Below are 72089 nucleotides of genomic sequence, written 5' to 3'. Positions count from 1 at the left end.
AGTGTGTGCATGCATCATTGTTATGTAACTTTTTTTCACTCTAGCTCAATACTTGTGGAGGATTCATTGTTTTGGTTTATGCAACTTATTGTACGGACCATCTCTTTCCTATCTTTGATTTATTGCATTGGATTGTTTGTAGATGGCTCCACTTCGTCATCCCAAGCGAGCCCGAAGCTCTAACTTACGTATGGTGGTGCCTCCACCATCGAACGTGAGTGAAACCTACGGCATTGAGTTCTCAAAGGAGGAGCATTGGGATAATTTTGTTCGTCTCTCTTCTCGAAAGCTTCTTTCAACTAGTAACTATGATCATTCAAGGACGTCACTTGTTGGAATTGATGAAGATGTCAGGAAATTAGCTAGAAATCTTGGGTTGGAGGAATTTATTAGCTTAAATGCTCCGACTTATGCTCATCTTACCTTTGAATTTCTTGCTTCTCTTGAATTGCATGAGGAATAGATGGACTGTGAGACCATTACTACTTTGACATTCTAATTGTTCAACAATGACCATTCCATTCCTCTATCCTTTTTTAAAGAGGTTTTCAAGCTTCCTTCTCTTTCGGATGACAATGATTATATTTATCCGGATCCTACTTATCCATTATGGTACCAACTGCACAATGTGCAGGCGGACTAAAATCTTTAAAAATGCAACGATAAAGTACCGCATGTAAAATGTGCAGACGGCCAACACCAAGACTCTCCGAGCTACCGCTTGCCCAATGGACAGACGGCTAAGCACATTGTTAATCTAAATATAATTTTGAGATCATCTGTTCCAACAGAAGACGCCCAAAAGATAATCCGACTGCACCAAAGCAGTCGACCTTAAACTTATGCTTAAGCTAAGTTAATAACTTAGTAGCTAACGTCTAAGTGACAAAGAGGCCAATGGCCGGATGAAAAACTAAGTTCATAATTTAGTCATCTTTTATTCTAAGCTAAGTCAAATACTTAGTGGCTATTCAATTCTCTAATCGAGGCCAATGGCTGGATGAATATTATTTAAAACTACCATCTTCTCCAACATGAGTATGACTGTCTGCTCTAACATGAGTCAGATAACCGGCGACATCCATTCGGGCGAATTCGTTGAGGGGAAGCATTTCCCATTTGGGTGGCACATTTCTGTACGAAAACAACAAACGGCCCTACCAAATATGCTAAGACAGCGCTCGCAATCGTTTGATTTAATCTAACTTTAAATCTAAAAAGCTCCATGTTGTCCGCATGTTCTAGTACAGACGGATGACGACTACTGTTTCAAGATTAGAGGCTATCAAACCGCCTATTTTTTCTATGGGGCAAGGCAGGAGGACCAATATGTTATTAACTTAACTATTTAGTTAAAAGACTTAGCAATTTTACAATATTACGCGAGGCCTTTGGCCGGATGCATTTATATAACATTTTGCTCTACATAGTCGTATGCCGCTTGGTTTGGGGCAATCACCATAGTGAATGATTGACTCAGAAACCATTTATACTCTTCAAAGTATAAACATTTCTAAGTCAATCAATCCACTCAATTGAAACCAAGCGACATTCGACTAGAGGCAAGGACATTCGCATACTATACAGGTTAAGAACTTAGCCAAAATTTTATGCACAAAAATTGGAAGCTTTGAAAATTTTAAAGCATAAACACCAATATAAATAAAATCGGTCAAACGACGGATGCTTCATAAAAAGTAACAGCCGTCAAAGTTGACGACTGTGAATGTTAACTGGCCAAGCCAAGAATTAATTGTCAGATCACCCGACCCCCTGGTCGGTGAAGAAACATAATTACTCGGCACACAGGCCGAAAATGCATAGTAATTGGCCATTCGGCCGCAAAAATAAACAACATAAAGCTTAAAGATCAAAGGAGCTTCTCAGCATTGGCATCTGCCTTGTCCTCCGGCGCATGCTCCTTTGGTTCCTCATCTCCCTCCTGATCATCCTCCTCGTCCCTAGAAGACGAGCCGCCAGACGAGCTGGACTCCTCAGAGGCATTCTTGGCAGCCGCCTCTTTCTCGGCCGCATCCTGAGCTTCCCTGAGGAGCTGTGCATTGAAATTGTCATTTGCCTTATCAAATTAGACCTTCCAAGTTTGATAATCGGCAGACGGCTGAACAGCTGCCCAGGCCGCACGCATGATTACTTCATTATCGTTCATCATTTGTTTGACCAGGGCCTGTTTTTCCTCCTCCATCAAGGACCTATACTTGGTCCGGAGTTGGGTCTCCTGGTTGCTCAGCCGCCCTCGAAGTCTCTTGACCGTCTCCCTCAGGTTAGACGCCTTGGATTCCGCCTCCTTTAGAGTGTCCAGCTTCTCATCAAGGCCCTTGACTTGGTCCTGGAGCTCCCTCACTCGCTGCTTGGCCGCGTCTAAGTTCTGCTGAACTTGCAGGTTGGCAGACGCATGGGAATACAACATATCAAGTGTCAGAATATCATTTTGAGCAATCTCAAACTGAGCTTTGTTCATAGTAGAGGCGGCCCGAGCATTCGCTGCCTTTACCTCCCTAGTCTTCTCATTGAGGGTCCCTTTGAGACCGCTCACGCGCAGCATAGTCTGTAGGTGTCCAAACCAAAGAAACTCAACAGAAACCATTCGACAAAAATAGGTATATTAACCAAGTTATAAGAAGTTTTACTTCGCAAAGAAGCGCCAGGATGACGACAGCCTTGTCCTCAAGATCAAGCGTCCTGAGCATCCGCCTGGCCATCTGGAGGACAGTTGGCCTCACTAGGGCATCTATCAATACATATATAGCTAAGTCAAGATTTTGAGCAAGGTTACATTTCATGAAGTGCATGGTCGAATGGTCGGATGACTTACCTCCTTCTCCCCCTACGACTTCGCTACCGCCTGTTGTGCCGCCAGCAGTGGTGAGTGGCTGTTTGCCACTCTTTGACACTCGTTGTTGAGTGTCCGGCTTTGTAGGAGTCTGAATAGGGGAGGAGGCGCCCGTTCCCTTCTTCGCAGGCTTGGTGGCGACGTGTTTCCTTCGACTCTGGGAAACATCGCAAGTCGACTACTTGCGCAGTTTGGGATCCGGCTGAGAAGAGGGGGCAGGTTTTGATGAGTCACTCTGAAAATAATTCTAAGTATAAGTCTTAGAAACGGAATATGCAAAGCATTTCATTGAAAGAAACTTTCCAAGCTCGTTACCTTAGGAGTGCCGCCTGGCGGCTGCTCATTCGCCTGCTTGAGGTTAGAGCGGTAGAAGGCGGCTGAGAGGGCTGACTTTTTGTGAGCAGGGAGATTAGCCATTGCCTTTTCTGCAACAAACAACACAGAGTTAGCAAGGAAATAAATAAATAAAGCAAGCAAAGTTAATAAAATCATGCGCCCGGCTACCTCTCGGCATTTCAGTACTAAGGCCGCAGGCGGCCAAGTACATCCCGTCCGAGAGCCACTCGAATCGGGGAATATAACTTTGGGGGGTGACTTCCTTAACCCCCGTCTCGCTGTTCGTCCGGACGGCCACAGTAAAGAGGCCCCGATAAAAAATCTCCTCTTGTGCTCGCTTGGGAACAGGTAGAAGGGCCTTTTTCCTAGCCAAGAGGCGTGGATACAAGGTCCAGCGGTTGTACCGCTTGTTTCTTAGGGAGTCTGGGGAAGAGACTATGTAAAATTTGGACCTCCAGCCCTTCCATTTGTTTTCTTTCCTCTACGTCATCATGTAACGGGTGTGGCTGGTTGGAGTGAACCAGCCGATCCCGTATGGATTGGGACTCTAGCTCAGATGATGCATGTGAGCAAACGCCTCAAAGCTGGGATCCACCTCCAGCATCTCGCAGGCGGAAACGTAGCCCAAAATGTTGACCCAAGAGTTGAGGGCTAGTTACCAAATACCTAGCTGGTATCCGTCCAAAATCCTCTCCACAATCGGATGGAGAGGAAAGCGAAGTCCTCTGCCTGGATGGCTGCCTCGTAGCAGCCGAAGCATTGGTCACAATAGACGGCCATCTCAGGCAAGGTGACCGTGTCAATAGCATGCGACACAAACAGAAGAAAACCATGTCCTATGACATGGTCAGAAAGAAACTTAGGAAGATCATCCTTCACGATCTTCCGCCTGTCATTGGAGACGTGCAGATAATAAGGCGCATGTTCATGCCGCCTAGAAGCAGACGGCTCCTCCCAGCCCTCTCCCTTCTCAACAGAGAGGGACTCTATGGAAGCTTTAAGGTTTGACTGCGCCTCCTCCGAGTCAATGATGACGCAGTTGGAAGATGATGACGCAGAGTCATCATCAGAGTCATCATCAATTGGAAAACCCTAGATTCCCCTCAACAGTAAAAAGTAAATATTCGGCCAATCAGAGGCTGACACCTGTCACATGCGTCATGTGCCAAGCACGTGACCCCTGTGAGGGGCAAATGTTTGGGGTATTTTATACCCGGCCAAGTGGCCCAAATAGAGCCTGACATGTGTCACTAGAAGGGGCGCCACCTTGGACCTTTTAGATGGTGACACGTGTTAAGCAAATACCGCCCTTGATTTGGGGTATTTAATGATCCAAAGTGGACCAATAAGAGAGCGACGCGTGTGGCCCTAAGAGACGCCTAAATGGCCTCTTAGGATAAGTGACACGTGTCACTCAAATTTCACTACTGAAATGGCGGCCTTCAAAGGCCCAAACTTTGAGGCGCCGCAAAATGGCGTGCCCTAACCCCTAGGTCATCAAACCCTAGAGAGGGCACACTTCCCCAAAAGACCCTATAAATAGGGACAGTTCCCTCTTTTATGGGAACAACGTTACATTAATTATTGCAATTAATACTGAGCTGTCGTTCTCAAGAAACAGACATCACCTGAGCTTGGAATCCGAGCAGATAACTTAATTTCCGCATGTTTTACTCTGAACCTAATACTAACTTAATCTTCGGAGGTGGACCACCGACCATCCGGCGGTCCGTTAGGTTTGAAGGTGCGACCTTGTGAATCCAGTCTTGAGCTGTAACTCTCCCAAGGGACAAAAAAACCCCCGAAACACACTCCTTTCTCTCTTTTTCTCTCTCTTATCTCTTTTTACTTCAATTTTTTTTCTTAGTAGTGTTCAAGCATTCTCCAATTTGGTAGCTATATTTCAGAAAATAATCATCATTTTTAAATTTTCTTTGTTGATAATTACTTCAACTTCTCATTTATGTGCTTTGAATTTATTTTCTCTCTCCAAAATTGAGAATTTGGGAATTGTTGATTGGGGTTTTTAAGCTTTGCAAGGTCTGGATTAATTGACTACAGTTTTGCTTAGTTCTCCATTTCATTTGAATTAAACCTTCACTCAAGGTATGAGTTGCTTATTCTATTTGAAATTCATGTTAAATTTCAAACATTGTTTTTTGTGTGATTGATTTTAAATGTCATGGAGTACTCTTTAATGGTGGTTCAATTTTTCCTATCATTTAATCCCATATTTTGCATTTATGATGACTATTGGTGAATTTGTGAGCTTGTGATGCTATAATTTTGCTTGATATTGCTACTATTTTGCTTTCATCATTGTTAATCTTCACCGTCTTTGATGAGGTCATACTGCTCATGAATGTTGAGTGGCCTCTTTGAATGAAGTTATTGCTTACTCCTTTTGAATCCTTGCTTACATTATGCTTTGATTGTCACTACAAGAAAAAGCTCTAATACCGACAGAACGGTTCCGACGGACATGAAAATTCGTCGGAAAACACTTAATTTCCGACGGATTTATTTTCCGTATGAAATTTGCGACGAATTCGGAATTTCCGTCGGAAATTTACGGTGGAAATAAAATTCCGTCGTAAATTAAGTGATTTCCGACGGATTTTATTTCGTAGGAAATTTCCGACGGAATATTCGGTCGGAAATTAAATCTTACGACGGAATTATATTTACGACGGAATATTAGAGGTTTCCGACGGAATTTAATTTTTTTAAAAAAATTAACCTCCCAAACCCTAATACAAAACGGCACCCCTCTCCCTTTTATATTCTAATTTCTCTTTCTCTCTCCTCTCTTCTCACGCCGCCTCTCTTCTCTTTCCGCCTCCTATGTCTCCTTACTCTCTCTTTCCGCCTCCTCCTTTCTCTCTCCTATTCTCTGTTTCATATCTCCATCTTCCCTCTTCTTTTTTCTCCATCTTTCCTTTTATCTTTTCTCCATATATCTTTCCTCTAACCACCACTGCCCACAACACCGGCGCAACAACAGCAACAATACCGGCAACTACAATAACAACATAGCCGCAACAACAACGCACAACAACAACAACACAGCCGCAACAACAACGGACAACAACAACAACTACAGCTCAACAACATCCAGATCTAGTTGTTTTTTTTTAAGTTTGAAAATTGTTATTTTTTGGTTTCATTGTAATTTTAGTTTATAAATTTTGTTAAGAAATTGTATATTTAATTTGTTTATTTCTTTAAATTTATTGGGTAATTTCGTTGTTTTGTTTTGGTAATTTTTGATATTTTTGCCTAATTTTAGTTGCCAATTTATTCTGGTAATTTCGTTGGTTAATTTAATTAATTTTTGTTAAATTGGTGGTGTCGGTTTAGTGTAGTGGGGCTTGGTTGGGGTGGTTTTGCTGTGGGTTAGGGTTATTGGTGGTGGTGGTTTCGGTTGTGGTGGGCTGGGGTGATTTCTGTGGTGGATCTGGGTTGTGGTGGGTGGTTTATGTCGTGGTGGATAAATGCAGTTGTGGTATGGGGTGAATTGCGGTCTTGTTGGGCGGAGAATAGGTACGGTTTAGGGGTGGGTTTTTTTTTTTTTTAACTTTCCGACGGAATATTTTTCGTCAGAAATTTGCGAATGAGGTATTTTCCGTCGGAAATTTACGACGGACTATTCCGATGCATAAGTAGTTCTTTCAAGGGAAAATTCCGTCGGAAACATGTTTCCGACAGAAAAGGTCATTTTTCCTACAAAGTGTTTTCTGATGACCATTTCCGATGAAATTCCGTCGGAAACCAGTTTTCCGACGGATTTCAAGGTGGTTCCGACGGAAGGAAATGGCATGTTTTCTAGTAGTGTGAGCATGCATCATTGTTATGTAACTTTTTTTTCACTCTAGCTCAATACTGGTGGAGGATTCATTGTTTTGGTTTATGCAACTTATTGTACTGACTATCTCTTTCCTATCTTTGATATACTGCATTGGATTGTTTGTAGATGGCTCCACTTTGTCGTCCCAAGCGAGCCCGAAGCTCTAACATACGTATGGTGGTGCCTCCACCACCGAACATGAGTGAAACCTACGGCATTGAGTTCTCAAAGGAGGAGCATTGGGATAATTTTGTTCGTCACTCTTCTCGATAGCTTCTTTCAACTAGTAACTATGATCGTTCAACGACGTCACTTCTTGGAATTGATGAAGATGTAAGGAAATTATCTAGAAATCTTGGGTTGGAGGAATTTATTAGCTTAAATGCTCCGACTTATGCTCACCTTACCTTTGAATTTCTTGCTTCTCTTGAATTGCATGAGGAATAGATGGACTATTAGACCATTACTACTTTGACATTCTAATTGTTCAACAATGACCATTCCATTCCTCTATCCTTCTTTAAAGAGGTTTTCAAGCTTCCTTCTGTTTCGGATGACAATAATTATATTTATCCGAATTTTGATGAGTTGTAAGATAAGCATGGCTATAATGAAGCTAAATGGTGGCAGGAGATCTCAGTTGAGGATTCTTACCAACCTCAATACTCTAAAGCGGATTCAATAATTCATCCGGTTTTGAGATACTTCAATCGATTTCTCACATATGCCTTTTTTCTCAAAAGAGTCTCTTGGTGCTATTTTGAGAGTAGAGTTAAGTTGGTTATGGCTAGCGGCTCATCCGGATGATGAAATTCAAGTTATCGATTTTAGGACTCGGTTGATAGATCGGTTCATCGACATTTGTGATGGTGTTTTCCTCTTGGGGAGCATCCAAATGGGTGGTTTAATCACCATCATTGCCCTTTCTCTCAACAAGAAATATGAGAAATTGATATTGTCCCTTGAGCCTATTAGGGATCGAAGATGGAAGTCCCCCTCCAATCTCCTCAACATTTATGCATTAATAAATCAAAAGTTTTTGGAGCGGACTACTAACGATAACTTGTTCATTTTGAAGGTGTCCCGGATAACCGATTGGTGCCCCATTACTCACCCCGAGGCCTTTGCTACATGATCCGCCGTTCTCCCTTAGCGCCCTAGCAAGCGGCCTATTGACCCCGCTCTCAAGCGAGCTTCTCGGTCCAATCTCCGAGCTAATTCTTGTGTTCCCCTCCATACTCTCCCTCCAGAGTTGCCCCCGGTTGAACCAGGAGGTACTTATATCCCTTCTTATACTTATTCTACCACACTTGAATTATCCACTTTGCATGCCAAGTTAGATTCCATTGCTAATGTTTTGTATTCCATGCCTTTGGGGCGGGATTTATCTCTTGACTATGATTTCCATGCCAATCAAGTGTATGACTACCATGTGAGGAGGGGGGAGATTGACCCTTACTTGAACTATTCATACCTCCCGGTCTAACAAGGACCTATCCCTCAATGGGAACCCTTTGACCCATCCGTCGGACCTAGACCTTGTTACCCCTATTGGGAGGGTCCTCATATCCACCCTAGTGCTATCGTTGGTGCCACCTCGGCCACTTACGATTATAAGAGGCCCGATGGATGTGATTATACTTATGATCCCGCGAACCATATGCCTTTCCCGAGCCCCGAGACTTTGTTAGGTGGGGAATGTCGAGCGAGCCGGTCTTCGATGATTGGTCTCATTTCTTCGCGATAGATTGTACTAGGAGGGAGAAGAGGTTAAAGGGAAAGTCCCCTATGGAGGTGAGTGAAATGGCTAGCTCGAGTCATGTTTTAGAGACTGATGAGGGGAGTTCTCACTCTACCCCTTACCATAGTGAAGAGTGAGACTATTGTGAATACCCCCCTTTTTCTTATGTGCTTTATATGTTGTTCTCATTTTGCCTATGTATTATTAGGGTTAGAGTTTGGGGGTAGTTCATTTCAGGCTTGGGGGTGATTTATGTTATTTGTGTGCTTCACCATTTCCCCCTTTGCTTTTGTAGTTCACTCTGGATCTCTTTTGCTTGTTGGTATTGATCATTGTTTATCTCTTGCTTCTCTGATGATGATGATGTTTTTTTTATTGTTTTTTCTGCTCCAGTTCCTGATATTGTTGTTTGTTTCCCTGATTGCTATGTGATGTGTTTCTCAGCTTCCTCATGACTATGATTTCTAATGATTGTCTGCTGTATTGTTTCCTGATTATGCTTCCTGATATTGTTTCTTGATCCTGTTACTGATGTTTCTTCTGCTATCTTGTATTACTGTTTCCCTATTGAGTACATATATCTCTTTTATACCTTTCTTTTCTTTTATCTTGAAGTTACTAACATTTTTCTATATATATAGTCTATTTTCTTTCTCACTTTGCCTCGTAGATTTTGCTATGGTTATTGGTACTCCATGAAGGTGGTTATTCTTTAACCTTATTTGTTATAGCATAGCTTGGATGCCCGGTGAGATCCTTCTAATCTTTTTCTTTTTATTTCTTTACTTTTCTTGGATGCTTAGTATAGGTTTAGACTAGGAGAAGTTGAACAGTTCGAGTTGTTTGCTATTTAACACCTTAGCGTGTTTGGGAACATTGGCGTTGTGGCCAAATGTTCACTTGTTTGTCAATTGGGATATATGTGTTAGGTTACTTCCTTGAGACTTACTATTTCTCCTTTGTTTTTCTATCTTTCTTCTTTGTTTATTTTTCCTCTTTTTCTATTTCCTTTTTGCTTTACTTTTTCTTTTTTTTTTTTCTTTATCTCTTTTCTTTTACATTTCTTTTTGCATTCTTATGATTTTGCTTTTAAATTTTCCTTTGGGAAAAAAAATTATTTTGAGGCTTTATTTTCTTTTTCCTTGTTTAGCTCTTGTATTTGGACATACTACCATCCGATATTTTGCATTTGAATGTGTGCTTTCCTATGTCTTATCGGTGTGCATGCTTTGAGAGTATCCATGGTTGAATCTAGGATAGGGTATGCTAAAGTAGCGGTTTAGACCTTTCGGTGCCTTGAAACCGAATTCTATTGGTTTGTGGTAAGACGGAGTTGCTTCCTTTGGTGGATTTGACGACTTTAGTGAGTTTTTACTACAACCGTGTGAGGTTTCATTCTTTTCAAGCCTTCTACGTATTTTACTTGAGCGGCACATGGATCCTTGGCTATTATGTACTTTATCTAGAGTTTGTCTTTCATCTTTCGTGATCGCGACCAAGCCATTTAGGAAGGACAAAGGCATCTTTTTGGGGTGGTAATTTTTGTTTTCTAGGATAGTTTTCATTACTTTATTTTGGGTTTTCATTTGCTTTCTTGATAACCATTTTAGCCATATACCCTTCATTTGAAGCCAAATCTTTAGTTCTTGAGCCATTTGTTTCATTTTTGTTCCCATCTTTGGTTTTTGTGAAGCATTTAGTCTGTTATGTTGGAGGTTTTGGTGGTTGAGAATGATTGTTTGGTTCTTTTGATGAAAGAAAGTTTGTATTGTAAAGATTTTGTGAATAAAAAGCAAATGCAATAACTGAAAAAGCCGTCCAAAGTTAAAAAAAGGCAAGGACATTCACATGCAAAGTTGAAAAAGTCGTCCATAGTTAAAAGAGACGAGGACAATGAATAAAGTGAAAACATGACAAAATGAGAAAAAGCAAAGCACATTAAAAAGCTTTGGCAAAATTCAAAAAAATGAAAAATTCAAAAAATATTTTGATGTAATTTTCTTTCTCCCAATTTTATGCATTGAGGACAATGCTTTGTCTTGGCTTAGGGGAAGTGTCTTCCGCTTTTTGTACATACGTTTGTGATTCTTAGCTTTGAATAAGCATTGGGGTGTTGTGTTTTTGTTTTGTTTTGGTGATCACTTGGTTTTGGTGTTGAGATTTGGCCAATCTTTGCTTCACAATTTAGGTATACCACCAAATTTCAAATTGTAGCCTACCTTCACCCTTCTCGCCTTTACACTACAACCCTTTCCAAGACTTTTTGACTTTTGTGGTTGAGTTACTAGTCGGTGGAGGGAGATGTAGGGCAAGTTTATAGAGCGGTATGTAATAGCCGAGATGTCAAGAAACCTTAAAATTTATTCTTTTTCGGTTCCTTCGAGGAACCATAGAGACGCTTACTAAGGGAAGATTTGAAGCCATTGGGAGAACGCGGTTAGATTGGTTGAGATGAAAGTGGATTGCACCTCATTAGTTCTCTACGCTTAGTATACCTTACGTTTCAATCAACCTTAGATATCTTGGAGCATGCATACCCCTATCATATAGAAAAGTGCTTATTCACTTGCATTTGATCGTTTGCAAAAGTCCTTGTCAAGAGCTATTTGTTTGAATTTTTTATTTACTTTCTTTTCTTTTAATGATTTAGCCTCATTTTACTTCAAAGAGTTATGGGTAAACCTCTTAGGAAACCCTTACGAGACCATCACTCATCCTCTAGAGCGATCTAAGGGTTTAAAGAGCTTGTTGTAGCTAAAAACAACCGTGATTCCTACGACATTGAGTCTTAGTGTATATTCTCATCTCTTGTCTTTCTTTTTCTTATTTGAATAAGTCTTTCATCCTATTTCTTCTTGCTTAGTTTTTGCTCAAGGACGAGCAAAAGTTAAGTTTGGGGGGAGTTTGATGAGTGTCATTTATGGCACCCATTTATCTTCTTTTAGGATAATTTTACTTGACTTTTGTATTCCTTTTACTCCATTTTCTCTAGTTTTGCTTACATTTTATTTACTTCGCTTTTTCCTTAGAAGTTTTCTTATTTTCTTGCTTCTCTAGTGTATTTTGCATTTTCTTCTTTACTTGCTTGATTTTCTTTGTTTATACGAAGTTGGTGATGTTCAAGAGTCTCAAGTGTGTTCTCCTTGGAGTTTTCAGTTAAAATAGATGTCCCATTTCTCCATTTGAAGTCTAGGAGCAAAGGAATTCAAGAGCTTGTTCATCAAGGTTGCGCTTTCATGCCGTGTGGGAATGAAGGAGTGGTGTCGAACCCACCAAGAGTGCTCAAACTTACTGCCTATAACATCATGGCTCATCCGGAGCTCCCGAGGACAAGCTCGCCCGCGCTAGGGAGGTTCCCTTACTCCATCTTCGCGGGGGCACGAGAGAGGAGCGGTCGCGCCAGGCTGCTGCGCGGCCGCGCGCGACCCTGGAGCGACCTTCTTCTCCCCGTTCTGTACCCTTTTTCTAGCGGTCGCACATGCAAGAGAGGGACTGCGCTCTTTGAGGTTCTTTTGGGAACATCTAACTAACTTCCCTTTAGTTAGTTTTACTATATATAGTTTTTCTTAATTTTAGAGAGGGAATTAATTAAAAAAATAGGTTAGATTAAATTGTTGAGCTCTAGACATATCTTTAGTGCAGTTTGATGTATGATTTTTGAATTTAGTTGAATTAATTGCTGTTTGGTTAATTATATTTGGATAAATTTGAGCATATTTTGATTACTTTGATTATGATGAAATTTGTGATTGATTTAGCTTTCTTGTTTGAATTTTCAATGAGTAGTGAGTAGTTTTCTTGTTAAGGGTAGGGTGAAGCATGAACATGTGATATTTCATGATTAATTGGGGGGATTTGATTAATCATCATTGTGATTAAATTGGTTAGTGGAATTTGTTCATGTGTTTGATAACTTGAGGAGTGATCAACCTCAACTATCGTGCTAGATTGCATATTAGGTTTCAATGACACGAACAATTTATTTGGAATCTATTATTATCGATTGAGCTTAATTCGTGATTTTCCTATTGGAGTCATTTGTAGAGACATCTAGCTTGACCCTAGGAAATAGCCTTTTGAGTGATTTTGATTGAATTTCTTCATTTCCTTCACGTTGCATGATTGATCGATTTCCCTCCCAATAGCATGTATATCAAGAGTTCATGTGAATCCCGATTCCCTATCGTCCTTTATACTTTTCTAGTAGTTGTTCAATTGAATTGATTCAACTTAGTGTAGACCAAATCTCTCCCCAGTTTTCGGAATAGCATATCATCAACCTTAGCACTCCCTCTTTCCCTTAGGATTCAACCTAGTCTTACCCTATACCTCGGGTTGATTAAGCTTTATAAATATTGTTTTGGCCGGGAAATCTAGATGCCTACGACCTATGTTTACCCCGTGTCAAGTTTACATGTGCTTCAGCTTCAGCACAACCTGCACCTGCAGCAGCAGGCCAGGGAAAGGGGTCTGGTGGTAGGGGAAGATGAAGAGATAAATCCAAAGTGCCAAGGGGAGTTGGAGTTATCTTTGGTGAAGATGGGTTTATACTTAACGATGTAAGAAAGATAACCCAACTCCATGCATGATTAATTCACAACTGTCATCATTTCACTAATCAAATCTACATATTTTGAACAAGTGAGGGGCAGATCTGCAAGGGAGCCAGTAGGGACAACAACAACCATGAGGAGCAACAACATAACATTGAACCAACAAACCTTGAATTAATTACATCATTGGTGGTCAATCAAGTCAGTAGTCAACCCTCCACAACCTAACTCAGTAGAACTTCTGTAGTTTGTGCATGTATAAAACAATTATCTTCAAAGAATTCTTAAGTTCGTTGTTTATGTAGCCAAATCAAAAATACCTAGCTACATTATAGATTATCTTGATGAAGTACAGTTGCATACTAGATTCATAAACAAATTAAGAATCTAGTATGCAACTGTACTTCATCAAGATAATTGGTAATGTAGCTAGGCATTTTTTATTTGGCTACATAGGTTTACATATATTTTGTTTAAACAATTATGTTAAGATATCAATGTTGAAATGCACTAAATTTAAATTAATTGATACATGTACTTAAGAAAGAAGAATTTTATTTTCCATTGCATAAAACATCACAGGTGACAAACCAAACCAACAAGATATAATTCCAAAACACTACCATTACTAATTAATCCTACAGACTTGGATTACAACATCACACCACTAAATTATTTTCCAAATTCCAACCTAACTTCAACATGAAACCACAATGCCAAAAAAAACCGTGAGAAAAACAAGGCCAATGTAAAATTGGATTCATTCCTTGAAGATCTCATGAGCTCAATCCTCAATTGGCTAATTTCTGCTTTCATCTCTTGCACTTCATCCACAAAGTGTCCCTTCTTTCCTTGCAATCTCTTCACTTTGTCTTCTAACATACTCTTTTGCGTCTACATTTCTACAATTGTTGTTTCCCTTTCAAAAATCTGAAATCTCAAGTCGTCACCATTGTTGAAATCAACCCACTTCGTAAAATTGCATTGAGTATCCTACACAATTGAAGTAAACCCTAATTTTAATTCAATTTCTATATTAACCAATCAACTAAGGCAAGTAAGGTCTAATTACCCAGAACATTAATTAAGCAAAAAATCAATGTACTTACAGGCCATTTTGGACAACCAAAGAATTTTGAACCAATATTAGGGCCTTTCTTCATTGTGCGCACAATTGCATCCAATCCACAATTGCACTTCGTGGTTGAATACATCCCCCCCTTGAGCTTGAAGATGAAGCAAAAGACCCACCTCCATGAGTCCTACCACCAACCATCATAAACTTGAAGATGTTAAAAAAAAAAAGTATTTTTTAAAAAAAAAATATCGAGTAACAAGGGATCGGAGGAGAGTGAAGAAGAAAGGATAGAGAATGGAGTAACGAGAAAAAAAATTAGGAAAAGAAGACTTGTTTAAATTACAGCTAAGATGGATTTATGTAAAAAAAAAACACGTAGATGGCCACGTCAGTTATGACCGGTATTGTAAGCGTCTTTCAAAGCACGCCTACATTAGCATGTTGTGAGTATGCTTGGCACTCATAGGAAGCGGGAATTGACATATACGATTAGGGACAACGTAAGTATGGAGCCGCCAATAAGTTTATAAGGAACTTGTAAACCATTCACGGGTTATAAAAGGCAACCACAATTAAGGGACAACGAAAGGCAACAACGATTGATCCGTGAAGATTACACCGGCCATTTATAATCCATAAGATTACTAGCTCTATATGGTTTTGAACCAAGAAAGGAGGATCGAGGATGATGGTACGAAGTAAGTCATGGAGTCACATTCACTCGTATTTGCCACTACTCGATTCTTATTATGAAAAGTAATTCTTGCGATCTCAAAGGCATGCAAACAAAGATTCAATTAGCTCAAAACTAATAATTATGCTAAATTAATTGAATATTAATGCACACATAATTATAAAATATTAGTGATCACTTGATTAAACGACAAGATTTAAAAGAAACCTAAACCGGTTGTCTAAATTATCGTATTAGGCGTGATTTTCAATTACATATTCCCTTTAAACATGCAATATGGTATCATATAAATATAATAAAAATAACGTTAATATTGGAAGCAATTTTACAATAATATCATTAGTCAAATCAAATAATAATAAACCTAATCATGATACTAGCAATAAAAATAAAAATAAGAATAATTAAGTGAATAAATTACTCACTTTCTGCGTTTTCTTGAATTGCTACATCATTAATAAACTTTAGTAAATTCAATGAAAATATAAATCAAATTGAAATTAAATTAATAAAAGTAGAGTTGATTTGGGGCCAAATAAATCCTCAATTAATTTTACCTTTCACGCCTTGGTTTAAGTATAGAATTTCGGGTCAAACATGGACTCCTTGGAGTTATTAGGTAAGGAATAATGAGAGAATAGAGAGGCTAGTATTTAGGCTAAAGAGGGAGGAGAATTATTTTTGGTGTATAAGAGAGAAGAAGAGAATGATTTGGTGGCCCGAAATTGAGTAAATCAGGTTCGTATTTACAGAGAAAAAGAGTAGGGTGAACCACGGAACCCTAGAATTAAGCGCCGCAAAAATAAAACCCTAGAAAAATAAAACAGTAAGAGAGTTTTATTCATTTTAGTTTCATATATGCCGTGACACGGTGCAAAATACCGTGACAGAGCATGAAATGTCGTTGCGCGGTACATCTGTCGTTGCGCGGTAATTCAGTTTTTACGCTTTTTTAAAACTATTATAAAATTTATCTATTACTCGGAATAAGGCATATAATATATCGTTGGAAACCTTATCATGTTTTATTTCCAATTAAATAATGTCAAAATATTTTATATATTTCAAGATATAACCGTTTTAGTGAAAGGGTGTTGGTTTTGGGTCGCAGTGTTTTGCTCATATTTTCTTCTTTTTAAATCGGAATTGGGATTATGATATACCGTTGGAAGGCTTATTTAAAGGCCTATTCAAACAAATAATAATTGGATCAAAATTATAGGGCTAAAAATCAGTTAAGCTCGGTTTTTGTGATGTGGACACGAAAAGTAGAAAATAAGTAATAGTTTAGCAAAATGGGCTAGGAATTGGGTTGGTTTATGAAATTTATAGGGATTGAATATGGATTTAAGCACTCCCAAAATTAAAAAATCTACCTGACCAATGAAGGCAGTGAAAAGTTGTTTATCGGGTTTGGTTTTGGGGATATAATTTTTGGTGTTTACAAGTATCAATAGGTTATTGACCTAATGGGACTACTCTTGGCAAACACCCCCAATAGTTAGGATTATTAGGTAATAAACCATGATTGGGCTTATTAAAAAGTAAACCAGCCATAGTTGGGATTAATAAGGTGTATTTACCTAAAATATATACTACTTCCGTTTCTTATTATCAGCAAATTTGGAGAAGTTCCCAGACTCCAATGCAAAATATCATAAGTATAGTTTAGTGAAATATTTAACATGTGATTAGGATTGAGGAGAGAGAATGTGGGGACCTTTTTTTTGTGGGGGGGGGGGGGGGGGAAGGGGGGGTGACATCTAATGAGATTTGATTTTTTTGATGAATTATGTTTGGTGAATTGAATAAGGTCATTGGAAACGATTTATTATGGTAGGAATGGTTAAACTAAAGACAATAGATTAATTTTTTTAATGACATATTATTAACAGCTTAATGTCTTATATAAAATGTTAAGTAAGGGTAGTTTTGGCATTTCATGAAAAAAATTTTACTAAACAAGGAAAGTTTTGTAAAGGTTGCACATAATGTGAAGCGTCTGTATTTAGTAAAAGTTGCCGATAATAGGAAATAGAGGTAGTACATGGTTATACTCTTATTCGCTTGTGCATATAATTGATGTCCTAGGCAAATATACATGTGAACTTCATTTGGTAACTTCTTCAATAATGTTCACTTTTTTAATGTGTTCATTTGTGTACGTATTCATTTTTTATCACAAAATGTTCTATTTTTTACGTGTTCACATTTTATTTTGTACTAAATGTTTATTTGATAGGGCATGATCCAGCTATTCTATAGTTGTATGATAATCAATTTATTTTAGTATACTATATGTTCATTTTTTATTACTAATTGTTCTTGTTTTTAAGGTGTTCATTTTTTTATGTGTTCTTATATATATATATATATATATATATATATATACTAAATGTATATTTTACTGGGTATGATTTCACTATTGTATGTTTGAATGATAATCATATTCATTATTAATATTCTAGATGTTAATTTTTTTTTTTTTACGTGTTCACTTTTAACTTAATGTTTCTTTTATTGCTAAATGCTCTCTCTCTCTCTCTCTCTCTCTCTCTCTCTCTCTCTCTCTCTCTCTCTCTCTCTCTCTCTAACGTGTTAATTTTTTTTTTTAACTAAATGTTCATTTTAAAGGGTGTGGTCCAACTATTCTATTTTTTTTTAATGATCATTTTATAGGGTGTGGTCCATCTATTCTAGTTGGACAGGATCCATAGTAAACAAATTATTGGAAAACCTTTATTCTAATTTAAAATCCAGCAATGAGAAATTAAAGTTTAGACCAAAGACAACAATTTAAAGGACATGCATTCTCACCAATTTGAAGGACATGTATTCTGAGTTTATAAAGGAGGTTGCAACATTGATGTAAATTTTAATGGGATGTAACTTTCGCAATTGAAAGGTTTGGAATCTTGAACCTCGGTCAAAATTCACTAAGCTACACAAGCTAAGTCCAAGAATACACAAGCAAAAACTTATGTAAACCTTAATAAATTTCAAATTCAATCAATCTTTCCATCCATTCATTCATTAAACACCATCATATATTTATAAACTAGTAAAATAATAAGCCAAATTAATTATGTATAACAAAACCTAATACGAGTAGGAAAACTGATCATAACTAATTGTACAGATAAAGTTTTCCAAATATGATCTATAATTTAAGGCAAAATTGGGCTCAACATCATGAACTTTTAACAAGGTGCAACTAGCAACATGAACTTTGACTAGTAGTTATAACAACACAAACTTCTTCATTATTATTAGGTGCACAAAATATCATAAATGAATATCAATATATACCAAAAGTTTTGCCGAAGACATGGTATCTAATATTATATTATCATCAAAAATCGTCTGGTATTGCGTACCTCGATTTGTATGCGGAAAAAAAAAATATCAAACGAGGTTTTAGAGGTCAATTTAGTCAATTTTGAGATCAAATTTAGCAAATTAAATTACAAAAAAATTGATTGCGTGGTTTAAAAATGTCTCGGTTAAAATTTGGACCTTGAGGACTAAATATGATATCAAAATTTGTAAAAAAGTCAATAAAATCATCGTATTGGATAAAACTTTCGGTCCTAGGTTTCATTTATGATATTTTGTGCACCTAATAAAGAAGTTGGTGCTATTACGACAATTAGTCAAAGTTCATGTTGCTATATGCACCTTGTTAAAAGTTCGTGTTGTTGTGGCCAATTTTGCCTTAATTTAATTGTAATCTATCTTCTAGTAACAGAATTATACAAATTAAACAATTATATCTTAACTAATTCAGCTACCTGACTTAAAAATTAAGAAAAATTTAAATTGAATTTAAATAATAAAATTAAACTACTCAAGATTAAAAGTTCCAAGAGAGGTAAGATTTGTGAAAATCAATATGCATCATACGTACCCTCTTGAGAAGAAATTCATCCTAAAGTTATTTTCATGGAAATCTTGCAAATCCTTATAACAAAATCAAAAAAATAATCGTGTTGCACCATCCTCTTCATCTTTAATTTTGAATCTCAATCACATAAAGAACAACATAACCAAACACCATAATAACACGGAACCTTGTTCGAGTTTTCAAAGGTAGATTCACCTTTGTTGCAATAATTAAAAAAAAAAAAAAAGAAATTGGCAAGATTAATAAGTTTAATGGCTTGAATATTATCTTCTATACAAGCACATGAAGCAAACAAAGCAAGCTCAAGGAATTTGTGCCATATCTGTTTTCCCTCAAGAAATTCAATTTCAAAGGTTGAAACAATTGGATCACAAACTAAGTGTGTCAAATATTTTTAATCTTGTCATTCATTTATTTTTCATCCTAGATTTGATCTTTAGGACTAAAATTTGATAAAGGTTCAATATTTTCCTCCTCCACACAAGACACAACTTGTTAACTAAAAAAATTATCTTCTTTGTCTTTATCATGCGGTTCCAAGGCATCAATATTGTTATTATAATTATTTTTATTGTTATTTTTTATTTTATTATTAGGTGACCGAATTTATTAGGATATTTTTGTTAGTTAAATTCGGTTAGTAGAAGATAAGTTTATTTTTAAAGATCATATTTGCAAAATATTATCTTTACAAGTTAGGGTTAGTTTCCTAGTTAGATTAGAATTTGTTTTACACTATTTTTAGGCTAATTATTTAGCTTATAAATACGTAATGGTGTTTAACGAAAAGTATGATTGATTGATTTATTTGAAATTTATAAAGTTTTACGTAAGCTTGTGCTTGTGTATTCTTGGCCTAGTTTAGGTTAAAGCTCGCGTTGTTTAGCGTTTCTTGATCGAGACTCAAGATTCCAAAACTTTCAACTGCGACTGAAGGTTATATCCATTAAAATCCATATCACTTCAAAATTTACCCATTGTGACCTAAGGAAAATTTGAGACCTTGATTTTCCTTGTAATATTCTCATCAATTTTGTCAATCTTTGCATTAGTTTTCTTGAATTCATCCCATCAAGGCGGCCAACACTTTTATTCAACCTAACTAGGCATATAAGGTTTGTTTGAAATTGGCGGTGCTGCAAATTCGTTCCTCGGCAAAAATTCACGAAAATTCACAAGATGAAAGATCATTGTTTTAGAGTCCACTAAAAAAAATCACATAAAATAAACCAAATAGAATTCCATATGTGATCGGTAAATTTTCTTCTGTCTAGAATTGATGCAAAAACAAACCTCCACCCATAAACCAAATTAGTTTAATAGCTAACTACCACAATAAATCTTGAAATATTGCATGTGAAGTATAAACAAAAGAAAAAGAACCAAATTTAAAAAGAATTGACGAAAAAACCTTTTGTAACAATGGAGAATGAGGCAAATTAAATATGTATTCCAAAAAAAAATAACTAGTTCCTTATACCAATTTGATATGGATTTTAATGGGATATAACCTTCACCAATGCAATTGAAAGGTTTGCGATATTGAGTCTCGGACAAGAAACACTAAGCTCTACACGAGGTTTAACCTTAACAAGGCAAAGAATACAGGAGCACAAGCTTATGTAAAACTTTATAAATTTCAAAATCAGTCAATCTCCTTCAGTCATCCATTAAATACCATTACATAATTATAAACTAGATAACTGGCCTAGATAGTAGATATCATGCATAACAAAACCTAATACAAGTAAGAGTATTAATCCGTACTTGCAAAGATAAAGTTTTGCAAATATGGTCTTTAACGCTAATTAATCTTCTAATAACCGAATTATACCAACAATGGTATTCTAATCAATTTTGACCACCTAAATAAAAAATATTTCGTATAAATTAAATCAAACTAATAAAATAATACTACTAATGATAGAAGGTTCCAAGAGAGGAAAAATTTGTCATCATCAATACGCATTAAACATCACTATTTAAGAAAGTTGCAGGCCATCAAGAATCAAGTCAAGTGATCAAATTAGGTCTTGAAGGGTTAGAATGTACCAAATTTTAATAATACCGATGAGTGTATCAAATCAAATTAAATTAAATTAAATTTTAGTTGGGTCACTTCAAGTTTGGTCAATCAATTCTCATGCTGTTGACAACTATGATCCCGCAAAGCATAATTAATAAGCCAATAATCAGCATGCAATATATATATTGTAGTCCTTTATATGCATTTCATTGGGCCCATTTTCTTTGGAATACTTTCCAATGCATATACTTTGTATTTTCAAATTAATATTCAACTACGCCTAATAAAAAGTTGATATTTTGAAACCAGACATCAAAATCAATCTAACAAGATTTCATATGGATATATTTATACATTGGGTTTTACCCTATCTATATCATATTGAAGATTCTACAGTAGAGTTAATTTCTAATCTAATTAAAGATCTACAAATGGACCAAAAAAAAAAGGAGAGTAATTATTAAGGACATCATAAGTTCATAATTTTTCCGCATTATGTATTCATAAAATTGTACTCGTAATTATTAACCTAAAAACTACAACTATTACCATGATATTCTAAATATAGATCATTTATAAATCTAATTATTAATAATAGTTTGTTTAAAATCACTATATTAACACAAAAATATAAATGATTTAAAGAAATTTTTATTCTTAACCCAAATTAGAACTAAACTAGGGATCTTGTGCCATGCACGGTAATAGTTATATATTATTGATTGAGAAATATTATAATCATAAATTAGTCATGAAATACTAAAAGTATATGATATGTTAATTTGATATTTGCAATTTTATTGTAGCTTCCAATACACAACTAAAACAAAGTAGGCAAAAAATCTGAGCAATATTTTTTTTTTTTTTTTTTTTTTTTTTGTAAAATAGGTCACTAATTATTTAAAAATATTGATTTTTGGTATATATTGCCAATTTTTTTTAGAAAGATTTGTGAATAAATCACCTTTATTTTAAATATAATAATTATTACGTGTCAATATGGAAAAAAAAATCATATGATTTTTGTAAATGATTTGTTTCCTTAATTAAAATATTTTTTATTAAAAAAAAATAAAATAACTAAGGACACACCAGGAGATGACACGTGTCATCACTGGTGTGTTTTTTATGCTAAAATTTTTGACAAGAAAGTACAACAAATAAAGCATAAATATATTCAATATATAAAAGAATAAGGTTTTCCTACCTTATAAAAATTTAAGAAAACTTTTATTAATAGTGCATGGACATTTATATCTCTAAAAATGTTTTTCTACATCTTTGCCCCTATTTGAATTCAAAAGCCTTATACTTGTCTCTTAAATCCCTAAATTAATTTTAAAAGTTACGTTTATTTCAAACTCCCTAATTTTTTTTATTTAATTTTCCTATTTAGACCTTATTAAACACTTATATTTTGAACTCAATATCTTTTTACCTTTTAATCACTAAATCAAAATAGTTCAACCAAAGTTTAGAATATTGCACAAATACACAACATCCAACACATTTATCATCTACATTTACAAATTATTTAATAAAATATTATACAAACAATAAAAAATACCAATAATAATTTTTCTCAAAGGGCTAGCTGATCATTATTTGTAACTAATTAAAATTCTTTTAATATTTAGAGTGTGATAAAAAATAAAAAAATAAAAACTCTAGCCTCCCTTTCCTCTCTTCTCTCTCTAAAACCCTAGCCTCCATTGTTGAATTTTGAAGGGGCTTCCACCGGATTTACCGGTGGAAAGCCCCAATCGTTGTTTCTTTTGTGCCTTTTCTCTTGCTTTAGGTTTATAATAATTCTTCCTTTTCTAGGAGGAATATTTCTCCTTGAAAGATAGGGTTTTTCTTCCTCTTTAGGAGGATTTGGCTCCTTCGAAAAACCGAGTTTTTCTTCTCTCTTTTGATGGAGGATTTGCTTTTTTTATTTCATGGATTGCTATAGAGTTGTTTCATGGGTAAAATTTTGTGCGGGATTGAAAAAAAGATTAATATTTCGACAACAATCAAACGAAAATTTTCTGCACGGCTACAACAGATCGATAGACCCCCTCGCTGAAGAAGGCTGTAAATCACAGCAATATGAAAAAGGGTATGAAGAATTAACGATTTGCAACAACGATCGTAGCTTTGCTTATAGAATGTTTTTATTTGATTGAATTATTATTTATTTGTTATATCTAAATCTCTTTGTAGATGTCGTATGACTTATGAATCAATTTTATTTCAAAAAAAAAAAATTTAAAATTCTTTTAGTGTAACGCCATAAATAATCGAACATAACTTTATTATCGTTAATTGTAACTAATTGAAATTGTTATGTGCAACACCATAGTATACCTGCATGCTTTCTGCAAAATTTCAAACATCGCCAACTGTCATAACTCTATGATTCGGTCGATGTTTTGAACAATTGGGTAAATGGTACAGCCTAAAGATGGTTCACTTAGACACTACAACATTGATGATCACCATAATATACATATATACTCAAGTGTAGATTTATACAGAAAAGGGATCATCTATGAAATTTTCATTATTATTTTCACATCCTGTGGTAAGCCATGGGCTCACATGTTAGTCCCTCGCATTTTGAGAAGCCACCAGAATCGATCGATGAAAGAAGCATCCTAGATTAAAACACTTGCTTTTGAACCACTAAGCTCAAAGGATGTATTGAAGACACATTTGTGTGCTACTTATCGATCCTATTGAACAAGTCCCTTGGTCTCTACTTTGCATTCTTCCTTTCCGATTTTATAGCCTCATACGACATCATTACCTCTTTAAATTTTTCTTCAGCAACCTCTGTAGCACCAAAGATATTTGTTAGTGAGCAGCAAAAGAGAATTATACCAAAGGCTAATGTAAGCATTCGACTCGACGGATATAACTTCTCACCTTTATTACCCTGGTTCTGATCAGGGTGGTACTCCAATGCCTTTGCCCTGAAGGCTGACTGCAAAGTTAGAAAAATATAATTATATCTCACACCAGTGTTAATATCCGATAGTAGTACATTAAGTCACATCATGATTCATGTTCATCTTCCCTCACTGAAATTACTAATGCAACAAAAAATAATTATACATGTCATAAAAGTACCAGGAAGCTGAAGCTATACAATTAAGCATAAATTTTTTAACAAAAAATTTAGTGCCAAAGTGTACATTAATTAAACACGAACTGGAACTCAATCACATATATTTCAGTAACTAGAATAAAAGGAGAATCCAGCAAGTCTTACCATGGGTTTGGTTTTGAAAGGGGGAGGGAGAGAAAAGATGGGTTCATTTCCTATATATGGATATTATTTGTGGAATAAGTGTCTAGGGATACGGATCACACAGTTTAAGGTGTGCTATTGAAACACAGTTTACAGAAGCAATGGAGGAGGGAAAGAGATGAAAAAGAGAGGTAATGGAAGGGAAGGAATAAATGGATTTGTGTTTTCCTTTAAACCTTTGAAAAGGGCTTGTGTTTGACTCCAAAACTTTGGAAGGAAGGACTACCTTTGACAGGATTTTGTTTAAAATTGAAAAGAATCTAGATCCTTCTATTTCCCTTGATTCTTCTAAAAACCATGCAATTGTGGCGAGAGAAATTCCAATGAGAACTGAAAACCAATTTCATCCCATACTAGTAAAGCAAATAAACATTCAAGTAAAGCGTATTCATTTTAGTGTATTATGAGTATACATAGCAAAATCAAAATGGCTTAAAATAAACAAAGAATCAGTTTGAGAAGTTGCAAAATTACAAAAGTGCCACTACTGACATGATAAGCAGCTTGATCGTTCAATTATGATGATCTAATGCCCCAAATTAGTTCTCATTTAGGGTGTGGTATACAACATTTAGGGAAAAAAAAAAGGTAGTGACATTAAATAAAAAAAATTGTCCGTTTTGGGTCATGGATTTCATAATACTAGAATTGGGCTAATTAACTTGTTTAGATAACCCAAGAATTTGGATTTGCATTTAGCCAAATCCGAGCCTTTAGAGAAATAAGATTGTTTTGTTGAATTTGAAATTCCATCTTCATTCTCCAATGTTGCCATCTCAATTTCTTATGTTGCTCTCTCCCTTTCTCTCTCCTTGGCAACCATTAGAGGAAGCTAAGTATTTGAAATTACTTCACAAAACCACTAACAGTCAGAGTTCTTTTTCTCTCTCCTCTCCCAAACTAATTCTCTTTCCTCAATCATCGTCCCAATCACCATGACTCTCTCTTCCCCCGCTACCACCAACCTAACCACCACGATTCTCTCTTCTCTAACTAAAATCGCCGCAGCATACAACTTCTTCCTTATGCTAATTAAGATTTTGAATACTTCACTAGTCAATGGAGCCTTAACCTTAGAAAAAGATTTTTTAATTGAAATTTGATCTAAATCTTGGTTAATTATGCAACACACATATTTCTCAAAATTTTAGGCTTTATGATTTTTCTAATTTTTTAAATTCAAAAAAATATCCATTATTGACTAAACATTTTACTCCTGAAAATTTCAATACCTTGATTCAAATTCCACTCACCTCCAAATATAATTTGGAATTTTGAAATGCTGTAATTGAAATTCTGATGTTTCCCAAATACATGTTAATGGAATTGAATTACAAGATTACAAATTCAGAAATTGAGTTCCAGCATTTGAAATGAAATTCATGCTTCCAAATGCAACCTTAAATAAATTTGCAACATTATGAAAGCATTATGTACCTTTATCTCATCATCTGTGTATGGTTTTGTTCTTAGCCTGTAAATATGAATAAGACAAGTCAATTTGACAAAAATTAACAGTATGTTAAATATACAAAAAAAGCAGTTACATGTCGCTATGCATCAAAACCAAGGAAATTATTGGAAAGTAAGAGACTAAAAACGTGGAACCCTGTAATAAACAATAAGAAAAAAAATAGGATACATTTCTTGTACAAAAAACGGGGAGTTGGATTGATGTATTTATAATGTGACCATTGTCTTAAAATGGAATAGACTAAAGTGCAACAATTATTCAAAATGAAGGCAGTGTGTGAAAGCACATATCAGAAACAAAGTAGATACAAATTCAGACTTGTAAATGGCCTGATCATTGTAGTTGAGGGCACAAGTAAACAAATTATAAATCCCATATAGCACAACTCCAAGAAGTGAAAGTAGAATGTGGTAGGACACATCTCAATTAGACATACTCTGCCCACAGGCTCAAATTTGTCACAGTTTCTACATTATTCACAGCAATGGAAACATTTCCCCCCACCCCCCAAAAAAAAAAGACAAAATTACAATAATGGAACCAAAAAAAAAAAAAAAACTTAAACCTTCTAAATAACTTCAAGCTAAAAAACTCAAAAGGACACCTCCATTACTTAAGAGGAAAAAAATAAATAAATAAATATATATATATATATATATATATAACCAATAAAACCAGGCTGTATGCCTGTATGGCAATATGGAGCACACTGTATCCTATAAAATGGTCAAATACTAACACACAGTAACAAGAGTAGTAGTTACAATCTTTACTCTCTCTTTCCCCAAATAAAGTTCCCATTTCTCACTTTGGGTTGGATCCACAATTCCACATATACAAAATTAATTAACTAACTCCTAATCTGCAATTTATATTCAAATTTTTAATCAACAAATCTTCACTTAGGCCCTGTTTGATTCACCTTAATTTTGCTGAACTTAAATTATTTTTACTGAACTGAACTTATTTTTACTGAACTAAACTTATTTTTACAGATTTTCTAGTATAATTCTTCTTTAAGAAAACTGAATTTTACTGAACTGAAATTATTTTTACTAAACTGAAATTAATTTTACTGAACTGAATTTATTTTTACTGAACTGAAATTATTTTTACTTAATATTATTTTTTTAAGGTGAAGAGAACAGGGTCTTACTCTCATCAAATAATAAAAATAATTAGCTAAAACTTATTTTTCCTACACTTATTTTAACTTATTACCTGATATAAGTGAAAATAAAGTGGACATAATAGGACCTAACATCTTTGCTTTAGATAATCAGCCAAACTCCATTATAATTTCTCATTTACTTTGCGCCTAAGAGCAGTGACATTATTTTGGGATGTTAGGAGTATTAGATAAGACATTCCAGAACTTCTAACATATATTGATCATAAAACCATAAATTTTTTAATAATTAATAGTGACAAATAAAATTGACTCCACATCGATGAAGAGCAATTCTAAATTAGGAGCAGCCAGCACCACATTTAATTATTACATTAACTAAATGCAAGCCAAAAAATAAATAATATATATATGTGTGTGTGTGTGTGTGTGTGTGTGATCCATCACTATTTTAGTAAGCTAACAGTCAAAGCATAATCAATATAGTAAGGAAAGAAAACAATTTAGTACAGCTCAATCAAACAATAATCATTAATTTTTGGGGAAATTCTCTTTGGCAACACTGAACTTTTCCTTCTTCTCTTTGGTAAAAATCAAAATTTTTCATTACCATTGGTAACATTATGTTTTTGTATTAATTTACTTATAACATTAATGATCCATTTTTATTAAATTCTTAACTATAGATAAGGTCTTTTTTTTAAAAAAAAAAACAAATAATTAAAATAATTTTTTTCAAAAATACCCAAACTCCTTCCACCCACCCAACCACCAGCCCACTCCCCTGCCGGTGCCCGACCTCTCCCTCCCCCAGCCTCCCGCCACCCCACCCGCATCTCCTCCCTTTCTCGTCCCCCATTTCCCCACCCCGACCATGATCCCAATCCCGATCCCGACCCCATCACAAACCACCTCAAAAGAGGCCCCCTCCCCTGCTTGTCGGCCCCAAAAAACCCTAAACCTTGCTTAAAATCTCCAGAAATACCCTAAACCATTTTCTAGGTTTGGTTTTAAAAACTGGGGTTCAGGGGTTTCTAGGCTAGCAAAAAGGGGAGAGGGTAGGGGTGAGGGGGCGTCGCTTTTCGAGGTGGTTTGTGGTGGGGTCGGGGTGAGGGAGACCGAGCTTCGGCTGGGCTATGATAATGTTACCTATGATAATGAAAATTATTATTTGTGAATAATAACACAATGTTACCTATGATAATGAAAATTATTATTTTTACAACAGAGAAAAGGAGAAAGTTGAGTGTTACGAAAGTGAATTTTCCTTAATTTTTTAATCTATACAAATTATTAAGCTAGATGATCTGATCCTCTTCTATCCTTTTTGCGAACTCATCATCCCAAATGCCCCTTAATTAATTAAAAACAATAGTACTTGCTTTTCTTTAAAAGAGAGTACTTGCTTTTCTTTTCCTTCACTTTGGAACCACACCCATAGGAAAATATCCTTGGTCACCTAAGTCCTTGATACACCCCAAATCCCCCTTCTTCGTGAAGCTGTACCAAAAGTCCCACAACATGGGAGCATATTATTAGTGTTAAGACTTACTCCAATTGGACAATGACTAACCAAAAAATAAATTTCTTTTGTGGATAATAAGTCTGATGAACTCTCCCATTAAATAAACTTAATAAACATTGTAAAAGACAAAGTCATTCACACAAAAACTTTATGAGCTACAGATGGCAAGTCAAGAGAGGAAGCGCCATTTAAAAACCATTCCTAATCATATGGAACTTATTGATTTGGAAATCTTCATTTAGATCTAATATAAATTAATTTCCTTTATTTCAATTGTAATTCAGTTCAAAAATGAACTTAACTTCCAATTTAAAAATAAAAAATACAAAAAAACATTAATAACACATTTAATAATCGTCCCAGCATGCTCCTATTTTTTAATTCAATTTTAAATTACTTGTACTGCATAATGTAGCTCCAAAAATATATGTTAGGTCAAGGTAATAAATCTTTATCACTATTAAGCTCACATATATCAGTCTAGGCAGTCGCATAATGTATCAGAAATCAGGATACACAGCATACAATACAGTACATGGTTTAGATAACTCAAATGTCATTACCACACAATCATGGTCTAGCCATTACATTTAATATGAATACAATCCAAAAACAAAGGCCCTGTTTTCTTTGCTTTATATTTGCTTCTCATAAGTTATTTTTGTTGAACTTAAATTATTTTTACTTAACACATATTATTTATACCGAACATAAATTAGTTTTACAGATTAAAACTCATTTATACTGATTCTCTAATCTCAATTATATTTCTTCTTTGAAGTTACTGAGATTTACTTGTTAAAAATTATTTTTACTAAATTGAAATTAATTTTTGGTGAACCTAAACTTATACTATCTTCGTTTTTTATTCGTTGACACGTTTTGACTTTAGCACTATTCACACACCTCCTTTTGACCATATGTTGTGATTTATATGTGAAGAAAAATATAGTCAAGTGGAATCTTGTTAGATTCATCACAATGTATATTTTCAAAATATAAACTTTTTATAATTTTTGTTTATCGGTAATTAAAGATAAAAATGATTGAATTTGTGCATTGCAAACGTGACTAAAGAAACGTGTCAACTAAAAAGAAACACTAAAAAGAAACGGAGGAAGTATTTACTGAATTGAAATTATTAGTAAAATAGTTTTTACAAAAGATAATTTTTTTTTTAAGGTGAAGAAAACATGTCCTAACTCGAACATAGTGTAATGGCATTCCTGCGTAGGGTTCCAAGACTTCTAACACCCCCTTTGGTTGCGTTAGGTGAGACACATGTCTTCACACAAGATTTCAACTTTCCTTTTACAGAATTTATGAGAAAGCACCATCAAATGAGACATGTCACATCTCTTGATGTCAATTAATTACATCAAATGAGACATGTCACATCTCTTGATGTCAATTAATTACATATCTTGATTTCTCTCTTCGAATACTAAGAATTCGCTTGATAATAGGTGCCACATATGGCACTTGCCATTGGGCCTTTTTGCCACATTTCATTGTGGGATTAGGCTACAACAATGATGGTATGGTGCTGGGAAAAGAGGGATAAAATGTGCCTAGCTTCAAAGTTGATTTAACCTCTAAGGGGATGTTTGGTTCACATAGTGGTATGGGTTTGGAATCAAGAATAAAATTAGGGTGGGATGAGGCTGGAACTTGATACGTAATACCATGTATTTTGTTATCTTTGAATTATTTTTATTTGAGTATAAAAGGCATGGTATGAGTCTCACCCACCTTACCCATTGGGTCTCTGAACCACAAACCTTGTGGGTTTGAGGTATGGGTATGAAAATTTGAAATCTTAAACAAACACGAGTTATGGGTTTAACCTATTCTAAACCAATACCTCATACCTAACTTGACCAAACACCCCCTAAACGGGTTTGGTTGTGGGATCTTTTGTAATAAGAGTAGAAGATCATCCTAATATCATATTTCGAAAAATGGGCACCTTTCTAAGAAGTAAGGGCCCAATATATTTTAATATTGGAATAGAGAAAAAAAATAATAAATAAAGTTGATTAGTAATAAATGATGAGGGCCGGTCTTAACAACTTCTTCAACAAGATTTTGATGTATATTTGTCTCTTTAGGTTTTGTTTTTAGAAATTATTTTCCTCTAATTGTTAATATCTTTTCATCCCTAATAAATTACTCCCATGTCATATAAGCAAGGACCTATATGAAATTATCATCAATTCAGATGCTTCCCATACATATCGTAAGTTCCAACGGATGAACGGAACTGATCTTTTCTCTTACCTGTCGAGGCCTAAAACTGCATAGTGGCGAGATAAAGAATAAGATCCACGGTGTTGAGGCGTCTGTTTATAGTTTGCCTTCCGATCTCTAAAGGATGACTCAGCTGTCCAATACCAGTCTTCCCTCTGAAAATGTTGATTATACCCACCAGTCTCATTATCTCTCCAACTCTCATAGCTTCTTTTATACTTGTTTCTCTCTCTATTGAACACACTTTGCATACGACGTATACGCTCCTAATAAAAAAAGAGAAACACAAAGAAGATCGTTAATAAGGCACAAACAAGAAAAGTAAACAATAAGGAAGACAACAAAAACGGCTCTCCAATTGAAATATATAAGAATTTAAAAAACAGGAAGTGTGAAAATTCACTCTACACAAGAAATTGCACCAGCATAAAATTAGTTAGACACCAAACATCTAAGAACACAGCCAATTATACTCAGCATAACAAACGTTTTAGAGAATGCAACAATAGCTTGAAGGAAGAGGCAAAGTGATGTATAATATAACTCAATTAGTATCATCACTGCTTTAAAACACAGTTGATTTAAAATATCAATCAAATGGGCTTCAAATAAAATTTGGAAAGTTTCAAATTTCAACTTAAGATAATAAAAAATTCCTTCACACACCCCCATTTAGCAAGCATCTTACCTTATCTTCAAAATCTTGCAACAGCTGAAAACCTCCTCCATGCCTCCTCCTGGAAGGAAGCAAGGAGCAGGAATCAGCAAATGCACTCATCTATGAACCAAAGGTATAAGAGAATGCATCAGAACCTAAAACGTAAGACAGCAAATCCCAAGGATAACCTACAAAACAGGAAATTTTGCCAACAACTACCATTAAAATGACTACTTTTGAGAACAACTATCATTTAAAATTTCTTTTAAAAAAACTACCACAAAGTCACAAAAACTTTGAGTAGCACCACCACTATCCGGTTGAAAGAGCCTATTTTTAAAATTTCAATCAATTGTGATACAGAAAACAAGAGCTTTCGATAATCAAACACAATCATAGGTCAAATATCTTTAATTCCTCCATTAAATCTTAAAATAAAGGTTTACGGTAAAAAAAAATAAATAAATAAAAATAAATTTAAGGACTTTACGAAATTGGGGGATTTGGGGCAATTGAAGTGTATTATCCAATTTAAGGTTAATGTAAAGCAATATTGTCATTTAATTAGGGTTTTTTAGAGGGCAATTTTATAAAATATGCCTTCAAAACGGAGATTCTTGCTGGAAACAATAAATGTGGTAGTGCTACTCAAAGTTTTTGTATTTTTATGGTAAATTTTTCAAAAAATAAATTTAAATAGTAGTTGTTCTCGAAAGTGGTTATTTAAATGGAATTTGTTGCCAAAATTTTCCACAAAAATAAGCTGACAAAAAACTCAAGAAATGCACTCCTCAGCCACTACGTGGGAAAACATCAATAAGATAAATCAAAAAAAGACAAGACATTAGGAGAAGTGTTTATACTATTCTTATTAAGCATGCGCCACCTTTTATCAACTAAAAAATTAGAAACTCAATCAAGCTGACTACAAAAAGGTCAGTTTGGCAATTACAATTTAATTTTGGCAGGAACTCATTCAGAAAAAAACCCATAAAACAGAAAATCTTACCACTCTCTCCAGCTCTTCTTCATATTCTTCTTGCATCCGCTGTCTGTACCTTCTACGTGCTTCCTCCTGGAAAGACGATCTAAAAGAACCACTTCCTCCTTTCTGTGATTGCATCCTGGACATCTATTGAAACAAAAACATTTGAAAAAGGGGTCAAGGACATGATTGTTAGAATAGCAATTTCAAAATAAAAGATCGATTCTGATTCCAAGTAGGATCTTAGTTTTGCATAATCTTATAATCCTATCAAGATACTGGAAAAGTATTTGATAGGTCACAATCTTAATACAATTTTATAATTCTACCATCCATTGATTTGATCTTTCGATGACAATGATAAAATCATTCTTACATGCTATTGTTCACTAATCGAATTCATATATGACCTACATATGTTGTTGATAATAACAACCTTCAAGTTGATAAAATCCAAGAAATTCACTATATACTTCATTGCAGCTTGATACATAGAGTTAAAGGATGATTTCTCGTACTTTAAACCTCAAAGATGAATGATTATTTGTTTGAGAGAGAAAAATAATCATTCATCTTTGAGGTTTAAAGTACGAAAATATCATCCTTTAACTCTATGTATTAACATAAATGATTATTAGTGTTGTACAATGGTATAATCCAAAATTTAGTGTTATGCAGAATCTTACAATTCTGCAACTTGATTCTACAATTCACTTTTAAGCAATCCCTGGGGATCAAAAGTAGAATCCCAATCTTAACTACTTTGGTCAATGGAAATCTGCTCATATATTGCTTTTAGAATTTTGTTAATTCTTTTTTCCTTTGTTACATTTAGGGTTATGTGATGCCTTAGACGTTCCAGACTGCCTTAAAATTTATTCCATCTCCCTCAAAGTCATTCTACTAATTCCCCAGGGCTGCAAAGGATGAATTGTAACCTCTATCAGTTTTTGGACACTTTTGTTTCTGGAATTTTGGAGAATTCCCTCGATTAAGTAAGCTTAGTCTATACTTGGTGATATATTTTTATGTATTATTTTGCTGAAAAGGGGAAAATAAAACAGATGTACATTATTTTATTTTTTTTGAAACAAAACAGATGTACATTATTCATATCATTTACATGCTACATTTTTAAAAAGAAAAACATTCTACAATTCTCCTCCCAGTCTAATCTATGAGTAAGTGATTACTTATTTTAGAAAAGACACAAGGATCTATAGATGGAACTTTTTGGAAATCTCTCCACATTTTTCCTAACTTTTGAATTTATATTGCAAGTTGATCTATGACACATACACGAACACAAACTCCAACACCTAAGAAAATGAACTAGTGTAACATCTTTCTAAATAGTGGGTAATTTACAAGAAACACTCAAACAAGAGCCTTTCACAGTAAATACATATAGAAAACAGTATGAGAATGACTTGAAATCTTAATTACATTGTTATTAATTCATCAATTGGTATATGCTTTTGATGAGTCTCTGTCTCTAAGGAATCTTCTTCCAAGTCAGAGAAACCCATAATTAACACAACGGTTGATGAATTGCCTTCATATGAGACTACAGATTTTTTAAGCTTAAATTTTATTCAAATGGAAAATCCAACTTTGCATGATGTGTCTCATGGGATTGAGGATACATATAATAGGCTTATACAAATTGCAATTGCATTGTCGTAGAAATGGATTGTTACAAACAAATAGACCAGATCCCGGCTAATGCAGTGAGGGTATTTTCAAGTAATTTGCATTAATGAGTAGAAGCCCTAACGACATTTTTTTTTAAGTATAAAAATGTATCCCTTCACATAACATAACCAAATCTATCAAAATAATGGTGGGTAACATATTTGGTAAGCAAAAAATTACTTAAAATATTTTGTTTATAAGATATTCAGCTAATCACTCAGATATTTTGGTCAAAATAAATAAAAGAACAGATGTAACAGGTGAAAAAGGTTCTAACATAGCCAATTACCGTTCTGTAAAGGACGGCAAGGGAAAATGGACTTGATTTTGTGACAGCATACGTAACGTGCAGAATGACACATCCAAAAATCCATTATAGAAAAGTCGTTCTGTTGCTGATTACGCATGTTAATATCTTACTGTTAATATGTGGGTTATACATATGTGCTATTTTAATTCCTAAGTTTTACTTTGGGCCTAAAGGGTCCAAATTTGGTTGATGACTATATAGGCTGGATGTTTAAACTTAAGTAATTTCTTTTATGAGGATTGTTGCAAGTAAAGACTACTTAATCTCCAGAGTACATTATAGATACTTACTATATGTATAAAATTAGAGTGCATTTTGGCCTTTATTTTTGTGAGAACTCAACCTCTTTTTAGGCCACTATTATCTCTATTTCGGGTGTCTTGTGTTTATTATGCTTTACATGGGTGCTTCAATGTTTTTAGTGCATATTGAAGTGCTTGGATGCACCTCAATCTCTTCTTTTAACAATTTTGAAAGGAAACAAAGAGGAGGAAAACTGAACTTATTTAACACATTTGTGCTTAACTGTGAACACCCATGCACACTTCAGGTAGGGAAGTAGCAGTAGCACCAATTTACTTGAAGATTTCACTTTGGTACGTACTGCCACTTATGGTAGAAGCATCTTGAGTTATTGAAAGAATCCAGGTTACACCTTCATATCGTATTCACCACGTCCATGCATACTTGTAAATCAAGTGTCCAGTTTCTGCAATGTTCTTTTTAAGCAACACGGACAAAGGTGAGGGATAAGTCCTCATTGTGCAAGCATAAAATCTTGCTTGATAATTATCACGCCTCTTAGACTGTGCACCAAAGAAGGCTCAAACCAACATGAAAGAAGTGGTGAACAAGGAAGTTTTGAAAGTTATTGAAGCGAGCATAATTTACCCTATTTCTTACACTAAGTGGGTTAATCCACTTGAAGTGTTTCCAACAAAATAAGGCATGACTATCATCAAGACTGAACAATAAATGAGGCCATTTCTAGTCACCAGATGGAGAATGTGTATCGATTCATTCAATTGTAGAAAACTATACATATCCACCCGGAAGGGCTAATTTTGAATCGAAATTTGAAAGAATTCGAGCACGTATCAATTTAAATGTGACTCTAACTAACTAATCTCTCTAATATTTGATCCATAAAGGGGAGAGAAAAATGATCCTTTCGGGTGGATTTGTTTAGTTTTCTATAATTAGTACACATTCTCCATTCATTGACCATAGAAATGGACTTATCATTGTCGATTTTAATGATAATCATGCCACCTTTCTTTGGAAAGACTTGAACTAGATTAACCCACTTGCCATCAAAAGACACACTATGCCTGCATCAAGACTTTTCAGAACCCCCTTTTTCACCACTTCTTTGGTGTTTGGATTGGGCCTTCTTAGGTACTTAATTTTAGAGGCATGATATCACCAAGCAAAATCCTAAGCATGCACAATGAGGGACTTATCTCTTTAATGTCATAAATGGTGTACCGAATGACATTTAAAATAACTAAGAAATCCTCTAAAGAAGTTGACAAGAAATCAAAACAATCACAAAAGGGCATTTTTTAATGTGATTGGCTTTGAGATTTTAAAATTTCTTTATGAAAAGCCATGTGCATAAGAAAGCTCCACACCCTTTCACATTAGTTTGGAGGCGAGAAACAATCAATGAATTCATTTTGGCATGATTAACCTTGATGCACCAACTAGAAACCACATGACCAAGCAAAAATCATTCTTTTAACATAAAATGACATTTCCCCGAATTAGCACAAAGTTCACTTATCGACTAATGTTTAACTTTTTCACACAAATTTGCAAGACAAGTATTATAAGATGAACAAAAAACCAACAATCTAACCATAAAAACTTGGATTTTTTGTGAAAAATTACCTTTTATATACAACTTTTTGTGAAAAACTACCTTTTAAAAAAATTGTTGTAAATGACTACCTCTTTTTAAAAAAATGTTGTAAATATCTACCACTTGCCGGAATCTCGCCATTGACTTACTTTTCCGGCGTTGACTAGACCACTTGACAGCTTTTTCCCGTTTTCGACCACCCCCACCCCCTCCTCCTCCTCCCTTTTCCAGTTTTCGACCACCCCCAACCCTTCGCCGTCAACTCCCCCTCCCTTTGTCCAGTTTCAGACTGCCCCTACCCATACCCCTGCCGTAAAATTGCGCTTGTTGCCCCTCCGCCTTCCTTCCCGATTTTCGACCATACCCACCCCCTGCAAGCCCTCTTTTTCCCTAGCCATCCTTACCCCTTCTTGCAAACCTCCTTTAATCTAGTCGTCCCTACCCCTTCTTCCCCGCAACCACCATTAAAACCAACCTTCAATGTCTTTGAAACCTGAAATTCAAAAAAAAAAAAAACCCAAATCCAGAAATTGAAAAGGGTAAGGTTTTTGAGGGGGCTGAAGGAGGGTGGGCGGGAATTTGAGGGTGAGATATGGTGGGTGAGATGAAATTTGGCCAGAAATTGGTAACTTGTTTGAGGGGTTTCAAAGTATTCGGGGCCGGAAATCAGAAAATTGATAATTTGTTTGAGGGGTGGCCGGAAATGGCTGTCGAAAATGGAAGTGGGGGTGGTCCGATTGTGAGGGCTACAAGAAGGGGTAAGGGATGGCTAAAAGGATGGCTGCAGAGGTGGCGGTGGTCGGAAATAGGAAAAGGGAGGCGGAGGGGGTGGGTGGTGGTCGAAATTTGGTAAAGGGAGGCGGAGTGGGTGGAGATGATCTAGTCAACGTCGGAATTAAAAGTCAACGGCGAGATTCCAGCAAGTGGTAGTTATTTACAACATTTTTTAAAAAAGAGGTAGTCATTTACAACATTTTTTTTAAAAGGTAGTTTTTCACAAAAAGTTGTATATAAAAGGTAGTTTTTCACAAAAAATCCTAAAAACTTCTACTGATGACTCTAGCATATCGGAGATCATGGCTCGAGTGATCAATAGAAACTTCTTTTTAGAAAGGTGTATGCAAGAGTTATGGTCATTTAGGGGTTAACTCTAATCGCATTAGTTCCTATTATTTGAAGCCAATGGAAGTCAAATTGCTTGCCTAATTTAGGAGAATTGTTCAATTTGTCCATATTTGGAAGTTTTGGTTTCATTTTGTAGTCCCATGAGGCCATATATGTTCCTCCCATTCCCACGAAATGAAACTCTACAAAAGAATTATGTTGCATTTTATGTCTTGTGTAAAAGTGGCACAATGAGCCATAAGTGCTTTTAATATCAAGGTTGATTTCAAATGCATTGCTACTAACAATCTCAAAACGGGTGAAATTTTTTCGAATGTCTAGTCCAATCCAAACCGAATCAACAATTCGAAATGCTGATTAGATTTGAGTCATTTGATTCTTTTTTTTTTTTTTTTTTTTTTTTTGGAAAATCCAATTACGGGATTTAATCGAATTGAGGGTGTTGAGATCCAAAAAATCTAATTAGACTAAAATTATATAGATAAATGATCAACCTTTAAGAGTTACAACATGTTGGTGTTATATTTTGAGAATGTCAGTTAAACTCTTAGGAGAAATATATAGATTTAATACTTATGTAAGGTTTGTGGATCTTGAGTTTAGAAAGGTTAATTTATTACTTGTGAACAAGGCTCTTGGTCATTATGCTGAAAAAAAGAATGATTTTATTAATTTGGATTTTTGGATTGGATCTAACATAATTAGTCATAAATCGGATTGAATTAGATTGGACTCGGTGGAAATTTGTAGTGGATTGGACTCAAAATCCAAATACCGAATTCTAACTCAAATATAATTTGAACTTGGCCGAAATCCAAACCAAAACCAAGCTTTCACTCCTAATTCTATGATGTAGCCATGCTTACAACAATAGCATCTATTCAACATGATTTTGAGAGCATGTTAGTTTATTCGGACATAACAAAAGGCATGGAAGAAAGGAGATTGAAAAAACAAAAAAAACATTGATAGGCCACTGGACAGCTAGATGGAATTGTCCCGGAAAAACGTGGTAAAACGCTCGGTTGTCAAAGACTCCTTGTTGGTCATACAAATTAGCTGAACCGGCACACCAAATTGAATCTTCTAATATTTCCCTTATCACTCAAAACATTTAAGCCTTGCACTAGCAAAAAATGTGGAGAAGGGTACGTGCAAAATCCCATGGTCTCTTCTTTTCACTAGAAAAGGCTGACATTAATTCAATACTGAAGCCTATGCATCAAACACGCATCAACAATTTAACATTAATCATTAAGGAAGCCAATAAAAAAAAGCTACAGTTTAGACCAAGCAACTATTTATTGATCTTCCTACTTTACAGGCTTCATATATGTTAACAATTCAATATTTGTGAAGTGTGAAAACTATAATCTATGGAACCAAGAAATAATTAAGAATTTCAAGATTCAAAAAAGCTAATAAATTCACAAGTATTAACAGATTATCAGCTCATTCACCATCTTCATTTTAAAGTAGTTGATTTTACCTGGGCAGAAATCCAGTCAACAGTTCGTCCAAACTGCCTCAGTTGTCCAACCTGCAATAATGTCAATAACTTCAATTAAATGAAAACATAAAATAAACATGAAACTTATTCACATTAATTTTCCGCTCATTCATCAGGTCTATAATTCAAATAAACTTATGACTTCATCTTCTGTCAAGTATCAATTATACTACCTCCGGTCCAATTTACTTGCAACTATTTCCTTTTTTGGCCGGTCCACATTACTTGCAACTTTCCCATTTCTTTCCTTTTTTAGTAACTTTTTAGTGGTAAAATTACCAAGTTACCCTTACTTTTTTTTAAAACACCCCAATTATAATACTGATTTTATCTAATTAGCTTAACCCTAACATTAATTAAGCTAACTATTTTCAGCAAAATCAACCCCTTTCCATCTTATCAGCCACCTTTAGGGCAATTCCAGCCACCTTCACCCTCCTTCATCTTCCTCCTCATCACCATTATTCATCAAATTTCTACTTCTTCCTCATCCCCATTTTTTTTTCTCTTTCCTCCAATTTTTCGTCTGATCGTGTCAGCGGTTGAGATTTCCTTCATTTCAACAGCGATTTCCGACAAGTTCCAGAGTTTGACGGCGAAGAATTGCGCGTGAATCGGCGGTTTCTCTCTCCTCTCCTTCCTCGTGGTTTAAGATCGGCGGGGATCGCAGCGTCGCGGCTTAAAATCGGTGACCTCGTGGGTTTCAAATCGGTGGGTTGGGGTTGGTGGTTTTGGTGTGCTTGGGGGATTCGGTGTGCTGGGTTGGTGGTTTCGGTGTGCTGGGTTGGTGGTCGTGGCTGGGTTCGGTGGTTTCTAGGCTCGTCGGGTTTGGTGGTTGGTGGGTTCGTGGGTCGTTGGTGCTGGGTTCGGGGGTAGGTGGTGGTGGTGGTGGCCGGTGGGTGGTGGGTAAATACAACTAGGTGGTGCCGGTGGTGGTGGGTAAATTAATATAAATTTTGTTGAATTTGTTTTTTTTTTTTAGGTTGGATTAAAACTTAAGCATATACCCTTATCTTTTAATAATCATGCTTATGATATTTTGCCTCGGCCTCCGCAATCACCCCCAAAATTGCTACTAAATTGGACTGGAGGTAGTATATTTGTTGCAGCAATAAAGGCCTAGTAAGAAAATTAAAAAAAATATATATATATATATATATATATATATATATATATATATATATATATATATATATATATATATATATATATATATATATATATATATATATATATATATATATATATATATATATATATATATATATATGGTCTCTATGCTATGATGGTATAAGCAAAAAATATAAATCTATATCTTCCTAACTGTACTTTAATATTCTAACAAAGATAGTACTCTTTTTCTCCTTAAACGGCTTAAAGGTATCTAGAATGGATTCAAAAATAAATGAATAAATAAATAAATCATAAACAAAAATAATTCAAAATAATAATAATATACTTCGTGAATATTAAGCATTCAATTGTTATCCCACACAACCTCAGTTTTCAAGATAAAAACATGAAAAAACACTTTGTCTAGGTACTTTTAAGACATAGCACAACCCAAGGTGTCAAGAAAATACATAATTAGAAAGGTTTGCAAAATACAATCATCGATTCTTTTTTATTGCAACATGATTTTACAATATTCTATCTATTCACACTCTTTTGACAACTTTTTGTCATTTTGTGACTTATACTTTAGGAAAAACAAAATCATGTAGTGTCTTTAGATTAGTCTCCAAATATACGTTCATAATATTAACTTTTTTAAACTTTTACTAAAAACATATTCAAAGATATTAGAAGTATAGCGTAAAAACCCGTTAAGATTAAAAAAGAGTGGAGGAAGTAAATAGATTTATGACTACATCATGATGAGTGGCATTTATGCCACTCTTTTATCCTTTTTCTTTAAGGATTCTCCCCACATTTGCGCTTGTTTGAGCCTTTTCTAAGCATTCTACCTTAGTTTTGCTTTCTTTTATCCTTTCTCGTGTTTTCTTTCTCTTTTCCCCTTCTTCTTCGGTTTTCTTAGTGTTTCTTTCTTGTTTTGTAGGTTGTTGGCCCTTTTAGATGAACCTATGGATGCTTGTCGAGCTATGGAAGAGAAATGAGATGTTCAAGGAGGGTGTTTTGGCCATGCAGGTGCCGCGGGCGCGACACTTTTTGTTGAAAAATGACCAGAACTCAGAGATGTCGTGCCACGCCATGGAAGAGGTCTCTCCTCTTTGATCGGCGGGCGCGGCACCAGGAGCCGAGCCGCGGGCGCGGCATATCGAGGATGCCATTTTCCCCTGATTCCAGACCGCGGCCTCTCCTCTGGAGAGGCCTCTCCTACTTTCAGCCGCGGGTTGCAGGGTTAAGCAACTCCGTACCCAGATTAGAGAAGGTGCGGCTTCTTGCTAGATGGCTCTCCTTGGTGTTTTATTTCCGTCTTTTGTGATGCATATAAATAGCCCCTTATTCAAGTTTGTAATCATCTTTTATCTTATTAACATTTAGCCCTAATCTTAGAGAGAGAAAGTGGATTATTACTCAAGTTTCCTTTATTGTATTCAACTTTGGTCAAGTTTAATCTTGAATCAAGCAACATTTCAAGTATTCATCTTTCATTAATCCTTTCTTTAGTAATCTCTAATCCTTTCTTTTAGCTTTATTCATTTGCTTTATTGTTGCTTATTTTCATTAATCTTATTATTGCATCTAGTTATTATTGATTTCATTGTTCTTAATCATGTTTTGTTCTGTGTCTTGAGTTTATTTCTAGTTTTGATATTATGTTTAATCTCCCTTCTCTACGCTAATTTCTTAACTAGGGGAAGGGGGTGGAAAATATGTGTTGATATTGGATGAATGATGATGGTTGGATTGAACTCATGCCATAAATTGATGAAAGACATGATTTTTGATAGCTTGAGAGTATTGTGGCACTTTATTTGATGTTTTCTAGTTTAAATGCATTAATGTGATTTGAACTAGATTAAGATCATCTCTATTTTAATGATTGCATGACAATGAGATATTAAAGTGGAGTTTTATGGATTGTGCTTCTTTATTCTCTTGATTTGATTGTAACTAATAGGATGCATGAGAATGATCCTAATTAGTATAGACCTTTTTCATTGATTTGCCAAGACTATTGCATGAGAATGAATTGTTTAGGTAGAATTTTGTGTTTTTTGGCATGTTCATCATGATAACCATTATTGTTCCCCTCTTTCTAATCATGTTTGACACCCTCATACCCCTAGCGTCGTTCTCTCTTGATTTATTCCATTTTATCTCTCTTTGTTTGTAGCTTTCGTGCCTTTAATCGAAAAATTCAACAAAAAAAATCCTTTCCCTGACTCTTGCATAGTGAATTTGATGTTTAGCTTGCATGCTTCCTTTTGGGTTCAACCCTATGCTTATCCCTATACTTGTATTAGGGTATTTTAGGTTATAAATAATTAATTCGATTAGGGTGGTAGTTTAACAACCTATCTAGCCCCGATCACTACATACAATCAAACCAAGGTCCATATAAAGACTTTCTCCTTATGAGGAGCTTGGAATTATAAAGACCACACAAAGATGTTTATGAGTGTATTTCATGCAAAGCCGGCCTTTACGAGCATCTTATTCTCATTCAAGAAGATAGTAAAAAATAAATAAATAATAATAATAATAACAATAACAATAACAATAATAACTAACAATAACAATAACAATAACAATAATAATAATAACAATAATAATAACAATAACAATAATAACAATAACAATAATAATAACAATAACAATAATAGCAATAACAATAATAATAACAATAACAATAATAATAGCAATAATAATAATAATAATAATAATAATAATAATAATAATAATATAATAATAATAATAATCATCAAGCGAGAAAGTCAAATAATCTAATTCCTTATAATATGAGTTACATAAAACAATAAAAGTAAACAAAAGACTGAAGAGCATAATGGATGCCTTTATAGAAGAGATGAAGAATTAAATCAACAAGGGAGGCTTTCAAATATGCTCCTAATACTAAATTTGTAGCTCATAAGATAAACCAGGAAATTAAACTTGCAAAGGTGACCATGAGAAAAGAAAAACTTCTACACTCTTTACTGATACAATTTCAGATGTATACTTTCTTCCGAGGACATATACCACAAGAGTCCGTCTACAAGAGTAAAACCCAAATTCCACCCTCACTCTCTGGTTGGACTAATACAAGTGTCTTTCAGAAAATGGGTGATCAAAACGCAAAGCATACTCTACCAAAAGTCAAACTGGCCTTAATAGAGCCAACTTGGATGCGGGGGCGGGTGGACAATTAATCAAAATCCTCCAAAATCAAGTTGAAGCAACAATCGAAGAAGTAGCAAAGGGGTAGAAGAAGGAATGCACCAAGGAAATGTGGAATTTATGAATTGGAGAAGGTTGATGAATTGCAAATTGATCAACTAACAAAAGGGCTTTCCAAATTAAACACGAGTGTGAGTGCAAGTGCAAGTGCAAGTGGTGGAGCAAGCTCCTCTCAAGTTAACTCTTTCTCTTGTCAAAATTGTGGAGGAACGAACCATGATACATCTAGTTATGGAGGTTTGACGGCATACAACACAAGGCAAGAAGGATTTAGAGGAAGCGGCGGTGGAGTAGTTTGGAGACAACCACCACCCGGGTTTGCATCTCAACCTCAACAGTGGAACCAACAAGCTCAACCTTCCTACAATTCCAACCCTCAATACCAAAATCCACCTCCATCTCAACACCAAAACCCAAGAGGAAGCTACCCAAGGAACAACCAATACAACAATCAAACCCAAGTGTCTCAAAGAAATCAAGAACAAGCACCTCAAGCGTAGCTAACACAAACTCAACTCCTTCAAGCCATGCATTCTCAAATGCAAACTTTTGAGCAACAAATGCAAGAAATAAGAGTTCACAACAAGATGGTTGATTCACAACTGCCTCAATTGGCCGATAGAACTCCTTTCAATTCACCATCTACTGACATCCACAACCTAACCCTTCTCATAACTCAAAACCCGATACATGCAAGGCGATTACATTGAGGTCGGGAACTTTCTATGATGGGCCAAATGAGGGGGGTAATGAGGAAAAGAAGGGAGGAGAAGAGAGTGTGAATGAGGACAAGAGAGGTGAGAAAGAAAAAGTTGATGAGATAGAAGGAGGTTCGGAGAAGAAGAAGCTTGACAATGAGAAGACAACTTCAATTCCTAGTGAGGCTAGGAATCTTGATGGACCGGTTCCTTTTCCCGGTCGACTTGCGGAGAGGAAGTTGAATGACAAGTTTGCAAAATTCCTTAGTGTGATGAAGAATTTGCATATCAACCTCCCTTTCATTGAAGTTGTGACACAAATGCCATCTTACTCCAAGTTCCTCGAAGATATTCTCACCAACAAGAGGAAGCTCAATGATGAGCTTATCACCCTTCCACATCAAGTGAGTGCTCTTGTCCAACATAAGATGCCCAAGAAGGAAAAAGACCCGGGAAGCTTCACTTTGCCGGTGAAAATCGGGAATATGGAAGCTAGGGGCGCCTTAGCTGATCTTGGAGCAAGTGTTAGTTTAGTCCCTCTATCCATTGCTCAAAAACTCAATAGAGAGATGATCCCTACAAGGAAGACAATTCAATTGGCCGATCGGTCGGCGAAATTACCTTGTAGAGAGCTCGAGGATTTCCAATTAAAATGGGACACATCTACGTGCCTTGTGACTTTGTAGTGATGGATATGGAGGAAGATGTTAACACTACTTTGATCTTGGGACGTGAATCCCTTAAAACTTTGGGGGCGGTCATCAATTGCAAGAACAACACCATCACATATGAGGTGGCCGATGAGAAGATTGTCTTTGAGTTTTCTAAGTTGCTCAAGACCCCCATAGTTGAAAAATGCTATAAAGTTAATGTTATGAATGAGGAGTTAGATCGCTTGGGAAGGGTCATGATGAAGCCTCAAGTTCCAATGGTAGAAGCTCTTACATGCAAGGAAGAGTTCCACTCTCAAGAGCAAGAGAATTTGTCATGGCAATGGAGGAATCCTCAAAGGAGGTGGTTGAACAACAAGTTGAGATCGAGCTTGAGTCCAAGGAGGAGAAATTGGAGGAGAGTTCTAAGCCTCCTCCCAAGGTATAGAATTCAAGCCCCTTCCCCCTTCTTTGAAATATGCTTATCTTGATAAAGAGGGAAAATACCCTATTATAGTCAATGCTACCCTAGATGGTCTTGATTTGGAAAAACTACTTGATGTTTTGAGAAAATATAAGGATGTGATAGGGTATAGAATTGATGATATCAAGGGTATTAGCCCTTCTTTATGCATGCATCGTATTCATCTTGAAGATGATCATTCCACCTCCATTGAACCTCAAAGGAGGTTGACCCCAACCTCCAAGAGGTTGTCAAGAAAGAAATTTTGAAACTACGTGAGGTGGGCATCATCTATGCTATCTCCGATAGCAAGTGGGTTAGCCCGGTTCATGTAGTTCCAAAAAAGGGTGGGATGACCATAATCAAGGGTGGAGGAGAAGAGGAAATCTCCACCCGCACGGTGACCAGGTGGAGAATGTGTATTGATTATAGGAGATTAAACAAAAATACAAAGAAAGATCATTTTCCTCTCTCATTCATGAACCAAATGTTTGAGAGATTCTCTCACCATACTTTCTTTTGTTTCTTGGATGGATACTCCGGATTCTTCCAAATCCCTATCCATCCAAGCGATCAAGAGAAAACTACTTTCACATGTCCATATGGGACATTTGCATACCGAAGAATGCCATTCAGCTTATGCAATGCTCCTTCTACCTTTCAAAGATGCATGACCTCCATTTCTCCGAAATGCTTGAAAAAGAAATTGAAGTTTTCATGGGCGATTTTAGTGTTAGTTGTCGTCTTTTGACACTTGTCTTTTTAACCTTGAAAAAGTTTTGAAAAGGTGTCAAGAGACGAGTTTGGTTTTAAATTGGGAAAAGTGCCACTTCATGGTCGAGGAGAGCATTGTCCTCGGCCATAAAGTTTCAAAAAATGGCATTGAAGTTGATCCAGCCAAAGGTTCGGTGATTAGAAGTTGCCCCCTCCTACTTCTATCACAGAAGTACGAACTTTTCTTGGGCATGTCGGTTTCTACCGAAGATTTATTAAAGATTTTTCATCAATCGCCAAACCTTTTGACTGAATTACTCAAAAAGGATGTTGCTTTTAACTTCAATGAGGCTTGCCTTGAGGCATTTTATAAGCTCAAGGAAGCTCTCATCTCCTCTCCCGTGGTGCAAGCTCCGGATTGGAGCTTGCCTTTTGAGCTAATGTGCGATGCGAGTGATTTTGCAGTGGGTGACGTGCTTAGGCAAAAGAAAGAAGGAAAATCATGTGTCATCTACTATGCAAGTAGGATTCTTGATGAAGCTCAAAAGGAGAAGGAAATGCTAGCGGTTGTGTTTGCCTTTGATAAATTTAGGTCCTGTCTTATTTGCTCTAAGTTGCGGTGCGATATCTCATGACTAAGAAGGAAGCAAAGCCTCGCCTAATCCGTTGGGTCCTCTCTCTTCAAGATTTTCACATGGAAATGAGGGACAAAAAGGGAGCGGAGAACTATGTTGCAGATCATTTGTCTAGGCTACCTTTTGAGAACAAAAATGATGTACCAATCAATGATGAGATAGGATTCGAAACTCTCATGGCTATGGCTTCAACATCTAGCCCTTGGTATGTGGACATCGCCAATTATCTTGCTTGTGAAGTCATTCCCCCGGAGTTTTCTTCTCAACAAAAGAAAAGATTTTTCAAGGAAGTGAGGAGGTACTTTTGGAATGACCCATACTTGTTCAAACAATGTGGAAATGGCCTTTTTCGAAAATGTATTCCGGATAATGAAATCGAAGGAGTTCTTGAGCATTGCCATTCACTACCACGTGGAGGACATGGGGGTGTTAATAAGACGATGGCAAAAATTTCTCAGTGGCCAACGATGCATAAGGACGCTCACAAGTTCGTTTCACAATGTGATAGGTGTCAAAGAAGTGGTGGCATAACCAAAAGGGATGAAATGCCTCAACAAAGTGTCTTGGACGATGAGCCCTTTGATGTTTGGGGGGTGGACTTTATGGGGCCTTTCGTTTCTTCTTGTGGAAACCTATATATCTTGGTAACGGTTGATTATGTGACAAAAATGGATTGAAGCCATACCCTCTCCTACCAATGATCACAAAAAAAAGATAATTCTTCCTAGATTTGGGGTTCTAAGGGTGTTAATTAGTGATGGAGGCTCCCATTTCGCCAAAAAGCAATTTGAAGCTCTTCTCAAGAGATATGGCGTTCATCACAAGGTTGGACTACCTTACCACCCTCAAACTCAAGGACAAGTGAAGGTCTCGAATCGTGAAATCAAGAATCTACTTGAAAGGATGGTGAATAAATCAAGGAAAGATTGGTCCCTCAAGCTCGATGATACACTATGGGCTCTTAGGGAGGTGACAAGACTCCAAACGGCACGACCCCCTATAGATTGGTCTGCGGGAAGGCTTGTCACTTGCCGGTTGAGTTAGAATACAAGGCTTTGTGGGCTATCAAGGAACTCAATATGGATTTATCTTTGGCCGGTGAGAAGAGATTGCTTAAGCTCAATGAACTCAATAAGGAGAAGACCAAAACGTGGCATGACCAACATACACGAAATAAGAGCTTTAAGGTTGGAGATAAGGTTTTGCTTTTCTACTCAAGGCTTCGTTTGTTTCCGGGTAAACTCAAGTCCAAGTGGTCGGGGCCTTTTGTGGTATCGAAGACTACTCCTTATGGTTCTTTTGAGTTAGATGCGGATGGTAACAAGTTTATGGTCAATGGTCATCGTTTAAAGCATTACTTTTGGAAGGAAGAAGTTGGTCTCATTGAATGTCTAATGCTTGATCCTTTGGATCAAAAGCCTCCCCCTTGATGAATTTTTCTCATGGTCAAGCTAGTGACCTCATAAAGAAGCGTTCTCGGGAGGCAACCCGAGCTCTTGACTCTTTTCTTCTTTATTTTTCTTTTTGGTCGGTTTGGTTGATAATTTTTATCTTATAGCTTTTGGTTTTTCCTTGTAGGTACTTCACCCCTTGGTACATGTATGAATAGGGATAGGAGGCAATATGATAGTTTTTGTTGAGCTACGTTTGAGTTAATAGAGAAAGAAGGACAAAATTCAAAGCACAAAAGGAAGAGGGAAACCGCGCCCAAGGAGAGCCCTCTCCGGGAGGCCGCGGGCGCGGCAAAGGAAGGAGTAGGGCGGTTGTGGCCTCATCAAAATGATCAGGAACTCAGAGATGCCCAACCGCGCCCCTGGAGAAGGCGCGGCATGAAGGCCCGCGGGCGCGGCTCTTTTGGTACCCGCGGACGCGGCCCTTTTAGTACCCTCGGGCGCGGCCTGCGGGGTTTCATATGCTGAATCGAAGCCTCTTTCCCATTCAATTCGCCTACTCCTCTCTTTCTCATTCTCTCTCTAAAAACCCCCCAAACCCTAACTACCAAAAATCCATCAAAATCCCTCATTCTCATCTCAATTTCTTCAATTTTTCTTCATAAAACAACAAATTCATCAACAATTTTCAACCTCCATCATAAAAAATCTGAAAATTTTCGAAGCTCCACCATTGTTACTCCTTGAAGCACCATTGGAGTTCTTGTTCGTTGAGGTTAGTTGGAGTTGATTCTTGGCTTCATAGTTGGTATAATCTACTCCCTTCTAGTTTTATTGAATTTTTAAGCAATGTTGGATGTTTTTCATAGTTAATTCTTGTGATTTTTGTTCGGTGATTTTGCATGCTTGATTTGATGAATTTTGTTGTTAGTTTTACTCTAACTTTTGGTTGATTGTTGTTGTGAAGTTGTTTATTGGAAATTCTTGTGGTGTTCTTGGTTACTTTGTGTTGTTTGGAGTTTGAGAAGTATATTACTTGTTGTGGTTGCTTTGTGTAATTTGTGGGTGGATTTGTTGAATTTTATTGAGGAGTTATAAGTGTTGTTTGTTGAGAAGAAAAGATGAAGGTTGTAACAAGTTCTAAGAAGAGGAAAAGTGGAAAGGAGCCACGAGATTCATCCTCCCAAACATCAAAGGGCTCAACTTCCAAGAGGCATTTCATCCCTTTTGGTTATGCCACCACTTTTTTGACACCTATCACATTGTGAAACGAACTTGTGAGCGTCCTTATGCATCGTTGGCCACCACAATAGAGATTGAGAAATTTTTGCCACCGTCTTATCAACACCCCCATGTCCTCCACGTGGTAGTGAATGGCAATGCTCAAGAACTCCTTCGATTTCATGATCCGGAACACATTTTTGAAAAAGGTCATCTCCACATTGTTTGAACAAGTATGGGTCATTCCAAAATTACCTCCTCACTTCCTTGAAAAACCTTTTCTTTTGTTGAGAAGAAAACTCCCGGGGAATGACTCCACAAGCAAGATAATTGGCGATGTCCGCATACCAAGGGCTAGATGTTGAAGCCATAGCCATGAGAGTTTCAAATCCGATCTCATCATTGATTGATACATCATTTTTGTTCTCAAAAGGTAGCCTAGACAAATGATCCGCAACATAGTTCTCTGCTCCCTTTTTGTCCCTCATTTCCATGTCAAAATCTTGAAGAGAGAGAACCCAACGGATTCGGCGAGGCTTTGCTTCCTTCTTAGTCATGAGATATCGCACCGCAATATGATCCGTGTACACAATCACCTTAGAGCAAATAAGACAGGACCTAAATTTATCAAAGGCAAACACAACCGCTAGCATTTCCTTCTCCGTTATTGTATAGTTCTTTTGAGCTTCATCAAGAGCCCTACTTGCATGATAGATGACACATGATTTTCCTTCTTTCTTTTACCCAAGCACGGCACCCACTGCAAAATCACTCGCATCGCTCATTAGCTCAAAAGGCAAGCTCGGAGCTTGCACAACGGGAGAGGAGATGAGAGCTTCCTTGAGCTTATGAAATGCCTCAAGGCAAGCCTCATTGAAGTGAAAAGCAACATCCTTTTTGAGTAATTCAGTCAAAAGGTTTGACGGTTGATGAAAAATCTTTAATAAATCTCCGGTAGAAATTGGCATGCCCAAGAAAAGCTCGTACTCCCGTAATAGAAGTAAGAGGGGGCAACTTCTCAATCACCGAAACTTTGGCCGGATTAACGTCAATGCCATTTTTTGAAACTTTATGGCCGAGGACAATGCCCTGCTGGACCATGAAGTGGCACTTTTCCCAATTTAAAACCAAACTCGTCTCTCGACACCTTTTCAAAACTTTTTCAATGTTAAAAAAACAAGTGTCAAAAGACAAGCCCCAACACCTTTGCCTCCAACCAAATTCTCAAATAGAAACCACAAAACCAAATTCGATATCAAGAAAAGTCCTCCCCACTAAACACTACCATCAAACCACAAACTAAGCATTGACGAAGATTGTTGATTCTTTTTCAACAATCTAAGGCTAAACACCTTTGTCTCCAAGGCCTACACCGGGAGCCTACCTTGGAGTTTCTTGCCTCATTTGAAAGCACACTTTCGGAAACAACGATATCTACGTTTCCTTCCAACTCTTCAACAAAAAAGAAACCATGTCCCTTCACAAATTCAATAAGTACCTCGGCCTTAACCCCAATGTCGACATTCTCCTCCAGCAGCTTCCTGACTACAACCCCCGACTATGGTGGAAACAGATCTCCAGAAAAAAACAACTTTGATGCTAAGTACTCCTTCGCAAGTGCGATCATGCACCCGGCTCTTAGATTACTTCACCGTATTCTTGGGTACATGGTCTTCAACAAGCAAGACTTGGGGAAGATAACACTAGAAGAGATCCAGATTCTTTAGCTTGCATCTAAGCCGGATCTTGGGCATAGAGTAAACTTGGGTTTTATCTTCATCCAATGCATCGAGGCCATCGTGTCGGGGATCAAGACCGGGGAGATCCATTGTGGGGCTATGGTCACTCGGTTGGCCATAAGGTGTGGACATGAGGAGAAGTTGCACTCATGCACCATTGTTGGGAAAGGTGACGGGAGTGATATATTGTTTGATGAGCGACAACTTAAAACAATGCAATTCATCAAAAGGATCCCCGGGGTCGACAGGATTTGGCGTCTGCTTGTATCCCGCGAGCATCATTGCTTCCTCCCGAAGCCGGAGTTCATCTCCCACACAAGAGAAAAAGATCACCCTTGGTGGGTGCGGAGAGACTCGGTTGTCCTTCCCAATAACATAGTGGTGAATTCAGATGAGGTGCATGAGGAGGACGAGGAGATTGGGATGGAAGGAGAAGAAGAGGATGAAGTGGAAGAACAACAACAACAACAACATGAACATGGAAGAAGAAGACGGCAACAACAACAACAACAACAACCTGATTTTCAACAAGACATGGCAAGGATGAGAGCTCAAATGGAGAGCATGCAAGGTATGTTTGCCTCTTACCAACATAATGCTTTTCAAACTAACGCCCTTTATGATTTGAGTGTACGTAGGGGAGAGGTCACTCCTCCGGTCAACCACCCTTATGCACCGGCCCAACAAAGGCCCGTGCCTTCATGGGGTGGTGACAACCTCCCTACGTACCCGTATTGGTCGGGTGTCGAGAACCCCGACGAGCCTAGGCGTGAGTTTCCTGACGAGTCTGGTCACTATGATTACCGGGTCTCAGGTGGGAGTGACTATAGGGATGACCCAAACTACCCCTACGTTCACCCCGATCACCCTGCTCCTTGTGTGCAACCCGAGCCCTTTGACCGGTTAACCCCCTCCCAACTTGACCTTTACAAAAGGGAGTAGTTTTGAATAAGTGTGGGGGAAGGCACCAGGGACTCGTGGGAACGTTTGAGAAGCTTATGTTGGGTATTGTTATTATGCATCGGGTTGGTTACCTTTTGGATCGTTTTAGCTTGTTGTTGTTGGGTCATGATGATGATGAGATGATGATGATGATGTCTTTGATTGTGATGTTGGTAGTTAGTTATGTCCATGGGCCAAGTTTGGTAGCTTTTTGTTTTTCTTTCCTGTTTTGCTAACCCTTTATCTTTGTTTAGTGTTTGTTTTTGCTTTTTCTTTCTCTCCTTTTTATAGCTTTGAAGAACGATGGAAGCAACATTTGGAGCTTTGGGGTTTTGGTAAATGGTTTGGTTGCTTTATTTTTCTTTAAGAGACATTTGGGTGAGATCTTTCTTTTTCCCTCTTTACTCTTTCTTTGAATGCTTAGTTTAGGACTAGTTTAGGAAGAAGTTGAATGGTTCAAGGATGTTTGCTTTTTGTTCTATGGAACCTGGGATCGTTGATGTTGTTATCGAACGATCACTTGTAACACAATTGGGATTTAATTGGATTATATGCCTTGTTTGTGAACCTTTTTTATTTCTTCCTCTTTCTTTTGTTTTGTTTTCCCCTTTTTGTGTGACAAGCATGACTATGACAAGTTGAAATGATTTTTTATTTGGAATTTGCTCATTCATTTGGATTGGTGTGCTTCTCATGATGATGTGTCTTTGAATGCTTATCTTCCTAGTTGATGAGGGTTTACACGGTTTGAGAATGCTTAGGATTGAGTTAGACAAAATTTAAGCTAAGGTAGCACGGTTTAGAACTTTTGAGGACGTTTGAACCCCTAGTTCACGGAAAAGTGGTAAGATGGTGTTGCTCTCTATAGTGGATAGAATTCCCTTTAGTTGGTATTTGCTTACTTCCCACCCCTTGTGAGGTCTAATATTGTTCAAGCCTTCATCAATCTTGTTAAGTGGCATTTAGGATCCTTAACTATGCGTATCTTAATCCTTGTGTTGGCCTCTAGCTCCCAAGATCGTGACCAAGCAACTCTAGAGGAGGAAAAGGGCACTTCTCATTTTTCTTTGTTTTCCTTATGTTTTGTTACAAATTTGGTTTTCATTTTTGCATCAACTGACTTGCTAACCAATTTAAGCCTTATTTTCCTTTCTTAACTTAACCATATTACAAACCTATCGGCCTATGTCCTACCAACCCTTGTAGTTAGTGAAGCATTGGCTTGTGAGGTTTGAGTTTTGAGAGTGTCGGATACGAGCAAGAAAGTTGTGTAAATTGGTTCAAGTATAGTTCTGAAAGTTGAACATGAAAAGAATTTGCAAAAAAGCTTGAGAAGAAAGATGCAATTCAAGAAAACCAAGTGAAGTAAAAAAAAAAAAAAAAAAAATGATGAAAAGGGATGAAGTAATGTTGTGAGGTTTGTATTGAAGGTTGTAGTTTGAGTTTAGGTTCAATTCTTAGGTTGTTCCTGAGAGATGGCCACTCTTTTGCTTCACTTAGGATTTGCCACCAAAATTTTCAAATTGATTCCCAACCTTAACCATTAGCCATGACATTACAACCCTAGTTAAGACCCTTGGACTTTAGAGGAGCAAGGTCAAAGACCGGTGGAGGGAGATAGATTTCAACCCTATGAATAGAGTGCGCATAGTTGAGATGTCGGGATGACCTTATAATTCCACATAAAATTTCTTTTTCCGGTTCCCTCGAGAAATCATGAGGAGCTAACTAAGGGATGATTTGAAACTAGTGGAGAGGACGTGGACCGTCTTGGTTGGGGCAAGGACGGAGAATGAAATCATTAGTTCTCTATGCTTAGCTTAGGTTTGTCTCTTTCAACCATGAGCATCTTAGAACGTGTTTTCCATCTTTGAATTGAGAAAGGTAAGTATTCTTTGATGCATGTCTCTACATTTGAGTCCAAATGGAGCATTTCCTACCTTAAGGCTTGATTGGTTTTTCTAAAACCTTGTCATGTTATGCTTGTTGTGTTTGTCTCTTTGTTCTAGTTTTCCTAGCTTGAGGACAAGCAAGAGGCAAGTGTGGGGGATTTTGATGAGTGGATTATGCTACTCTTTTATCCTTTTTCTTTGAGGATTCTCCCCTTAGTTGCGCTTGTTTGAGCCTTTTCTAAGCATTCTACCTTAGTTTTGCTTTCTTTTATCCTTTCTCGTGTTTTCTTTCCCTTTTCCCCTTCTTCGGTTTTCTTAGTGTTTCTTCGTTGTTTTGTAGGTTGTTGGCCCTTTTGGATGAATCTATGGATGCATGTCGAGCTATGGAAGGGAAATGAGATGTTTAAGGAGAGGGTGTTTAAGCCATGCAGGAGCCGCGAGCGCGGCACTTTTTGTTGAAAAATGAACGGGAACTTGGAGATGTCGTGCCGTGCCCTGGAAGAGGTCTCTCCTCTTTAACCGCCGAGAGCGGCATATCGAGGATGCCTTTTTCCCCTGATTCCATATTCCAGACTCCTCTGGAGAGGCCTCTCCTACTTTCAGCCACGGGCGCGGGCTCAGATGCGCGGGCGCGGGTTGCTGGGTTAAGCAACTCCATACCCTGATTAGAGAAGGTGCGGCTGCTTGCTAGAGGGCACTCCTTGGTGTTTTATTTCCGTCTTTTCTGATGCATATAAATCGCCCCTTATTCAAGTTTGTAATCATCTTTTATCTTATCAACATTTAGCCCTAATCTTAGAGAGAGAAAGTGGATTATTACTCAAGTTTCCTTTATTGTATTCAACTTTGGTCAAGTTTAATCTTAAATCAAGCAACATTTCAAGTTTTCATCTTTTATTAATCCTTTCTTTAGTAATCTCTAATCCTTTCTTTTAGCTTTATTTATTTGCTTTATTGTTGCTTATTTTCATTAATCTTATTATTGCATCTAGTTATTATTGATTTCATTGTTCTTAATCATGTTTTGTTTTGTGTTTCTTGAGTTTATTTCTAGTTTTGATATTATGTTTAATCTCCCTTCTTTAGGCTAATTTGTTAACTAGGGGAAGGGGGTGGAAAATATGTGTTGATATTGGATGAATGATGATGGTTGGATTGAACTCATGCCATAAATTGATGAAAGACATGATTTTGATAGCTTGAGACTAGTTTAAATGCATGAAAGTGATTTGAACTAGATTAAGATCATCTCTATTTTAATGATTGCATGAGAATGAGATATTAAAGTGGAGTTTTATGGATTGTGCTTCTTTATTCTCTTGATTTGATTGTAACTAATAGGATGCATGAGAATGATCCTAATTAGTATAGACCTTTTTCATTGAGTTGCGTAGACTATTGCATGAGAATGAATTGTTTAGGTAGAATTTTGTGTTCTTTGGCATGTTCATCATGATAACCATTATTGTTCCCCTCTTTCTAATCATGTTTGACACCCTCGTACCCCTAGCGTCGTTCTCTCTTGATTTATTCCATTTTATCTCTCTTTGTTTGTAGCTTTAGTGCCTTTAATCGAAAAATTCAACAAAAATATCCTTTTCTTGACTCTTGCGTAGTGAATTTGATGTTTAGTTTGCATGCTTCCTTTTGGGTTCGACCCTATGCTTATCCCTATACTTGTATTAGGGTAGTTTAGGTTATAAATAATTAATTTGATTAGAGTGGTAGTTTAACGACCTATCTAGCCTCGATCACTACATACAATCAAACCAAGGTTCATATAAAGACTTTCTCCTTATGAGGAGCTTGGAATTATAAAGACCACACCAAGAGGTTTATGAGTGTATTTCATGCAAAGCCAGCCTTTACGAGCGTCTTATTCTATTCAAGAAGATAGTAAAAATTAAAATAAAATAAAAAAATTAAAAAAAATATGTAATAATAATAATAATAATAATAATAATAATAATAATAATAATAATAATAATAATAATAATAATAATAATAATAATTATTATTATTATTATTATTATATCTAGCGAGAAAGTCAAATAATCTAATTCCATATAATATGAGTTACATAAAACAATAAAAGTAAACAAAAGACTGAAGAGCATAATGGATGCCTTTATAGAAGAGATGAAGATTTAAATCAACAAGGGAGGCTTTCAAATATGCTCCTAATACTAAATTTGTAGCTCACAAGATAAACCAGCAAATTAAACTTGCAAAGGTGACCATAATAAAAGAAAAACTTCTACACTCTTTACAGATGTATACTACTTTCTTCTGAGGACATATACCACAGGAGTCCGTCTATAAGAGTAAAACCCCCATTCCACCCTCACTCTCTGGTTGGACTAATACAAGTGTCTTTCAGAAAATAAGTGATCAAAACTCAAAGCATACTCTACCAAAAGTCAAACTGGCCTCAATAAGAAATTACTTATACCCTCTCCAGTATACACCAAACCAATAAATATCCTTTTAAAAAAATACAAGCTTACGAACCACAAGAAAAGTTTGAATTGAGTGAGAAAATACAATATTTAGAAGTATAAGGTTTGAGGCTTCTCTCTCTGGAAAAAAGTATATATATATCATCCGTAGACACGTATTTCTATTTGGGAAGTTTCTAATTAGTAAACACGTTTCTATTTCAGACATTTTTTTGGTATATAATTAATTTTACCCTCATTCTGTCTCCTCCGGTCCTCCCCATATCAGACCAAAAATACCCGATATCTCTCGTTTCTCACACCTTATCAACAAACAACCATTCTATTTTCTCTTTCCTTCCCCACCACTACCGCCACACCCTATATTCCTTTTCCATCGGCATTCTTCTTCTCTCCTTCTTCTCCCATCCTTCTTTCCTTCACTAGTCATTGGCCTCCTTCTTTCTCCTCCCTCCACCACTGCACCACCACTAGCTATCGCCTCCTCTTCCGCCTCTTATCCCCACGAGATAGAATTAAGATCTTGATTTCATCGATCTACTATAGGCTCACATCGAAGACCTATCCAGTCATTGATAGGTTCACATTGCATCTCACTTCAACGAAAACATAGCATTTTAGGTGAAGATAATTGGTTCTCTAATGTCGGAAATGATATCCACAAGGGTTTTTATCATCCTCACTATTAACACATGCTTGTTATTCCTCTTTTGATTTCCTAAAAAGACTAGAAGTTTCTTCTCTGACATAGAAAAATTGTAGATATAGAATTAATTTTATTTATTTAATTAAACGATTAGGAATTTAGGGTGGCTGTAAATTAGGAAAATGAAGAAAAATGTAGGTGTTTAAGGGAGGGGAGATAAAGTTTGAGGTGAAGAAAAAGGCGGTGATGGTGGCTGAGTAGATGAAAGTGAGGTAGTGGTGAGCCATGGAGGTGGCTGATTGTTTAGTCAACATGAAAGAAGGGGAAGGGGAATGGTAGGTAGGTAGGTAGGGATAGTAAGGATATTTTAGTATTTATCCTTTCTTTAACACTTCTATTTAATTTGTGTGCCAAAAAAGAAATGCGTCAACTAGTAAAGAACGAAGTAAGTATAAGTCTTAGGCTTACTCTCAACCATCAAGTCTCCTAGTGACATGAGACACCATTTAGTCCTAAAGAATTACAACGAGGATTGCTTCCAAAAAGGAACATCTATTATGTATGAGGTTGATTCTCAATCTTATGCTTAGCAATTTTTTAAAAAAAAAAAAAAAAAAGTACATAAAAATCCAACATAGCTTAAAATCGTACATAGGTGAGTTAACCTAAAACCCCACAAAACCATTGCAGGAAGCACAACCCAAAAGTCTCTCAACATGAATACTCTGAATTATCAACAATGTGATAAAGCTGAGGGCTATAATTCCATAACCCTAAATCACTTGAGAGTAAAAAATTTTAAAAAAAATTAAAAAAAAAAAGTCTCTAACAAATATAGCAACACAACTGACATGGAAAAAGGAAAAAAAAAAAAAAAAAAAGGTCCATCCACCGACTCTCCTTGACCAAAACTTATCCCAATCTACCCAAACTTTAGTAATGGAGTCTCAATCAATATCTTGTAGACACTCATTGACGTAAAAAATCCAAGACTAAGTTTCTCACCTTTAAGATGCTATTAATGGGTTTTTGTGTTTGTTAGGAAAAGCAAGGACAGAGTAAATGGGTAAAATTATCTGATATACACCACTAATGAACTGATTGGAGTTGAAATGAATATTTTATGAGAGAAGGAAATTAGGAGCTCAATTGATCTGAATTGATTGGAGCTGAAGTGAACTAAAATTAAGCTGAAGTGAACAAACCCTAAGTTTGAAGTGAACAAGGTTTCAATCACTAATCTCACACAAAGTTTGATTATTAAAGATTGATTAATTACATAGATTAAGTTGTTTTCTAAAAAGGAATAATGAGAGAGATAGAGAGAGGGACTCTCCTCAATTCATAAAACATCCAAAGTTGTGCTTAAAATGTAATATTTCTCCTTATGTAGGTGGCTAACATCACCCTAATCATTAACTATAAGATCCCTTGGATTAAATTTGAATGGTCAAGATCAAATAAGTAAAAGGAAAATTTGAGAAAAATGTAATCAAGAGGCCACTTGACCCCATCAAGCAAAGGCACCTCATCGGGCTCAAGCTGAATATTCAAAATCTTTGAAAGATTAACACAGGTTTGCCAAGAAATTAGCTTCATCCAATTTGGAAACAGGGTAAAAAAACTCCTTCACATACTACTCTATGAGAAAAGCTTTGCCAATTCCCTAGGACAATCTCACTTGATAGGGTAAGCAATGCAAGATATAATCTCTCACGAATAATTTCTTACCTTCAAAAGAGCTTTTATTCACCTAAGCTACATCATTAGCTCATACTTCGTGTAAGCCTTTCCAACTGTTGTTGTTTCAGAGCAAAAAAAAAAAAACATCAACTTGGATTCGGGTCATACATCTATATTCAATCCGGGTTTAATGGATGATCCCCCATCGCTCATAACAGTCATAAGTAAGCTAATTGATTACAATTCTATTTTTATAGAGAACTTAAAACTCATGAGCACACCCATTCTTCCAGGAGCATGAGCACAACCATTCTGATAAGAATAAGCGAAATAACCTACTCTAGACCAGGGAAAATGAATTCGACAGCTTTTGCTCACAAAGAATTGCAAAAGTTTATCTAACCATACAATAAAATAACACAATCTAGCTTTGCAATTTTCAACATTTTGCAAAATACTTAAAAGTTCATTGCAATTCCCACAATCAAACAACCTAACCAAAATATCATACGAACAAGATCAACCAAACTCAATTACCCAACAAGATTCATCAATAAACAATTCCCCCTTTGCATAAAAATGAGAAAATTCACAACAATTAACAATTCCATACCAAAGGTCAATCACCAATCATTATGAATCGAATTCCAAAGCAACAACAATTTTCAGGATTCAATTAAATGGAAAGTAAATGCAAATAAATAGAAGAGCACTGAAATTGAATTGTATACATACCGCAAAAGTGGTTGCAGTGGCACCAATCAAACTGAAGAGTACAATGCCCCACAATTTCTTGTTGCCGTCTTCCTTATTGTGAAATTCGTCATCTTCCGCCATGTTCGAGCATGTCAATGTTGAAAAACTTAAGGACTCCAAGTAATTGATGAGAATATAATCGAAAACCCTGATCGCATGCTTTCTGTTCTCACACCTTGAATTGGTATTTTTGATTCTCGAACAAACTGGTTTCACCGCCTTTAAAAGTTTACCTGGATTTGGTATTCAACTGTCTTGCACTCTTTCTACACGTGAGTAGAGTTGTCAAAACACCCGAAAAAAAAACTAATTGTATCTATTTAGAACGGTAACCGATCCGATTTAATTTGAGAAATTGAAGACCCAAACCGATCTGTGACCGAACTGAACTCAGCCTGAATCCGAACATGACCCAATCTGAACTTAACCCGGCACCGATTTGATCTGACCTCAACTCAACCCGAATCCGATTTGATCCGACTTAAACTCAAACCGAACTGATTTGATCTAACCCGAGCTCAACCCGATTCGAAATTGACCCGGCAAATAACTTATCTAATCCGATCTGTTTTAACCAGAACTGATATTAACCCGACCCGATTTTAACTCGATTTATTTTTACGCGATCCGAATTTAACCCGACCATAATTAATTATTGACCTTTTTATTCAAGTCTTATACTACAGTACTATATTTACACATTAATAAGTTAACGTTTTTTACTACAAAGAAATACTCGGGAGTAACAAGTTTACACTTTTGTAGACACCCATTTGTGTCTCCCCAAAACCAAACCCACTGATGAATACTTTTCGCGTCGAGTCATAATCGAATGAAGTGAAAGTGTGGAAAGTCTAATATTGTAGTTAGTTTTTATTAAAAATCTTTCTTTCTGTTTTTGAAAACTTACTATATTTTATGAAAATAGTCAATCCAGTTTAGTTTGGTCCTTGACATGGGTCCAATAATGGTGTAGCTGGATTGGGCTCGAAACGAGTTTTCCAACGATATATTATAAGCCCAATACCGATGAATAATTAGGAAGTTATGGCCAAAATACTAAACTGGGCCCGGTTTGGTTTTTATATGCGGCCCAATGATCTAGAGGATGACCTATAATGAATTATCATTCTTAATGATATTAGGATTGATTATAGTCTTCTAGAATCTTCTAGAAGGTTCTTTTGAATCCTATGGGATTAGGATTGATAATTATGTTTTATGAGTTTTATTTGGAATAAAAGAAGTGTTTTATGTGAAATTACAATTTTACCCTTCGTACGGACTTTACGACTTGATTTTATCAAAAAGTAGATTCCGCGTTGAAAACGGGTGGAAAACCTTCTGCATCGCCAAACGACAGGTTGTCGCCTCGCGACAGGTCCTGCTGTTTGCGACAGAGGCGTGTTTTATTCCTTTCCGAACTCTGATTCGTATTATCAATTCCGGACTATTTTATTATAAATAGGGACTTTAGACCTTCGTTTTCAATCATCAACTCTTAACCAGAATTCTCTAATTCTCTTCTCTCTCTCTAAGCTCAAGCTTATTCTCTCTCCCCCTCTTTCTAGTCTAGCCTTTTACAAACAAAATTCCTCATACATTAGCACTAGACATACTTAGTCAAGTTCGAAGTTGTCTTCGCCCTAGACATGAAAGGTTTGATATTTCTAAGGGTTTCGTCCCAAATCTCTATTTCAATTACTTAATTTAATTGTTTTGTTTATTATTTTCCTTGAAGTTACTAACGCGTGTATTTTGTTATTAGAAAGAGATACGAGGCATCCAAGTAAGTGCTTTAATTGTTTTAATTGATATTATGATATAGAAATCATGTTTAGGTTGTTATTTTGATTCCTAGTATCATGTTAGGATGATTTTCCTAGTATCATGTTAGGATGTTTTTCTTAGTATGATGTTTAGGGTAAAGAATAAGTTCCTTATATCAATTATGATTTATATGATGCTTCCTATTTCTTTCCGAATATCATGTTAGTATCATGCTAGGGTTAAAGCTTTGATTTTTATTGCTTAGTGACATGATAGGGTTTGTTATTAATCTTGTTAGTATCATGCATCGGATCTTGCTATTAATATTATGCTTTAACATGGTTATTTTAATTATGATTGTTATTTTTGATTACTAGTCGTTGGAGCGCGCGCGATGCTCGCGCCCCCTCGACGGTACGATAATTTATTGGGTTGATTAATTTGTTAATTTTAACTATGATTTTGTTTCGTGCTTTATTTAGTGTTCTTTTATATTATATATATTATTTGGATGGAGTCGTGTCAGTGCATAAGTAAAGTGTATTTGTAAAGTTCAAAAAAAAAAAGAATTAGTTGGTTGATTAATTTGTTAATTTTAACTATGATTTTGTTTCGTGCTTTATTTAGTGTTCTTTTATATTGTACATATCATCTGGAGTCGTGTCAGTGCATAAATAAAGTGTATTTGTAAAGTTAAAAAAAAAAAAAGAAATATTTTTTCTAAATTTTAAAAGTATTTGGGTTATTAGATTCATGAATGAATTACATGGAGAAACTTTGTATATATGAAGTGATGAAATTTAGGCCTTAGCTTTCTCTCCATATTATGTGAGACTACCGTAGATAAAAGTGTAGGATATAAATTCCCTTGATCTCCATGTTGGGTTTCAGAGTGTGGAGAACGGTTTCAAGAAGGCTAAAGGGGTGCATAGCTTAGGAGATTAAGCTATGGGCTATTGCTTGGTGTTAAGCAATGGTGGATGACAAAGGGCTGACTTCAAATGGGCATATCTCAAGATCTAGACTTGGTATTGAGATGATTCAAGTTGGAGGTTATAGTTCGTCTCAAGAGCTTCCTAACGACTGGTCATAAGCTTGATTTGGTTAAGAATCGAGGGATTTATGGCTGTTTTAAGAAGAGTTGCCCGCGCATTGCGGGAGTTCGACCGAACTCATGAAAGGTTCGGTCGAACATAGTTGCTTCATGAAAGGTTCGGTCGAACCTAGTTGCTTCTGAGTAATTGAGACATAATGTGTAGCCTTTTGATTTCTAGAGCAGGTTCGGTCGAACCAAGGAAGAAGTTCGACCAAACCACCTCATGTTCGACCGAACTCTGGGAAGGTTCGGTGACAGGGTAAAGTCGTATTCCCTAATCAAAATAATTACCTAAATCCTCTAACTAAAGTAGATAGGGAAGTAGGGTCGAACTCCACAGGGAAACAAGTCTTTTTACTCCTAATTAATTATTATAATCTAAATTATCTGAGTAACCAATATTTTTTTGTGAATAAAATCTAAACTACGGAGAATAAAGTCAAAAGGAATAAAGTAGGGAGAAAATCAAATATTAAAAGGCCTAGGGCATAGGTTCACTAATAAACAATATTCCAGGGCAATTCATAATAAGCAATCATCAAGCATTGGTTAATCAGATTATAAAGGGCTTTCGCTACGTATTATAATCACAGAGTTAATTTACCGGTATTAAATCTCATCTGTCGAATCTCAACTTAACCATTTATAAATTAATCTGCCTATTGAAACTAAGCCCAAATATCAATTCTCATATGTCGAATCTCGAATGAATATTGCTAAACTCATACAATTAAATCTGGCCAAACCTAATTGCATAGCATTAAAACAATCAATAGGAAATCAACCAAGCATTGATAATTTACAATCACAAAATTGCCCCTTCATATCATTTATTAGATCCCCATAAACCCTAGAAATTAAACTACTCACACATCATCATAACTAAACTAATCAAATAAATAAATAATAGCATAATCAAAGAAGTAAATAAAATAACTGAAATTAAAAGAGAAGAAATTGTTACCAAAAAGAAATCTGGAATTAATGGAAGAATTAAGAACAAGAGTTGAGAGAGAATTTAAGAGAGAGAAAATTTCTAAGTAGAGAGAGAAAGTCTAAGAGAGAAGGTAATCTAAAAATCCGTACAAAAATCATACTTAAACGTTTTTTAAAACAAAAATTAAAACTAAACTAATCAGGTCTTTTAAAAACGCGCGCCTGATCGGGCAAAGGGCCGCCCGATCGGGCGCGCCTTTTTCTTCGCGTTCCTTCCCAGCAGCATCGCCCGATCGTGCTAGATGCTCGCACAATCGGGCGCGCTGTAGCACGCACAGCACCATTGCCTTGCCGCGCCCGATCGGGCCCTTGCTTCACTTTGAGGCTTGGACTTCGATTGTGCTTGATTTCTCGGCCCAATCCGGATTTCCTCCTCGGATCTTGAATACTTGGTCCAAATGCCTCGGGATCTCAATTATCGAGCCCTTAATCACCGACTCTCACCGATCTTGGGCTCCAAAAGTGGTCGTGTCCTTCTAGCTTCCGTAGTTGATCCATAAAGCCCGGGAAAATGCTCCAAGAGTGCAATTTCCTGTAAAATACAACTAAAACTACGAAAACACTAGAAAACACAAATTAGTAATAAAAGTGGCCCGAAAGAGCCAAAAACACTACAAATAACGACCAAGGGACGGGGGTAAAACATTATATAAAATGGACATATCAGACTCCCCCAAGCCAAACCTTTGCTTGTCCCTAAGCAAAGAGCTCATCAATGAACATATAAAACATACTTCACCCCAATAATCAAATCAAGCACCAACGATTCAAGGAAAATCTAATGAACATGCTTCAACATCAATCAATCTTATTCATCTAATCATCCTTCCTCCCCAACAATTGTCAAATAGAGCAAACCACAAGAGCATATAGAATTCAAGACTAGTGCTCACACACTCAACTCTCATTTATGTGGCGAGTAAAAGATGTACTCGATCGCTCTCCAACCAACCCCTTTTAATGTGAACAATGCCCTCCCAACTCACACTCTCGTGTGTATAAAAACAATGAACGCTCATCCTACTAGTCGACTCGAAATATGCCAAGTCATAACTTGCATTGATAAACAACACTTTCACATTTACATAACTTCTATGCACAAGGTCGGAAGGTCTTTAAAGCTTGTAATGTAAGGCTAGGGTAAAGGGTAGGATAAATTTGGGATTATGTGAGAGAAAAGCTATGCATTAAGGGAGCCAAATCCTAATAAACCCATGATCAAAATAAATGATGATCATACATCTCCATCAACATAACTAACTCCAACAAAAACCACCAAATACAACTTTAATCATCATAAACAATCCCAACACTTACAATAATCACTCATAAAAATATGATAATGTAGAATTTTGAGTGGAAAACAAACTTTGAACTCATTCTTTTTTTTTTTTTTTTTTTACTTGAATTTTTTCTTCTTCTTTTTTTCCTTTTTCTTTGAACAACCTTCAAATAGAACATTTGAGCATTAATAAATTTTTTTTCTTTTGCTCTTTTTTTTTTTCTTTTTAACTCATATTAGAAAATTCAACTTTGAAACACAATATCAATATTTTCCAATCAAAAATCAAAGAACAATAACTCTTCTTTTATTCCCACATTGTGCAAATAATATGCACACCACAACTTCCTCACCTCACCAACTAATAGCTCCCCCAAGCCAAGCTTGGGACTAGTAACCAATGGGGCTCATATAGGCTTGTAATGTGGCTAAATAAACAATAAAAGGGCACAAGCAACAACATGGGTAACAAGAAGGGAACAAATGTATCTAATACTTTAAAGTCTACCTAAAAGAATGGACGCCTTCGTCCTCCTCATGTGCATAATAATAAGTCATGAAACACTACTCATAGTTGCAAATCAATACTCAAATTCATTGACATACCAGGAATTATGGAACTATCACACATTTCCTAACCAAATCAACTTGTCAAGCACTATATTCACAAATAGTTGGCAAAATTGACTCATGTTTAGGAATCCAAGCAATTAAACTTCAAATCATGACCAACAAATCCACAATGCTCATTATCAATAACCAAGAATCAAAACAAATTTTTCTCAAGTATGGGGCACAGGGAAGCATCTTTCATAATTCATTGGAACGTATTTTTGAATTTTTTTATTTTTCAATTCTTTTTGTATTGTTCATATATAAGAAAGCAATATAAACTACACTAGGAAAGCAAATAAAAAGAGAAAAGGAAGAGAATTACCAAGTGAAAGAACACCCCTCCAAGCCAAATCACGCAATGCCCTCATTGACTTGGGAGTGGAGCCTACTCCTCATTCTCATCCATCCTCGAATAGCCCTCTCCGTGGCTAGAGCCACCACCTCCATAACCCGAACCACCTGCAAAGTAGTTAGGGTCCACATTCCCCCCAAGCCCACCAAAAGGTACATCGGTCCCATAACCATGAACCGATGAGTAGTCGACGTAGGTACCAAAGGCACTTGGGTTGGTATATCCACCTTGCGGATATTGAAACCAATCAGGGACAAGTGAATCGGGGGGAATAGCCCCCCGACGGGCGTAGTCATCATACATGGGGTATAAACCCCTCCCTAGGTTCCTCTCCACATACCCTACCCTTCTATCTAGAGACCCTACTCTAGTGTCCAAATCCCTAACCACACCCTCAACTCGCCCTTGCCCCATCTCAATCCTATCTAATTGGCTCCTAAAAGCCGAGAAGTCATAAGGGGCGTTGGGGTCTATGTTGTAGTTGGTAGAGGAAGTGGGAATATCGTATGTAAAGGGTGGAGGTGGTGGATAATGTGGTGAATGGTGATGAGGTGAGTGGTCAATGGGAGAGTGGTGGGGTTGAGGTGAAGGATGAGGTGGTTGCACCTCACCTTGACCGTTAAGCTCGAAAGTGTAAGAAGGCTTCCCCTTCTCAAATTTGGTCAAGGTGGGATTGGGTAAAGTGAAAGCATTATCCCTCCTACCCGATTCCCGTTGAATCACCCACCAAGTCTCCCCTCCCATGACATTAATCCAATTAAAGCCACCTAGATAGGGTAGGTCCATAATAGTTGGGTCGGCTACCTTACCGTCATCGTTAGGGACAAAGCTAAGGTGTTTGACTGCTATGTGTGTAACTAGGCCACCAAAGTAAATGGGTACCCTAGACCTACCCGCCTCGGCCGCATTGGCCACCCGTTGGAAGTGGTTGGCCATTTTATGGACTATATTGAGCTTTTCACTCCTAGGGATCATGTATGACCCTAGCAATTCGAGCTCATCCCGCCTAACATTGGCGGGTTCATGCCTTCCAAAAATGGTAAGGCTAACAAACCGTTGTCAAATCTTTGGCACAGGATGTTGTATCCAAGTGCCCTTAGCATGTTGGAGGTTCAAATTAGGATCCCCCGTAAGGGATTGATAGACAACGACAATGTTGTCTTGGGGCGGTTCAAGGGGCCTATCCGATTTCAACTAAAAAAGTTTACCAAATTCTTTCAATGTCAATCTAACATCATTATTGAATAATCGAAATTGAACAAGAGAAATTAAAGCATTAGATTTTATGACATTAAAACTAGAAACGAATTCTAAGGTTAAATAAATATAAGTATCGTAATGCATGTTAAAGAAACCACTCATGCCAACTCCCTTGAATAATTTTTCTACATGCTTATCAATTCCTAAACTAATAAGGGTAGGGTGATGAATAAAACGAGTGGGAATTACCTACCTCGTAATGAGGTTGAGCATCCTCTGTTTTTGCTCTTGGGTGGTGATGACCACCCTCTCCCATCTCGGAATTTGCAAATCCGGGTCAATTCACGCCTCTTGTTGCCTTGAGCTTTCCCCCCTTACCGTTCTTGATCTCTTGAGATCCATTAAGATTAGAAAATATAGGAATTGAATGGTTTCTCTCTCTTAGGATTTAGAGAAAATTGAGAGAAAATGGAAGAAATTGGGTGTAGATTGTAGAGAAAGATGAAAGGATTAAAAATATGTAAAAAATTTTGAGTTTTGATTGAAGGATTGGAGAAGATCTTGAAAAATAAGTGAGTTTGAAGGTGTAAAAATGGAAGTTTTAGAGAGAGAAAGTAATGGAGAAGAAGATGAAAGAAGAAGAAAGTGAGGAAAGAAAGAAGAAGAAAAGTTTAAAGGGGACGGCCAAAATAGGCGCGCCCGATCGGGCGCGAACACGAACGAAAATTTCCTTCACTCGATTTGCGCCCGATCGGGCAACCTCACCCGATCGGGCGAAATAAGCTCCGATTTCCAGCTCTCCTTGCGCACCCGATCGGGCGAATTTAAGGCTGGAATTTTGTCTTCCTTGCGCGCCCGATCGGGCCCGTGCCCAGTCGGATTTCCTTAGCTTTTTCTTCGTCTTCAAATTTTTCTAAGTCCTTTGGCCTCTTAAACCTATACCTGTACAAAAACACTTATAAACGGTAAAATTTCACACTCCTCGCCTCTCTAAAATAAAATAAAAATAAATAAAAAGGAAAAATAGTCTAGAAAGCAAGAAATACGGGTTGCATCCCGCAAAGCGCTTGTTTATCTAGGTCCCTTACGACCCTCTTACCACAGTGAAACTCAGAGTGAATCAGAACTACTTAGGTGAAGTATATCAACTACACCAATTGTAGCCCCCTCATGATATAGCTTGAGTCTTTGGCCATTAACCTTGAACTCGTTACCATGTTCGTCGAAAACTTCCACAGAACCGAATTTGTTGGCCCTTTTTACGATAAAAGGACCCGACCACCTTGACCTTAACTTTCCTGGGAAAAGTTTAAGTCGTGAGTTGAATAGTAACACTTTATCACCCTCCTTGAATTCTCTCAGAAGGATCATCTTGTCGTGCCACTTCTTCGTGTTCTCTTTGTAGACTCGAGCACTATCATAGGCCGTCAACCTAAACTCACCGAGTTGATTAAGTTGAAGTAACCTCTTTTCTCCCGCTAGTTTGGCATCTAGATTGAGCTCCTTAATAGCCTAATATGCCTTATATTCCAATTCGACCGGGAGATGACAAGCTTTTCCGTACACGAGTCTATACGGAGTAGTACCTATTGGGGTCTTGAATGCAGTTCTGTATGCCCAAAGAGTGTCGTCCAACTTGTCGCTCCAATCTTTCCTTGATTTTGACACCACCTTCTCTAGAATGGCCTTGATCTCACGGTTGGAAACCTCAACTTGGCCACTAGTTTGGGGGTGGTAGGCTAAATCTATCCTATGGTAGACACCATACTTTTTGAGGTGGGTGCTGATGAGTGACATTTATGTCACTCTTAGGAAGTATTTTTAGAGTCATTTTCGCGTTTATTTTATCTTATTTTCCCTTTCTTTCTCTTGTTTTCTCTTTAATAAAGTTTCTAGTTTATTTTGGTAATTTTGTCGTGTTTTAGTTCTTTTCGTAGTTTTTAGTTTATTTTCGTATTTTATTTGCTTTTGATTTGTTATATTTCGTTCTTTATTTTTCCTTGAAAGTTTTCTAATTTACTTTTATTTATTTTATTTAGTTTTGAGTCTATTTTATTTCACTTACTTTACTTGTATAGTTTTATTTAATTTTTATTAGTTTAGTGTTATTTATCTTATTTTATTTTACTTTATTTTACCTTTATTTTATTTTTATTTATTTTATCTCTTAGTAATACCCTCGTGTTTTTGGTTGTAGGTGTCCCGGGTTTTAAAGTCATTTTCGTGTTTGGAGGTCTAAGGTTCGAGGCATAAGCTTCCAAACAAGCTGCTGCCTTTAGTTGCTGCCATGCTTATCCATCACCCCATCTCCCTTATCCTCCACCACATCAACCACAGTAGCCCCTCAGCCAACTTCCCCTGCTTCACCCCGCAACACCACCAACACCAACAACAACATTAACCTCCAGCCTGCAACCCCGCAAACACCACACACCACAACAGCCACCACCATCTCCAATTAACCCAATCACAAACCCACAATCAACCACCAATTACCACCAGCCACGAAAACCCACAGCACCACTACTCTCACCACCAACACCAACAACAACAACAACGAACACAACACCAACAACACCAGCACTTCGCTGCCCCAGCTCTCTCCCCTCACGCAACTCCCACACCACCTCCAATCACACCACCGTCACAAACTCACCAACGCACCACAACAGCCCCTCACCAACACCCCACAACACCACTCACCACCAGTCCAACTTCCAACCACCAGCCGCAACATCCCCTGCTTCACCCCGCAACACCACCAACACCAACAACAACATTAGCCTTCACCCCGCAAACCACCAGCCACAACAACAACAAAACAACCACCAATTAAGCAACAAATCGCCCACCATTGCATCACAAATCAGAACAATTAGCAAATTAATCAAGTTCGAGCAAATCAATGAGTGTTCGGCCGAACTTCGAGTCAGAGACTTTGAGGGTTTTGTTATTCGAAGAGGAGTTGTCGAACATACCCTTGGTTCGACCGAACTAACCCTGTAGTTCGGTCGAACCAGCCACCGGTTCGATCGAACCATTTCACGAGCTTCTCACGCGAGTTTTAATGAAAATTGAACGACCTTGATTGATTGTTGGTTGATGAAGATGTCGGTGATGATTTTAAGCCATTGATGATGGTTGTTTGGTGTTGATATTGAAGCAGCCAATTTCGAAGAAGAAAGGGAAATGGGGTAGCTGATTGTTTTGGTGGGAATTGGTGGGTTTATTTTATTTTTCTTTTTCTTTTTTTTTTATTTTTTTTTTCTTTTCCCTTTTCTTATTTTCTTTCTTTTATTTTATTTTTACTTTAGTTTTTGATTTTTTTTTTTTACTTTTCCTTTTAATTTATTTAATTTTATTTTATTTTTCTATTTTTCCTAGTTTTATTAAGTTAGTATAAATACCCATTTTTTTGGGGTAATTAAGGACATTCAATAACTATCCACTCTACTCTCTAATTAGTTTTAGGTTAGGTTAGGATTAGTCTTCATTGGTAGAGAGAGAAAGTGTGGTTTTCTTCATTAATGAACTTGGATTTTGAAGAAGGAGCTTGTTCAATCCTTTGTAGACCTTCATCTTCAATTAATGAGCAATCTCTTACTCTTTCTCTTTACCTTTGTTTTTGATTTTGCTTATTTGCTTTTATTTTTCTTCTTTGCTTATTAATCATGTTGATGCTTATTGAATTGATGATTGATATTGTTTTCAATATGATTTGTGAGTAGTCATCTAGCCAAGGGTGTGGGGATGGTGTAGTTGCTAATTGTTCATGCCTTTAATGTTGGGGTTATGTTAATGGTGATTAAAGTCTTTGCATGCTTGATATTCTTTGGTCTTTCTTGCAAATGCACATTGTTAGTTGATCAAAGATGAGTCTTTACTAACAAGTAACGGAAGTTGACTTTGTTGAGATTCATTACTATCGATTGTTATTTAATAGTACCTCCTAGTATATGGTTCTAATGTGGAAACATAGAGGCTTTGTTAGGAGAAGCCAATTGACCCCGGAAGGCGGCTAGATTGGACCCTTTACTTCGATATTCATGCATGTTTAGTTTACCATTGATATGCTACTTTGTTATTGTATGGTCAAGCGTCAACTTCACCTACCCATTTCCCTTGGTGCCTTAATGTTTTATTTCTTGTTTTAGCATCTTTAGACTTTAGTTTATTTATCTCCTATTCCGGACTAGCTTAATTGTCGATAACATTTGGTGGTGTTTACCGTTCTCTGTGGTTCGACCCCTATGCTTGCCTTATACTCGTATTAGGTTTGTTTAGGTTGTATAAATTGTATTTGATCTAGGGATAGACAATTGACGACGCGTTTATTCCCTTGTCAAATTGGCGCCGTTGCTGGGGAACGGCTTCCATTACCATTGTGTTATCTTATTGAGACTAGTCCATTGTATACATTTCTTTTGATTTATTTTCGTTCTCTTTATTTTGTTTTTGAAAAATGGCACATTTTTCTTTTCCTTAATATGATGATGAGCCTTTTTGTGTCTACTTCCATAGACTTGTGGGGTTTTTGAACTATAATGGTTGTAATCCTTGTGAAGCTTGTGAGATTTGTTACTATGGCATGAATGAACAAACGAGATATGAAGTTGAAAGTAGGTTTAATGGCGAATTTCAAGCATTATCGGTTCATAGTGCTTGGAGCTTTTTTGTACGGTTTGCTAAGGAAGTACGCAATAGGGCATGTAATGTTGCTAATTTTGATTCTCAATGTGATAATAGTTTTATTAGTGGCATGCATCCCCATGATTTTTCTTGTGATCCTATTTGTGAACCTAGTACAAGTGATTTCAACTCTCTATCTCCTATTGTTGATGATGAATCTCATTTGCTTGATTATACCCCCTCTCCCCAATATGATGATGCTCATGTTTATAATGTGAATGATCCTCCCTCCTCATCTTCTTGTTCTTACATGGCTTCAAATGATTTCCCTTATGCTTCTAATGAGTACTTTTATGAGGGTAATTCTATGGAAAGTTTGAAGGAAGAGTAGATAATGAAGATAATGGAGATGATGGAGAAGTATAACGAGATGAGGGAAGTTGAGAATAGGGAGACGGAAGCTAGAATGAAGATGCTTGAGAGCCAAATTCTCCAACTTGCAACCTCTCAAGAAAATGCCTTCCTTCTTCTTCTCTTCCCCATATGAGTGAGGATCCCATTATAGAGCATTAGAGTGATGGTGAAGGAGTTGAAAATGAAAAGAGTGTTGATTTTGTAAATCCTAATCCATCCTCCCATCTTGATGAGTCTCAAGTGTATGTTTGTGACCCTTCAATCTATGAGTATATAGACTCTTTTGAGGAATTGTCCCACATTTTTTTCGAGAGTCATATGAGGATTTATAGATTATTGGATGATTTCATCGAGAACGCTTCTTGGGACTTAGATGAGTTTAAGATGAATCTACCCCCATTCATGCACGATTTTGGGACCTTGGGTTTTGAGATAGTTAAAGGAAAGGTTGTCTATTGTGGTGAAAAGGAGGATAAGGTTGACTCCCTTGGAGTTTTTGAGCTTGAGGGAGGTGTAGATCGTGAGTGCCCTTCATTTGAGGATGCTATGATTGATTTTCATGCCCTCATTGGCGATGTGAGACCTTGTGGTGAGGGAGTAGCTACCCCTTTTCTCGTTTCTCATACCCCTT

General features: G+C 36.6%; 1 protein-coding gene across 1 annotated transcript; it reads right to left on the bottom strand.

Annotated features, from left to right (window-relative positions):
• Positions 1-23309: 23309 nt before the first annotated feature.
• On the bottom strand, positions 23310-59320 carry LOC145640951 (uncharacterized). The gene is made up of 7 exons (XM_081692178.1): positions 59084-59320; positions 38830-38880; positions 32371-32493; positions 30734-30969; positions 25763-25799; positions 23941-23998; positions 23310-23847 (listed from the first exon to the last, which is right to left on the bottom strand). Exons 1-7 carry the CDS (start codon positions 59183-59185, stop codon positions 23771-23773), a joined length of 684 nt encoding a protein of 227 aa, XP_081548304.1. The 5' UTR covers positions 59186-59320; the 3' UTR covers positions 23310-23770.
• Positions 59321-72089: the final 12769 nt, after the last annotated feature.

Source organism: Chenopodium album, chromosome 7 (assembly GCF_948465745.1).
Source record: "Chenopodium album chromosome 7, dcCheAlbu1.1, whole genome shotgun sequence".
Lineage (NCBI taxonomy): Eukaryota > Viridiplantae > Streptophyta > Magnoliopsida > Caryophyllales > Amaranthaceae > Chenopodium > Chenopodium album.
Note: the sequence above shows the minus strand (reverse complement) of the source record. Positions and strands in the feature narration are given on the sequence as shown.

Coding starts and splice junctions, on each gene's coding strand:
- LOC145640951 (XM_081692178.1), bottom strand. CDS start 59,185: ATGGCGGAAGATGACGAATTTCACAATAAGGAAGACGGCAACAAGAAA. Junction 30,970..32,370: donor AAGAAGAGCTGGAGAGAGTG/GTAAGATTTTCT, acceptor TTTTTTTATTAG/GAGCGTATACGTCGTATGCA. Junction 23,999..25,762: donor ACACAGATGATGAGATAAAG/GTACATAATGCT, acceptor CTAACTTTGCAG/TCAGCCTTCAGGGCAAAGGC.